The sequence below is a fragment of the Gigantopelta aegis genome, chromosome 2 (assembly GCF_016097555.1).
Source record: "Gigantopelta aegis isolate Gae_Host chromosome 2, Gae_host_genome, whole genome shotgun sequence".
Classification (NCBI taxonomy): Eukaryota; Metazoa; Mollusca; class Gastropoda; order Neomphalida; family Peltospiridae; genus Gigantopelta; species Gigantopelta aegis.
Window position 1 is genome coordinate 16,444,151 of NC_054700.1, and position 72,089 is coordinate 16,516,239.

Here is a 72,089-nt window from a genome sequence, read left to right on the forward strand (position 1 = left end):
TATTTTCTTACAAACGCTTGTATTGGTCAAATTCGTATGACGTCATTACGACTGTCATATCTTCATGAAAACCAAGCTTTGAATGACGTTGGGGATTCCCCTAAAGTGGAGCGTTAATTAACGCCAATATCAAAATTGGTAACATTTTGTGTCCCGGCTCTAAATTATATTATAAAATGTATATATTTCCCAATTTTTTTCACAGAATATTACTTTGACATCTATACACAAAACCACACATATTTGTCATAGATTTCGGACATTAGTTTTTAAAAACATCAGTATTTTATTTCAGAAATTATGCCGAAATCTCATGTCCCTTGCACGGGTTATATAAAGTTTAATAATATGTCAAAAAATATATTATTCTCTAACTTTTTCTGCATAAATGTAATCATGAGATATTAAGTAACAATACTGTGCTATTATACTTTATTTTTGATAATTATATTTTACAAATTTTTTACTAAATATGTGTGTCCTTTATATATATATATATATATATATATAGATATATATATATATATAATATAGATATATATATATTTTATATATTCCATTACCTATACCTCCATCATCAAATGTTCATAATTGGAGCTCCATGAACTTGGTCCTTGTTGTACGTTCTACAAAGGGATTTTCCACTTTCTGTCTTATTATTTGAATGTGGCCTTAATTCAGTAACTTGTACCAGAAGACACAAATTTTTCAACAAGTAAATATATTTCTTTGCATACAAATTTTGAGCATCCATACTGTTACTGTCTTTGCATATGCCAAAATTAGAAATTACATTTTAAAATATTTAAGGAAATTATGTTGTCTAAGTACACACCATGTACCAACCAGGCATTCTACATTTGACCTTGACCTTGTGTACATAATTGCTAAACTATTGTAAAATTGTCCTAACTGTTATAGTCCATACTGTTACTTCACCCCTTGCAAGGGACATGAGATTTCGTCATAATTTCTTAAATAAAATACTGATTTTTTAAAAATTAATGTCCGAAATATATTACAAATATGTGTGTCTTTGTGTACTGATGGGAAATAATATAATTTAGAGCCGGCACCCAGAATGTTACCAATTTTGATATTGACCTTAATAGGTAACGTTGAGAATTTAGTGCGATTGTTGAAAAAAAAATGTGTACTCAAATAGCTAAATTGCGTATGAGCAGAAACATTTTGTACTCAAATGAGTACATTGCGTACACGTAGTTACGCCCCTGATAAATCTTATATAATGGTCATGTTATACAATTATTTCAAATTATTGTACACTTTATTAATTAATATACATATTCACATGCATAGTAATGCTGATGCAGACTAAATCAGATTAACATGATTAATTTAAGTTTTTCATAATGTTTTATAGATTTTGAAGTGATACATACACATTGTACATTATAATCCTGTTAATCATTGGGGAAATTGTTAGGCTGTCAGGGTTTAACTTTAATATGTTGAGATCATATGGTGCCAAAAAGTGGGAGATATATCTTGCTGCCAAAAAAAAAATATATATATATATATATATATATATATAAAATATTTTTAAAATCCCATAACTGTTGTCTTTTATAGAATATGCACACTTTAACAGCAATTCGCAGCATTTTGAAACACAAAAGTAGGAAAAAGTAGGTATTTTGAAGAAAAAGTAGGAAAAATAGGACAAAGATAAAAAAATAAAATAATAATTAAAAAAAAGTAGGAAAAAGTAGGATCGCTGGACAGCCTGGTGTAGAGGCCTTACACCTAGCCATTGATGCCTCAAGAACTCGCTCTGGATTGGAGCCGGTACCTGGCTGTGAACCCTGTACCTACAAGCCTGTAGTCCGATGGCTTAATCACTACGCTACCGAGGCGAAGTCTGCATCTGTCAGATCGACTATTTTTATCGCCGTAGATATCTACAATACACCCAACTATTAAAAGAACATTCCTGAGTTTGCTGCAATTTTTAAGATGTTATTGACTAACAGAGACTCTTTAACGATTGTAATTACAAATCAAATATATTTTTCTGCATAAAATATTAGTGGCTGTATATTAAAAGTGTTTCTGATCGTTCTAATATTTGTACTAGGTTAAATTTCATTTTATTTCCTAAAATATAATTTTTTCGTACGTACGAAATTATTTGAAAACAGAATCCAGTTTGGGCTCCTTACAAATATTAAGACGACCAGAAACACACTGAATATGCAGAAATTGATATTCTAAACCAGGAAATATATTTAATATGTAAGTTTAATCGTAGAAATAGTTTATTAGTCGGAAACATCTTACAATGCAGCAAACTCAGTAATGTCCCTTTAAAGGGACACACCCTAGTTACGGCTAGTTGTTAACCATTACGGCGTTGTTTTTCGCTATTAAACCCATTTTTTCACAAATAAAATTGCACTTTACCCGCACTTTACTTACCGTTTATTATTTAGAATATACATTTCCATTCACCTGAAGTGTTTTTTGGTAATCCTGGTAATCCTGGTGTTTGTAATACCACAAAATGCATTTTTCGTATTTCTGAAAAACGGACGCACGTTTGAGAAAAAACCGTTGAGCAGACAAGTTCTAATCTATTTTTAGACGGGATATTTCCATTTCAATGTCACAGACGTTGGTATACCACGTGACCGTTATCATTTTGGTTCGGTTTGTTTTCTCGTGCACGGTTCGCGCAATCAACATCCGATTTGTTGTTGTTCATTTGTGAGATTTTTCTTCACAGTTCGTGAACATTTTCAGTAACAATAAAGTTCAGACAAGTAAGTGTCTCAATACAAAACGTTACAAACCCTTAAAACCAATAATTTTGCTAAGTCCTACGATATCTGGAGAGGGGATATAACCAGGACAGAACAGTTGGAACATGTCCAGGAGAGGTGAAAAGAACGCATCCAAAGTCTGTGAAATTTGTCGTGACGTAGGCATTGTTGTGCTTCGAGCGACTTCTACCGGTGACATCAGAATACAAACTTTCAAAATTATTTCAAGCAATTGGGACATGGGGATTCCCATGGTATTTATCAATATAAAACCTGCTTTTTCACTCCATTTGATAAAAACGTGATCTAAGTGCGTTACAGGTTTGTAGATTAACCAAATTATAATTTATTTTTGCTGGATGGAACTAGGGTGTGCGGCTTTAAGACTTTTGGGTAAAATTCTACTTTATTATAGTTACCAGTTATTAAATTATGTGCATGTCATTGCATTATTGGCTGCACAACATCTTTATTGCAAATTAAATTATCTCACGGATTTGTTACATGGATAAAATGCAGGACGTTGACAGCTATAATGATGTTGTAAAATGCTTGACAAAACGCATGACGTCACAATGATCGTCGAGAATAGAGATACAAGCTAAATTTGATTTTCTACCCTTTTTTTTTTTTTACTATAGAGTGCAAGAGCGTGTTCGGAGTGCTAATGTGGAGTTTCGACAAGTTTGATTTGTTTACAAGATTGGTGCCTAATTGGCGTACCAAATCCAGTTTTATTAATCCAGTCGAAAACACCACTAGCAGGAACCCATTTAATTTGCTAGAAACAGAACTGCACAGGGAATTCGGACCAGTTGCCTGGACATATTTGTTTGAAATTATTTGACTTCTATTTGACCACCGTCAGGGCCGGATCCAGTATTTTGTAAAGGGGGGGGGGGAGGACGGTTACAAAATACTAAAAAGGGCAAGTGAATTTGCCGAAGGGAGCGATATATTCCGTGAAAAGTTTTGTTTAACGACACCACTAGAGCACATTGATTTATTAATCATCGGCTATTGGACGTATCCTGTCTGTGGGATGGGACATATAAACGATGCCTTGCTGCTAATCGAAAAGAGTAGCCCACGAATTTATGTGTGGTCCTTAACCATATGTCTGACGCCATATACTCGTAAATAAAATGTGTTAATTGCATCGTTAAATAAAACATTTCTTTCCTAAAGTCATAAAGAGGAAACCCGCTACATTTTTCCATTAGTAGCAAGGGATCTTTTATATGCACCATCCCACATACATGATAGCACATATCACGGCATTTTGGTATACCAGTCGTAGTGCATTGGCTGGAACGACAAATAGCCCAATGGGCCCACCGACGGGAATCGATCCCAAACCGACCGCGCATCACGCGAGCGCTTTACCACTGGACTACGTCCTGCCCATTGACCCATACAGACAAATAGAGGCGTCCATGAAGTATGTACTCCCCCATCCCACCCACCCCCCACCCCCACCCCCACCTTCGTTTTCGGTACAGAAAGCAGGTTAAATCATTTGTTCACAAGGGTTCGGATAGATCAAAAATACTTCTATCGTTTTGTTCCGCGTTCAGCTCCATACCCCCCCCCCCCCACACACACACACACACACACCACCACCACCACCACCACCACCTCCACCATCCACCCCACCCCCAGTTCCTACGGGCCGGATCCGTTTATTTGTTTTAAAATGGAGAAGAAGACATTGTATCTGAGTAGATGACGTGTAACGAGTATGGTATATAGCTGTCAAAGAAAATTGATGTTGATGGTCAATTCTAAATGGTTAAATAAACATAAACCCGAAAATTAAAGCTTTAAAGATGCGTTCACTTAAAACGGCTTTCACAATCGAAGGACGTCCGCACGCATGATTTTGATGGGAACCTTAACTTCGATTTTTGCTTGTTATAACCGTATATAAATTGATATATACATGATGGCTTTTATCCTGTAAGTTGTAAATTGTAATACGATAGTAGTCGGACCACTCGTGCATATTGAAATGGTATTTCGACATTAATTTTTTATTTTTCCGTTAAGTTACGAAAAGTGCCGGAAACGTTACCATAACACATGTGACGTCAACAATGCGTTGAAGTTTAATGTGAAAGCGATACTACGTACCGACATTCTTCTGCGGTTCTGTTGCAGTGTCCACTGGATAATATATGGATCAAGGTAAGCGTTTGATTTCTTGTTTAACAGAACAGTTGAAGTCCAAGGTGGAGGTGCGTAGGTCTGAGCAGATCCAGGATTTTGCTAGTGGAGGCCACTCGCATTGTAGGCAGAGAGGTACCCACACCATGAGTAAAATATAAAAGCTGATTGGAAAAAAGGTCATTGGGAGGGTGGGGGGTGAGTGCATTAACTATGGCAGTGACCATGCCCCCAACATATTTGGAGAAATTTAAAAAGGAAATTATCATGTTAACATGCGAAGAGCCAGGTTTTTCTTTCTGTAGGGAATATACAAACATACCTCCACCCTAGTCTTTACACTGTTAGGATTGTAAGGCAGGTCAGTATATAGGGCTAAATAATACAAAAAAAAGAGTTGGTGATCGTCCTTTTGATCACACAAATCAGGGTACGGGGGGAGGTTTGTTGGGGGTTTTCTGTGAAAAACTTTATAAAAGCCTGGAGACCATTTTGTTTGCGGGAGTAGCAACCAACAGCAAATGCGCCTGGATGTTCTAGTTCCTTCACTGGCCGCCAGATGGTCCTGGTGATAGTTTAACCCGTTACGGTGCTTACGAAAGTTGAATTGCTGCTATCTCGACACATTTTTAACAGTTTTTAACAAAATAAAAAATAAAATAAATTCAGGGGCGGGCGCATTTTTCAGGTACGGGCGGGGACGATCACCAGCTCTTTTTTTTTATTTGGCCTAAGGTGGAGGGAAAAAAGGTTGTGACTGGGGAGGGACATGGCTCCATGCCTGCACCACCACCGCAGGCTACACCAATAATAAGACTGTACAAGAAATTTAATGTTGGCGAGGCTAATTCAGTTTAATTCAATTCAGTGTAGGCTTCTATTTAGTAAGAATAGCGCAGTGGTAAAGCGCTCGCTTGATGCGCGGTCGGTCTAGGATCGATCCTAGTCGGTGGGCCCATTTGGGCCATTTCTTGTTCCAGTCAGTGCTGCACTGAGTGTACCACGACTGGTATATCAAAGGCCGTGGTATGTGTTATCCTGTCTATATGATGGTGCATATAAAAGATCCCTTGCTACTAATGAAAACAAGAATGAAGCGGGTTTCGTTTCTAGGACTGACTGTATGTCAGAATTACCAATGTTTGACATCCAATAGCTGATGATTAATAAATCAATATTCTCTAGTGGTGTCGTTAAACAAAAAACAAACAAACTGAAAGCATGAATTCAAGGGAAGAATGTTAGTGTGCTCATCCGTCCATAAAACCCACCCCTCTCAAAAATTCGAAATACCCCGAAAAATCCAGTTTGATTTGTTTAATTGGTTATTGGATGTCAAACAGTTTGTAATTTTTACATATACTAGTATTCTTAGAGAGAAAACCCGCTTCATTGTTCTATTAGTAGCATGGGATGTGGACCATCCGATAGACAGGATAACACACACCACGGCTTTTAATATACCAGTCGTGGTGTTCTTGCTGGAACGAGAAATAGCCCAATGGCCCTCCGACGAGGATCGATCCTAGACCGACCGCGCATCAGGCGATCCCTTTACAACGTGCGGGTATATAATGCATATACTGTTTTTTTACTGGTGAACCTGTCAGCGGTTAGCTTTTAACTTCTGTGTGGAAGATTATCATGTAATAATAATACATGTTAGAGTAATTTGTCTACTGCAAATGCCCTTTTTTTAACGTTTCACGCATCCATAAAGAAAAACATCCTGCATATCCCCCCCCCCCCCCCCGCCTGATGACAATATACAGGCGGGGCGGAGCAGGGGGGGGGGACTTGGAGGGTGAGACATTTTAAGGCAGAGTTGATTTTACTTGTAGAATACAGGAACTTGCATTTCAGGACATCTAGTTTTGAAAAATGTACGGGGAGCGTACCCCCGAAACCTCTAGAAACCCTGCCTTTGCGCCCTCAATCTCAGTCAGCACCCCCCCCCCCCCCCCATGTCTATTTGCTTCCACCGTGCCTGGTACGGGACAAAATTGCTCAATTACTACCCACTCACCCCTTACCCATCCGCCAGTTTCACAGCCTCGTCGTGACCCTTTCCCGATTTAATGCTGGATCCGCCACTGGTATCACATATTAATGTTTTATGAACAAACAACTGAGGTAAAAAAAGAGTGAGTCCGACTATCACTACATAGTATTTTATATTGATGAAATAGCTAAACGCGGCCCCATACCCCCCGCCAACAAGACGGATACGCCACTGGATCGGATTCGCGTTAATGTACTACGCGGTTCATAAAATTAAAATTAATATTTCCTTTGGTTCATACACCATGAACAAAAAATAAAAATGAATGAATGAATGAATGTTTAACGACACCCCAGCACGAAAAATACATCGGCTATTGGGTGTCAAACTATGGTAATGCAAATAAATAAAGTGATGATCAACATCAATATAAAAATTCAAGACTTAAACAAAAACAGTGTAAAGAACTGTGCAAAAACACAAATATCACAGAATTTTACGGATACTGAATTCTACTCAAAACTTCAGTTTTGTGCTGTATTGGCCATTCTCAAAGAGAATGTTACACCCCTGCACCACGGTGAGGTTACAGCACACGCAGGGGAACAAAAAATAAATATCATCTTCTTCGCGAGGACCTCGAAGGGCATGTGTGTAAACCTTTAGTAAATGCAGGCACGTGTTAAATGACTGACTGGCTGACTGACTGGCTACCTGACGGGCTGACTGACTGATTGGCTAACTGGCTACTTGACTGGCTGACTAACTGACTGGTTGGCTAATTGACTGACTGGCTGACTCACTGACTGGTTGGCTAATTGACTGACTGACTTACTGGCTGACTAACTGGTTGGCTAACTGGCTACTTGACTGGCTGACTAACTGACCGGTTGGCTAATTGACTGACTGACTGACTGGCTGACTGATTGGCTAACTGGCTACCTGACTGAATGGTTGGCTAATTGACTGACTGACTGACTGGCTAACTGGCTACCTGACTGGCTGACTGACTGACGGACTGGCTACCTGACTGGCTGACTGGCTGACTGACTGACTGAATGGCTAACTGGTTACCTGACTGACTGACTGACTGACTGGCTAACTGGCTACCCGACTGGCTGGCTATCTGATTGACTAGCTCGCTGACTGCTTGCTTGCTTGCTTGATTGCGTGGATTAATTAATATTAATATGATGTGGGCTATTCTCTGGTTTGCTTGTGATTTACTGCTAGGCTAATAATTATCAAAATTAATGTAATAAATATTAACGAATAATATGACATAATTGTCAATAAAGTAAACATTTTACCTGCCCAAATGGTGGTCCACATCAATGCAGTAAAATGGACCAAACATTACTTGGAAACAACTTGAAAATATTGAACATAAAACAAATTTAAAAAATGTTTTGCAAGTATCTATTTTGTTCCTAATGATCAATTTAAAGCTGTAATCTTTTTAAAAGCTGTTTCACAAGTGTTTATTCTGTTCGTAATGATCTTTTTTTTAAAGCTATCATCATTTTGGTTTCTGTTAGGGCAAACAGAATCCAGTGAATAGGAACATGTCTCCGCCTAACAACGAGTGCCCCATCATTCCACTAAACCCATCACAGCCCAATCCACTCGGAACCGAGTTCCCAAACGATGTCCTTTAATTGAAGAGATCTAGAGGAAGATGTTATTGATAAAACAACATTTCAGCCACAAAAGATCGATGTCTGAAAGGTTAGAGGATTCTGTGTGCGACAATTACGGTCTGATTTGATGTAATCTCGTTAGTAACATAATGCCGGGATTCCTGGAGTGGTGAGGTACAGGGTTGTCTGAGGCCTGTGTACACCCAGGCCCGGCTGGCCGTACGGTAATTAACCCCGACTTAGTGCAAATGGGACCAGATAGATACTGTCGTCTGATTTACATTAATGATTTCATCTTAGAAAGAAGCGTCTGGTTGAGGTCAGATTATGCGCCCAGAAAAGCCGTGCTTGAACGCCCATTGCACTTAAAGGTGCTATCTAAAAGTTAAGTAATTGAGGTTTGTAACCATAATTATTTATTAAGTTTAGCTTTGAAATGTAAGCATTTTACCTTCAACTACCGTAAATCACTGAATAGAGACTGGCCTTGAATAGAAGACTGCCTCGATTAGAGGCCGGATCTCAGAGCATTTTGGGAAAAAATAGAGGCCTATCTCAAATAAAAGCCTGCATTCTATGAAGGCCAACTTCTGCTACTGTAGCTTTGTCGTGTTAATGGCCACATTATACTGCTCACTCCCGTTGTATGACGTCAAAAGCTAATATAAAAACATAGTGAAAATAACAGGAAAGAACCAGGGCCCATATTTTCGAAGCCATCTTGGCGCTACGAAATCGTAAAACCGTCGTAGGTTGTGACGTCACTACAGCACACGCCATAGTGACGTCATAGTTTACGATGATTTTACGATTTCGTAGGCTAAGATAGCTTCGAAAATATGGGCCCAGGCTAGGGATTTTCGAAGCTATCTTAGCGCTACAAAATCGAAAAAAAAAAATATCGTAAGTTGTGACGTCACTACAGCACATGCAATAGTGACGTCATAACTTACAATGGTTTTACGATTTCGTAGAGCTAAGATTGCGTCGAAAATATGGGCCCTGCATTTAGTAGATCTGCCATTTTCATAAAACATTTTACGATGAGATAAAACAGGAGTCTAGTCGTACTGGATTCGAACTTGTTCATACGACCGGCCTTGGTGTTGTCGTGGTTAAGCCATCGGACATGAGGCTGGTAGGTACTGGGTTCGCAGCCCGGTACCAGCTCCCACCCAGAGCGAGTTTTAACGACTCAATGGGTAGGTGTAAGACCACTACACCCTCTTCTCTCTCACTAACAACTAATGACTAACCCATACCGGCCTCGGTGGTGTCGTGGTTAAGCCATCGGACATAAGTCTGGTAGGTATAGGGTTCCCAGCCCGGTACCGGCTCCCACCCAGAGTGAGTTTTAACGACTCAATGGGTAGATGTAAGATCACTATACCCTCTTCTCTCTCACTAACCACAACACAGATAGCTGACGTGTTATTGATAAAAACTACATTTTAGCGTGTTAATTGGATATAAGCACGAAAATAAGTTGAAATGAAATGAAAAATGCATTAATGCTTTCACTCTTAGAAAGAAGCGTTTGGTGAAGTAAAATTATACGCCCAGGAAGGCCGTGCTTGAAATTTCAGTGCACTTATAGGTGCTATCTTTAAGTTAAGTAATGGAGGTTTCTAACCATAATTATTTATTAACTTTTGCTTTGAAATGTTAGCATTATATCTTCACATAAGCCCTTTTTCCATTGGTTAATTTGCGTGATAAATCAGACGGTAGATGTACGTTACCATGGGCAACCAGGATTTATTACGAAGACAAAATCAGAGAATTCGTCCGATATTCTGTCACTTAACCTCATGTGTTGTGTTTTCGTTAGTATATTAATTCCGCGTCTTCCATTATATTTAAACGTCGTTATAAATAAATTTCAAAATATTACTAACTTCAGATGAAATTGATGTTATTGTTCTTATATTATTATTAGTTCGTGCCATTGTAATTTCTAACACTTCCATATTAATAATAAACGTAAAAAAACAACACCTTTAAACTTTTAAATACATTTTAACCCTATCGTCACATGTAAGCCATATATATAGCACAATGCAAACATAGTCCCTATTTGTACATTGATAGGGTGGGGTAAATTTGCCAACCCTTCGAATCTCTTTTGTTTGTTGATTATTATTACTATTATTCAAACAATGTCCACTAATCATTTCATGTTGAATAGATATTAATCCTGACCCAATATAAGCGTATGCAGTGCATTGTGCATTGTAAAATAAGGACAGGGAATCATTGGGATGTCCATAGAAATAGGTTGACGTAGGGGGATCTAATTGTATTGTGTTTATTCACTAGTAGCAGACGACCAAAACAAAAAAGAAGTGTTTTATTTAATGACGCACTCAACACATTTTATTTACGTTTATATGGCGTCAGACATATGGTTAAGGACCACACAGATTTTGAGAGGAAACCCGCTATCGCCACTACATGGGCTACTCTTCCGATTGGCAGCAAGGGATCTTTTATTTGCGCTTCCCACAGGCAGGATAGCACAAACCATGGCCTTTGTTGAACCAATTATGGATCACTGGTCGGTGCAAGTGGTTTACACCTACCCATTGAGCCTTGCGGAGAACTCACTCAGGGTTTGGAGTCGGTATCTGGATTAAAAATCCCATGCCTCGACTGGGATCCGAACCCAGTACCTACCAGCCTGTAGACCGATGCCTAACCACGACGCCACCGAGGCCGGTAAGCAGACGACAATGTCTCGTGCAGCAGGTGAGTATAATTCAATGTGAAAATTTGGACATACAGGGATGTTTATGTATGTTAAAAAGGTGCCTTATGGAAAATAGTACTTTTAGCTGTATGGTATTATAATTTTGATAATCTGTGTGGTCCTTAATCATATGTCTGACGCCATATAACCGTAAATAAAATGTGTTGAGTGCGTCGTTAAATAAAACATTTCTTTTTTTCTTTTATAATTTTGATATACAGTATTTCCTCTAATAAGCTCCCGGGCGCTTGTTCATTATAAAAAATGGTTGCAGACCCCGCGCTTATTGGAGACCCGGTCGTTATTTTCTCAAAAAAATTGAGAAATTAAAGCTAAAAACTACAAACTTACAATTGATATAGACCGTAATACTGAGTGTATAGCTGTCAACTCTAGCATCCAGCCATGCGGTTCTACGTTTTGAGACAGGAAGTGATAAAAAGGAACCCATCATTTTTAATAAATGTTTTGTGTGAGTGTGCGTTTTATTTAAAATTATGCCAGAGAGTAATCCGTTTTCTGCTGTCTTACCAAGCGTTTACTAGAGGGCCGACGTTTATTTTATTGCAAAGTGTTGCAGACCCGGCGCTTATTGGAGGAAATACGGTACCTGAGTCATTTCTGCGAAAATTATTCATGAGATCAGTTAATTTGTAGATATTTATTACAAATAAAGTGTGAAACGTAGAGAAATATGGCATTCATAACTGTGACACCACCTGTAAACGAATGTCAGAAGATTAGATTAGACTAATAATATAGGCCATGGATGGCGTAGTAATGAAGCTATTGGCCACCACCACCAACCACTACTACTCCAACTACCACCATCACTACCAACATCACTACCACCATCACTACTGATACCATAACTACAGCTACCATTACGCCCACCATTATTACTATTGTTATTGCTACTGCAATTGCTGCTACTACTACTACTACTGCAACTGCTGCTACTACTACTACTAATACTGCTACTGTTGCTGCTACTGCTACTACTACTACTAATACTGCTACTGCTGATGCTGCTACTGATGCTACTACTGCTAAATTTGCTATTGCTACTGCTAGTGCTACTACTATAACTACTGCTACTGCTGATACTGCTACTTCTACTGCTGCTGTTGCTGCTACTGCTACTACTACTACTACTACTACTGCTACTGCTGATGCTGCTACTGATGCTACTACTGCTAAATTTGCTATTGCTACTGCTAGTGCTACTACTATAACTACTGCTACTGCTGATACTGCTACTTCTACTGCTGCTGTTGCTGCTACTGCTACTACTGCTATTTCTACTGCTACTGCTTCTGCTACTGCTGCTGCTATGTTACTGCTGCCGATGTTGCTACTACTACTACTACTACTACTACTACTACTACTACTACTACTGATACTACTACTGATACTGATGCTACTGCTACAGCTACAACCACCATCACCACTACTACTACCACCACCACTACAATCACCACTACTACCACTACCACCATCACCACTACTACTACCACCACCACTACAATCACCACTACTACTACCACCATCACCACTACTACTACCACTACCACTACAATCACCACTACTACCACTACCACCATCACCATTACTACTACCACCACCACTACAATCACCACTACTACCACTACCACCACTACTACTACCACCACCACTACAATCACCACTACTACTACCACCATCACCATCACCACTACTACTACCACTACCACTACAATCACCACTACTACCACTACCACCATCACCATCACCACTACTACTACCACCACCACTACAATCACCACTACTACTACCACCATCACCACTACTACTACCACCATCACCATCACCACTACTACTACCACTACCACTACAATCACCACTACTACCACTACCACCATCACCACTACTACTACCACCACCACTACAATCACCACTACTACCACCATCACCACTACTACTACCACCACCACTACAATCACCACTACTACTACCACCATCACCATCACCACTACTACTACCACCACCACTACAATCACCACTACTACCACTACCACCATCACCATCACCACTACTACTACCACCACCACTACAATCACCACTACTACTACCACCATCACCATCACCACTACTACTACCACCACCACTACAATCACCACTACTACAACCACCATCACCATCACCACTACTACTACAACCACCATCACCATCACCACTACTACTACCACCACCGCTACGACTACCACTACTGCTGCTACTACCATTACTACTACTACTACAACTACTACCACCACTACCACCACCACAACTACCACTACTACTACTACGACTGCTGCTACTACTACTAATAATAATAATAATAATAATAATACTAATACTACTATTGATTTTGTTATTGTTGCCTCATTATTTTATTTTCTATATATTTAATGTGCGTATCTTACGACAACGAATCTGTATGTGAGTTATCACAGACTTGTTGATTTGTTCTGTAGGTCGTTAAACATTCATTCATTCATTCATTCATTCGTTCGTTCGTTCTATAGGTTTTTAAATTACCGTTCGTTTGAAAAACACGTGTCTTAAATGTATACTACTCAAAAGAATTTAAGGGTCAAACATTTATAACCAAATAAGTTTCAGAGTGTATTAGATTGATGATGTAAACTACACCAATTTTTTTTTTTATTGTTCCATATTTACAAAAAACCACAAATAAACGTCACTGTATACAAGAAAGTCACATGACATGCTGTCAAAGTTGAAGGTTGTCAAACATAGATTTTACACATTAGAACATTCGTTTAATAGTGTGTGAATCCACCCCTGGCGCGAATACACTCGACACATCGTTGCCTCGTGCTGTTGATCAGACGTCTGAAGAACTCTTGGGGAATGGCCTGCCACTCTGCCATAAGAAGTTGACCCAGATCATGAAGTTTGGCCGGAGGGGCATGGTTATCCCGAACTCTCCTGCCTAATTCGTCCCAGGCGTTCTCTATTGGGGCCAAGTCAGGCGAATATGCTGGCCAATCCATCCTGGCGATACCTTGTCTGAGAAAGTCCGTTACCACCCTGGCGCGGTGGGTCTGGCATTGTCATCCTGCAGAACTGCCCCGCCGCCAATCTGCTGAAGGCCTGGGAGAACCAACGGCCGGATAATCTCATTCAGATAGCGGATTCCATTCAGATTGCCATCCACCACATAGAGGGGGGTCCTGTGGTGGATAGAGATGCCGCCCCACACCATGACGCTGCCACCACCGAACCGGTGACGTTGTCTAACGTTAACGTCAGCGAAGCGCTCCCCAGGACGTCTGTAGACACGAACCCGACCGTCGTTGAACTGGAGACTAAACCTGGACATCACTCGACCCCACTGAACACGTTGCCACCGCAGACGAAGCGTGCACCATAACGTCTGGCCGTTCTGTGACGTGGTAGGAGTGGTGGTCGAACAGCCTGGCGACGGCAGCGTAGATTATTGGCTCTCAGACGATTGCGTATGGTTTGATCAGACACTCGAGTTCCAGTCGCAGTCCGCAGATTGTCACGTAATCGGCGTGCAGTGGTTGTGCGTTGACGTAGAGCCATATTGGTGATGTAGCGGTCCTCTCTATTTGTAGTGCTTCGGGGTCTTCCCGAACGTGGACGATTTCGAACAGAATTCGTTGCTTGGTACCGTTGCCACAGTCGGCCAACGACACTCTGACTGACACCAAGTCTCAGAGCAACATTTCTTTGCGTATTGCCATCCTGAAGCCAAGCAATAGCCCTTCCTCGATCTTCGATAGTCAGTTGAAGTCGTACCATTGTCGAATTTGGAGTGTGCACCGTACACGAACGCAAGCTCCAATTATACGGAAATTCAGCATTGGGAACATGGAATACACGTGCAAAGCGTGCAAATGAAGCGCTTTGTGAAAAAGCAAGTTATGGGCACTTAGCAGACCTTTCGCTTTCGCCCTAATTTACGTGCAAATGTAAGCATGTTTTCGCCATTAGAACTAGTCGACAGTGTCAATGACAGTGGATTTTAATTCATTTATGGGTTGCTTAGACCCACTTTCGTCAAAATGGAACAATACCATGCGTGACATTATGGTCTAGCTAATATAATTGACATTCAGAAAATAATGTCGAAAATATCGTCTGACCCTTAAATTCTTTTGAGTAGTATATCTTTTCTTTTCTTTGACGTATACAGTGACTGCATTCTTAAGGGCTTTGGACTCGTTGTTAGCTTAGTTAACTGTAAAATGTCAATTCACTAAAGAAAAGGGAGGAAATAGAAGTGCAAAATAACATTATTAAAAAATAATAATAAAAATAAAATAATGCAAATATGTGGGGAAAGCAGCGGTATATATAGAAAGTGTTCGTAAAAATAACCTTTATATCTCAGACTGTCTGAAAAATATTTTAGATACCATTATATTTTCACATTCACAGTCGCCCGCTGTAATGCCCTTAAACCATTAATTGGACGTAAACGAAATGATTGAGAGTTCAACGACACCTCGACACATTTTAAACTAGGGGTGGGATGTAGCCCAGTGGTAAAGCGTTCGCTTGAGGCGCGGTCGGTCTGGGATCGATCCCGTCGGTGGGCCCATTGGGCTATTTTTCTTCCAGTCAGTGCACCACGACTGGTACATTAAAGGCCGTGGTATGTGTTATCCTGGTCTATGAGATGGTGCATATAAAAGATACCTTGCTACTAATGAAAAAATGTAGCAGGTTTCTTTTCTTAAATTACCAAACGTTTGACATCCAGTAGCCGATGATTAATAAATCAGTGTGCTCTAGTGGTGTTGTTAAACAAAACAAACTTTAAACTTTGTATTTTAAACTACAGCTATTTGGTGTCTAAATAAGCCGATTTAGACACTTTGTTTGGAGAAAGGGAAAAGTTTGTTTTTGTTGTTTAACGACACCACTAGAGCACATTGATTTATTAATCATCGTCTATTGGATGTCAAACATTTGGTAATTTTTATATATAGTCTTAGGAAACCGCTACATTTTTTCTCATTTGTAGCAATGCATTTGTTTATATGCACTATATCCCAGACAGGGTAGCACATACCACGACTTTTGATATACCAGTCGTGGTGCGCTGGCTGGAACGAGAAATAGCCCAATGGCCCACCGACCGGGATCGATCCCACACCGACCGCACATCAGGCCGTGGCATGTGCTATCCTGTCTATGAGATGGTGCATATAAAAGATATCTTGTTACTAATGGAAACAAATGTAGCGGGCTTCCTCTCTAAGACTATATGTCAAAATTACCAAATGTTTGACATCCAACAGCCGATGGTCAATAAATCAATGTGCTCTAGTGGTATCGTTAACATTTTTAACTTTTGTTTACCAGTCCAGGGCTCATCCTGTCCGTTGCCACGTATTAGCCGCTTGCTAATTTTCATACAATGTATCAACAATATTAGTATTCGGCTAATAAAATATTCTTTAAATTATCCACTTTTGGATGATTTTCAAGGTGATACTTTTCATATGTGAAAATTGACTAAATCGAAATTCTTTCCAGTCGCGAAAATGGTTGTAAATACGTTATCGTCTATAACTTTTCAAATCAGTTATGTTGTTATTTTCTCATGACAAAACAGAATACACAAATTATATACATGCGCAGAATGTCTCTGAATTCCTGGTTATATCCAGCCATCTAGGTTACACAGGTTAGTGGTTAATTAGTAAAATTAGTGTTTAGTTTGGTTACTGGTTGCTATCACGGTGCGTAAGTGTTTAGTTTGGTTACTGGTTGCTATCACGGTGCGTAAGTGTTTTTTACACCTTTCCAGTGAGTCCAGTGGTTAACAAAAACAGGAAGGAAGGAAATGTAATAATTTATCAACGCACTCAACACATTTTATTTACGGTTATATGGCGTCGGACATATGGTTAAGGACCACACAGAGTTTGAGATAGGAAACCCGCTGTCGCCACTTCATGGGCTACTCTTTTCGAGTAGCAGTAAGGGGTCGTTTATATGCACCATCCCACAGACAGGATAACACATACCACGGCCTTTGACATACCACCGATGGGGATCGATCCCAGACCAACCGCGCATCAAGCGAACGCTGTAGCACTGATCTACCACCAACCCCCCCCCCCCCCCCCCCCCCCCCCCCCAAGTGGTAAAGCACTCACCTGATGCGCGATAGGTTTAGGATCGATCGCCATCTGTGGGCCTATTGGGCTAATTATCTATTAAGCCAGTGCTCCACAACTGGTATATTATCATGTGGAATAAGGCACATATACAATATCTTGCTGCTAATAAAACAGAGTAGCCCATGCAGTTGCAGCAGCGAGTTTCCTCTCTGATTATGTATGTGATCCTCAACCAAATGTCCGACGCCATATAACCGTAAGTAATACGAGATGTGTGTCGTTAAATAAAACAATTCTTATTTTCTTTCATTTATTCGGTCATTCTTTCTTTCTTACTTTCTTTTTCACACCTGTGTTTGGAAGGAGAAATAGAGGGTTGACAGGTAATAATACCGGTTCAGCCAGTACGCCACGACTGGAATAACAAATGATGTGGTATGTGTTGTCCTGTCTGTGGGATGATCTATATATAAAAGAGCCCTTGCTACTAATGAACAAATATACCGGGTTTCCTTTCTAAGACTATATTTCGGAATTACCAGATGTTTTTGACTTCCAATAGCTGATGATTAGCAAATCTAGTGGTGTCGGTAAACAAAACAAATTTTAACTTTTATCAGCCCTCTATCCGATGTTTGGAGGCTGGACGTAGCCCAGTGGTAAAGCGCTCGCTCGATGCGCGGTCGGTTTGGGATCGATCCCCGTTGGTGGGTCCATTGGGCCATTTCTCGTTCGAACCAGTGCACCACAACTGACCTATCAAAGACCGTGGTATTTACTCAGTACCGAATTTATAAGGGGGCATAGGGGGCAATTGCCCCCCAAACCCCCCACCCCCGACTAAGGACTTCCTTTATAAAACATTTAATAATTATAAAATTTGTCATGTAATTTAATTTCTATGTTGAGGGGTCCCCCGAACCTGAAATGCTCCGCCCCCCCCCCCCCCCCAGGTCTAAATCCGGCCCTGTATGTACTACCCTGTCTGTGGGATGGTGCATATAAAAGATCCTTTGCTGCTAATCGAAAATAGTAGCCCATGAAGTGACAACAGGGGGTTTCCTCTCTCAGTCTCTTAACCTATGTCATGCCATTTAACCGTAAATAAAATGTTTTGAGTGCGTCGTTAAATAAAACATTTCCTTCCTTCCTTCCTTCCTTCTATCCGATGTTCTGACCATAACGCCACCAAGGCCGGCGTATGTATTCAGTGAATGAACTGAAAAAGGGTCACCCATTGATAAATGACAACACATATTACATGTACACGATTACTTTTCGATTCTCATATTCAAAATCAAACACTAAGCTATGACAGATGGGGTTCAAATTCCCGCCGTAATTAATAATGCCGTCTGTTTGTCCACTGTTCACGGTTGACTAATCATAATGCACACTCCCACGTCCATTCAACAAACCGCAAGTTACTTTCTAATCTTAATGGATCACCAGAGTGCAATAAAATGGAAAATGGAAAATTTCTCTTTCTCTTTTTTTTCTCTCTTCTTTTTTTTTTTTTTTTTCTCTTCTCCGTTTCATATAAGTATGCATATGAGTAGAGCAGTACATAAAAGATCTACATTAAGAGTAATAACAGACAAGGTCTTTGCCTCAGATCTCCACGAAGTCATATAATGATCATCGGCCCCAATTCGTGTAAAAGGATTTGTTCTTTCCGATGTTCGTATTTGCATTTGGTATTAAGGACCGGCGCCAATGGTGAAAGCCGGAATGGTTTTGCCGAAAAAGATCAAACGTGGTGTTGATGAAATTAGTTTTCTGATGGCGTGCTTTTGTCCTGTGGTAATTTCTTTACAAATCGAACGGAAATGTTACATTTGCTTCGGAGTGTTTGCTTGAAAGATGGGCACACGTTTCCTGTTTAAACAATGAATTAACTGCAGAGCTGCCTACATATACGTATTATAACCTTCTATGCATTTAACTTTATAAATCAAATATACCTACCTTATTATCAAAGAATATATATATATATTACCCCAGCAGGCACTCATAACGGGGAAAAATAAAAATCATAATTTCTCACTGAGAAATTATCATGCATTGGTTTAACGTACACTACTATTGGACGATTTGACGCCAACAAACCAATCACCTTGTCGGTACTAAATAAGACGTCATCACGATTTGGCAAAGCATACACAATGACGTCACGTAGTTTAAAGCGTTGCGTTTACGTCTTTCTGGTTTCAGTTTTAGACTTGTAATAAAATGATAGTTTAATGCAATTCATTATAGATGGGGTTTTTTTTATATAGAATATATAGAACGCACGCACGCACGCACCCCCCCCCCCCCTAAAAAACCTACAAAAAAACAACAACAACAGCTAACAAATGAACAAAACAAAACAAACAAACAAACAAACAAAACAATACAAAAACAAAAAGACATACACATATATCACGGCCTTCACGATACCAGTGGTGAAGACTGGGGTGGAACGAGAAAAGTTATATGAGTCTAGCGAGTGGGTCAGTCCTAACGCCCATCGCCCCTCAGTGAGCGCTCTGCTACTTATAATATTTCTTCAGTTTCAAGGATTCAGTTGACAGACCCTACTTTGTAAACACTAATGCATATTGTTCACTATTAGAGGCGTTTTTGATAACCGAAATCATACTTTATTTAGATTTTATTTTTTAGATTATTCAATTTCGTAAAAGTGTTTCAAGGACATTTTTTTTAAAAACGCACGTGCATCTGAGAAGGGAGGGTTATGGAGTCGAGGTTTAGTCTATTTTTATTAACACACACGCACACAAACATACACACGCACATGCACACGCACGTACACACACACACACCCACACACACACACGCACACACGCACACACACACACACACCACACACACTTATGATTAGTCCATTTGGTTCTGGTCATCACGGTATTTTGTAATTGCTCAAAATGTATTTTATGGGAAACTGAGATGAATGGTTAGTAACATCGAATATCCTCGGTGACACCATTTAATATCACAAAATGCATTTCTCATATTTTAAAAAAAACGCACATGCGTCTGAGAAGTAACATTTATGGAGTCGAGTTTTAGTCTATTTTTAGAGGGTATTTCACCGTTTCAAAGTCAGAACTCATGTTTCACCCAGTTGTAACTTTATCCAAATATTTTACAGGTCTGTAGATTTAACTAAACTTAGTGCTACTTTTCACAGGTTGAAACTAGGGTATATCCCTTTAACGTCAATCACTAGTGAAAGAAAGAAAGAAAAAATTTAAATAAAAGAAAGAATGAATGAATGAATGAATGAATTAATTAATTAATTAATATATAGATATATATATATATATATATATATATATATATATATATATATATATATATATATATATGAAGATAGATAGATGGATAGATAGATAGATAGATAGATAGATAGATAGATAGATAGATAGGTAGGTGGGTAGGTAGGTAGGTACGTACGTACGTACGTAAGTACGTAGGTAGGTAGGTAGGTAGGTAGATAGATATATGTAGGTAGGTAGAAAAGTAGGTAGAGACGGGTAACCATACAGACAGACAGATATAAAGATATACAGATAGAAAAACAGACAGACGGATATAAAAAGATACAGATAGAAAAACAGACAGACAGATATAAAGAAATACAAAAAGAAAAACAGACAGACGGATATCAAGAGATACAGAGAAAAACAGACAGACAGATATAAAAAGATACAGAGAGAAAAACAAACAGAGATATAAAGAAATATATAGAGAAAAACAGACAGACAGATATAAGGAGATACATAGAGAAAAACAGAGATAGATATAAAGAGAAACAGAGAGAAAAACAGACAGACAGATATAAAGAAATACAGAGAGAAAAACAGACAGACAGATATAAAGAGATACAGAGAGAAAAACAGGCAGATAGATATAAAGAGAAACAGAGAGAAAAACAGACAGACAGATATAAATAAATACAGAGAAAAACAGACAGACAGATATAAAGAGATACAGAGAGAAAAACAGACAGATAGATATAAAGAGAAACAGAGAGAAAAACAGACAGATATAAAGAAATACAGAGAGAAAGATAGACAGATAAAACATATATATATATATATATATATATATATATATATATATATATATATATATATATATATAAGGAGAAAATATAAAATGTTACTCTTTTCAGGACAGGCATTTCGAGGGTCTTGGCTCGCGTGCCCATGACTGACGGACTTAAAAGGACATTCCTGAGTTTGCTGCAATTTTTAAAATGTTATCGACTAACAGAGACTTTTTAACGATTGTAATTACATATCAAATATATTCTTCTGCATAAAATATTAGTGGCTGTATATTAAACGTGTTTCTGATCGTTCTAATATTTGTACTAGGTTAAATTTCATTTTATTTCCTAAAAAACATTATTTTTCGTATGTACGAAATTATTTGAAGACAAAACCCACTTTGAGCTTCTTACATATATTAAGACGACCAGAAACACATTAAATATACAGACACTGATATTCTAAGCAAGAAAATATATTTAATATGTAAGTTTAATCGTAGAAATATTGTATTAGTCGAAAACATCTTACAATGCAGCAAACTCAGAAATGTCCCTTTAAACTTCATCGGATTTCTACATGCTAACAGAATTCTCAGTTAGATTAGGAACCACCTGATACATATGAAACAACCTGCTGCCTTGACTAGTACCGCTCGCTAGTGATCGTTGTAATGGGTTAAATTGGAAATCCGAGTTGATCAATATAGGCTACTGCTTCTTCTGTAATTACGTCGTTTGACATTTTTTGATGAGTTCGAGATGAAATTAACTGTTCTTTGCTCAAGCATCATTATGTTTTGTCTCTTGAGAGATATATGGGTAAAAACTGAAGATCAAACAAGAAAATAAAAAAACCGTTATATATTAGACCTTTTGTTCACAGATGCATCAACAAGAACACGTTCTTGTAGACCTCACAATGCGTTCAGCTATTATATTTATAATTAACCAATTTGATGAGAATTAAAAACGAAAATGTTAAGTGTTTTATATTCATACTATATGTAAGAAATGCCAATACTTTTTTTTTTTTTTTTACTTTTTTTTTTGCCAATACTTTGTTAAAGGCATACTGTCACGGATTTAAGGACCTTATTTCTCTAAAAATGGATAATAAATCAAAATGACATTAATTGTTGGAAACCAAATCTAGCTATCGTATCACTTTAACTGAACCATGATGGAATGAAATCCATGTCCATCTCTATATAGTACCTTTTAATAGGATGAGAGCCACTCTCGAAGAGATCCTTTACTGGATAGTTTTATCCCTCGTGTACTGCCAAAAAGAGGACTGACACTCCAAGACAAAATTTACTATATGAAAACTAGCACGTGACAGAACTCATTAGAATAAGTACAGCTGGTGAGACATGCATTCATCAAGTGAGTACTGCCATCACAACTGTCGCCCGTCACACAAATGAATAAATTTAAAGGCATACTGTCACGGATTTAAGGACCTTATTTCTCTAGAAATGGATAATAAATAAAAATTACATTAATTGTTGGAAACTAAATCTAGCTGTTGCATTACCTTAACTGATGGAGTGAAATCCATGTCAACCCTCTCGGCAATTTTAGTTTTTGAATTATGAACCATTGCCATAATTCAATTATTTTTACAAAATATCATTAAATGTTATTATCCAGATTCAGGCATTTTTGTTTAATTCGGGTAAAAATCGTCCTCCCCCTCCCCCCTCCCACCCTACAAAAATGGGAGCCCGTACGCCTATGCTCATTCCTGCGAGAACGCTAGGCATAACCGGCCTCTATGACTTCGTAGTTAAGTCATCGGACATAAGGGTAATAGGTACAGGGTTCATAGCTCGGTACCGACTCCCACCCAGAGCGTGTTTTAACGACTCGATGGATAAGTGTAAGGCCGCTACACCCTCTTCTCTCTCACTAACCACTATCAAGTAACCCACTGTCCTGGACAGACAGCCAAGACAGCGAAGATGTGTGCCCATGACAGCGTGCTTGAACCTTAATTGGATATAAGCACGAAAACAAGTTGAAATGAAATGATAGGCATAAGGTGTGTGGGCTTCTTTTATTGTTATTATTATTTCTTTTTTGAGTGGTGATGGTGATGTTATAAAAAAAGTTTATGTTTAACGACACCACTAGAGCACATTGCTGTATTAATCATTGGCTATTGGATGTCAAACATTTGGTAATTTTGACATAAAGTCTTAGAGAGGAAACCCGCTACATTTTTCCAAGGGATCTTTTATATGCACCATCCCAGACAGGTTAGCACATACCACGGCCTTTGATATACCAGTAGTGGTGCACTGGCTGGAACTACAAATAGCCCAATGGGCACACCGGCGTGGATTGATCCCAAATCGACCGCGTGTCAAGCGAGCGGTTGACCACTGGGCTACGTCCCGATTCTAGGGTAGTTATAAAGAAAGAAAGAAATGTTTTATTTAACGACGCACTCAACACATTTTATTTACGGTTATATGGCGTCAGACATATGGTTAAGGACTACACAGATTTTGAGAGGAAACCCACTGTTGCCACTACATGGGCTACTCTTTCCGATTAGCAGCAAGGGATCTTTTATTTGCGCTTCCCACGGGCAGGATAGCACAAACCATGGCCTTTGTTGAACCAGTTATGGATTACTGGTCGGTGCAAGTGGTTTACACCTACCCATTGAGCCTTGCGGAGCACTCACTCAAGGTTTAGAGACGGTATCTGGATTAAAAATCCCATGCCTCGACTGGATCCGAACCCATTACCTACCAGCCTGTAGACCGATGGCCTAACCACGACGCCACCGAGGCCGATAGGGTAGTTATAAAGTAATACAGTATGTTTTCAATCAGGCCATTTGGAGCCGCCAGTTTAATTACTATCGTATTCTGTTCAGCCAGTGTCTGTGAGAAGTATATTGTTATGAATGTGTGGTATGCGGAGAGGCATGCTTCTATCTTCGTTTTCTACCAGGTGTCTAGGAGCATAGAGGTTGTTACAAACTGGAGGCTGAAGGGTAACGACCGCAAAGATAAAGAAAACAAAGAAACCAACTACATAGAGATTATTATACGAGCGTGTGTGTCATACTGATTTTACGAAACGAGCGTCAGGATTTTTGTATTGCCCGACCGAGAGCGAGGGTAATACATGAATCCCGACACGAGTTTCGTAAAATCGGTACGATTCGCACGCTAGCGTAATAATTTCTTTATTATCCATATTATTATTGCTGTTTCCTTTATGAATAACAACACCCAACTGAAAATGTTTCAGCCACAACAGTTACTCGAAGGAGACGACGAAATGACATCATATTTCAAGAATGAATGAATAAGAATTAATGAATGTTTAACAACACCCCAGCACGAAAAATACATCGGCTATTGGGTGTCAAACTATGGTAATGCAAACAAATAAAGTGATGATCAACATCAATATAAAAATTCAAGATTTAAAAAAAAAAACCCTGTAAAGAACTGTGCAAAAATACAAATATCACAGATAGATACTGACTTTTACTCAAAATTTCAGTTGTGCTGTATTGGCCATTCTCAAAGAGAATGTTACACCCCTGCACCACGGTGAGGTTACAGCACGCGCAGGGGACATATTTCAAATGCACAGTCTGAGCTAGGACTGGAGAAGCAACCTCATGTTATGACGTCGCTTCCCAAACTTACGTCATTACACTTGTTATTACACGTGTGCTTCGTATGCTTATTATTAACTCGGTTATGTTGAACCATACGGATAATAAATATCTTTACGTGTAGAATATACTGGACGACAATAAAAACACGAATAGTTATTCACTATACATATACAGAGATTATTGTACGAGCTTGTGCGTCGCACTGATTTTACGAAACGAGTGTCAAGATGCTTGTATTACTCTAGTGAGAGCGAGGGTAATACATGAATCCCGACACAAGTTTCGTAAAATCAGTAGGGATTCGCGTGCCAGTGTAATAAGTCCTTTATCATTCATAATATTATTTTGTTATGAATAAGGACTGTGACAAAACGTTTCAAACGTAAACCCAACCCACTTACCCACTTACCCACACACTCCACCACCCTCACCCCCCCCCCCCCCCCCCCCCCACCCCGCAATAGCCGAAGATAAAATAAACAAAATCAATGTGCTCTAGTGGCGTCGTTAAATAAAACAAACTTTACTATATAGAGATGGCGTTAACCACTATTTTGTCAAATCCCCATTCGACTCTGCATTGTGCAGAGTAAAGTAAAGTTTGTTTTATTTAACGACGCCGCTAGAGCACATTGATTTTTTATCTTATCATCGGCTATTGGACGTCAAACATATCGTCATTCTGACACTGTTTTTAGAGGAAACCCGCTGTCGCCACATAGGCTACTCTTTTTACGACAGGCAGCAAGGGATCTTTTATTTGCGCTTCCCACAGGCAGGATAGCACAAACCATGGCCTTTGTTGAACCAGTTATGGATCACTGGTCGGTGCAAGTGGTTTACACCTACCCATTGAGCCTTGCGGAGCACTCACTCAGGGTTTGGAGTCGGTATCTGGATTAAAAATCCCATGCCTCGACTGGGATCCGAACCCAGTACCTACCAGCCTGTAGACCGATGGCCTGCCACGACGCCACCGAGGCGCATTGTGCAGAGATACGGCCTTATCATGTATTACGGTTTTGTCGTCCAGAATTAATGGTCTTGCTGAGGTAATGCGTAAAATCGACAGAGCGTCTTTTGTTGCATGGTTCATCCCATTTACAATACTATTTATCCAAGCTTGGACTAATTTGATTTACACGCAGACTTTTAGCTTCGATGACTCAACGTAATGGGTATTGTTAACTACGCCAGTGCGGTTTTGTCGATACCTATACTGTTACGGCTATCCCGAGGCCATTTGCAAAGAGGCAAACTGAACTGAATTGTCATGTGTCTATCCCTGCGTTTCGTCTTCCACTAGGGGTGTTCATGTATCAAATGGTTGGGTACATTTATAATATAATTTAAATTACGTTAATATAAATTTATCTTTAAACATTTTGCGAGAATGTCATGACTGGTAGTAGGATACAAGAAAAAGAAAGAAAGGAATGCTTTATTTGACGACGCACTCAACACATTTTTATTTACGGTTATATGGCGTCAGATACCGGTATATGGTTAAGGACCACACAGATATTGAGAGAGGAAACCCGCTACCGCCACTTCATGGGCTACTCTTTTCAATTAGCAGCAAGGGATTTTTTATATGCACCATCCCACAGACAGGGTAGTACATACCACGGCCTTTGATATACCAGTCGTGGTGTACTGGCTGGAACGAGAAATAGCCCAATGGGCTCACCGACGGGGATCGATCCCAGACCGACCGCGCATCGAGGGAGCGCCTTACCACTGGGCTACGACCCGCCCTGTAGTAGGATACGAACCTATAGTCTTTAGCATAACATATCGATATTTGCTAGAATGCAGCGCCTTAGACTATTAGAAATGCATTTATCATCAACCAAGTGTGCAGTTTTTAAGCCTTAAAAATATGATCGAATTGATTTTTATTGAGTAAAACGAAACCAATCGATTACCTTTTTTTTTCAATTTTCAAAATTGCAGAACATATCTATCAGCATCCATGATTCATAAAGGTTCTGACAGAGGTTATGGACATGCTTCTGAGATATAACGACGTATATTTTTGACACAGACATACAGTTGTATAATATATGGCCACCAAATATATTTCAGGAATACGTTATAGAAAGCAACAGAAGTCTAAACTCATATTAAAGACTAATACAAGTTTTAGCTACTAAAATTATATACAAAATTATAGTTTCTTGTTTAGAATATCAGTGTCTCTGTAGTCAATGTATTTGTGGTCCTTCTACTATTTGTAAATAAGACAAAGTGGATTTGTTCTTCCAATATTTTCGTTACGTACGAAAAACATATTTGGAAATAAAATGAAGTTTTAGCGGAGACACTAGATAGAGATTCATAGAATCAATCACTACTTTGCCAAATCCCCATTCGACTGCATTGTGCAGAGATGCGGCCCTCATAATGTATTAATAGTTATGTTCTTCAGATTTGACCTTGTACAACATTTTATTATATGATGAATAGAAAACAACCTTTATATACACAGCCACTGATATTTAATATGTTGATGCTTAATTTTAGTCTATAAAACGTCTCTGTTGGTCATTAATATATTAACAATGGCATTAAACTCAGAACAGTCCATTTAATAGCGAACAATTTCTGCACGTACTCGTACTCTGATAGATGAGGTGGGACCTGTTCTCGGTCCCATTTGAGGATCATATTATTAACATTGTCACTGTGCTACAATTTGAACTTTGCAGTAATACAGTTTATATTTTTGTTTTTTCATGTACAGTAAAAATTAGTTAATTGGTAATCTGACATCTACCATTCATTCATTAACGAGGTCTCTTCTTAGTTGGGGACTTCCCAATAAGACCAGTTAGTGTCCTACAATAATAATATTTTACGAGCAATCGAAGACACAATTTTTTTTTTTATTATTGTTGCTCGTGTATTGCAGGCAGTCTTAACGAGTATACCATGACAGAGGATATTTCATGTTTTTGTCAAATATGATTTATATCTCATAGAGTGAAGAGATCCAATGTGGTGTCCAGCAAATACGCCACCAAATACTTGTCTCAAAGTCTGACCATTATCCTGACCACTATCAAGGATGACCTTTTAAGGTATTGCCAAAACGTCTTCGAGATATGTAGTGTTAATCACATGTGGATTCTCAAGTTCCAAAGATTTACTTGAAATCATTCACTCTTAATCCAGATCAAGTTCACTAATATTAAATCATTTGATATTTCAACATTACACACAACAATCTCCCATAATAAACTGAAGGAAAAATTCCATCCTTAATCAGCGAAACATTTGTTACAAAGAACGGTGAACGCAGATACATGTTCATTCTAATCTTCCATGGATCTAGACGATTCGTAAAGACCGAGAGTGAATCCAGACTACAGTATACTCAGGCAGACATATAACGTATAACTTTACTATTAGCTATATTGAGGATCTTGTATCATTCGTTAATAGCAGGATTACATATTACCTTCCACTGATTTACTCACGAGTGTTTGAAATAAAAAGAAACATCTGAAAGTACTAGATCAGTTTCATACCTCGATCTATGCATAGAGATTCAAAGAGACACAGGTCTCCAGACTAAGCTGTATGACGAAAGGGATGACTTTAACTTTCCAATAGTCAATTATCCCTTTATGTTGAGCAATATAGCTTCTGCTCCAGCTTTTGGTGCCTACATATAACAACTTCTAAGATACCTTAGAACATGCTCATTGCATGCAGACATGAAACAATTACATATGATTCTGGTACAGGTTTATGGTAGACATTTGGAAGCTATATATACTAATTAGGATGCATCAGTGACTACAATTATTGCTGATGCTATTCCATATGTTGAACGTGTGCATACTTTTTCATCAGTGAAACTCTGATTTACATTTTGGTCTCTTTGTCACGACTTATTTAGAACATAACAGAAGTATTGTATAGTGTTAGTTATGTCTATTTAGTACCTATAGAAAATATATAATGGGAATGTATATGGTTTTGTGAAATATTGTGAAATAACACACACACACACACACGCACGCACGCATGCACGCACATGCACGCACATACATACATTACAGAGAGGAGAGAGAGAGAGAGAGGAGAGAGAGAGGAGAGAGAAGGAGGAGAGAGAGAGAGAGAGAGCCTGTTCTGGCTAGAGAGAGAGAGAGAGAGAGAGACTTATTCCAATGAGCTCTTGTTCTGTGCTAGTTTTGATTTAGTTTACTAGTCTGGGAGTGGCTAGTCTCTTTTTGGAGGGAGGCGACGGATGAAATTTCCAATAGGAATGAGGAAATCTGTTTCTGTGCCTCGAGAGTGGCAGTCAATAATTAGATAATCATGAAATCAACCAATAATTAGATAATCTACAACACAATCAACATACATGATTACTCTATACGGCATAGCAAAAACGAATCTTATATGTACACTGTCCCGCGCTACGTCGACACTACAGAATTGACGTTTGCATTCATAATCATAATACAAAAAACACGCTTAATAGAGCATTTTTATATTAAAAGCTGCCCAGCGTTCTGAAAGAAAATGTCAGGTACTAGTTTGTTTTAATGTAAGGTTACACTATTTGAATATCGAGTACTGACTGACTGGAATTAAAGTTGCGTATGCAGTTTACAAAGATACGTTGTATTAAGCTTGAGATTATACGATAAAGAGATTATTACCCTTCTATATTTGGGTATCGTCAATATCATATATTAGGAATACAAATAGTACAATTTTTATTCCTAATATATGATATATATATATATATATATATATATATATATATATATAGAGAGAGAGAGAGAGAGAGAGAGAGAGAGAGAGAGAGAGAGAGAGAGAGAGAGAGAGAGAGAGAGAGAGGGGGGGAGGGAGGGAGGGAGGCAGAGAGAGAGAGAGGGGAGGGGGAGTGGGTGGAGGAGAGGAGAGCAAAATGAGGAAGGGAGATATCACACAAATATACAGTGACTAAAATATGTTTTTCAAAGAACCGGGATATCATTATGTGGGTTGAGTAGTGGGAAATACGCTGACGACGATTAAATATAAGTGAAAGTCAATATTAATTTATCACCAAAACTGGGAAATGTCCAAATATGCACACGCAAACAAATTTACGTAACTAGATACACATACAGGCACCCATGAACAAACACAAACATCCATGCATCCATGCATCCATGCATCCATTCATCCATCCATCCATCCATCCATTCATCCATCCATTCGAAGCAGGGTGTAGCTGCTAATGGAAATTTGTGACAGGTTTCCTCTCAAGACTTCGTGTCAGAATTACCAGTTGTTTGACATCCAATAGCCGATGATTAGGTGTCGTTAAACAAAATAACAAATGAACGTTTTAAGCGAATGTAACAAAGTATATGGCATTTTTGGCCGAGCATTGCTTAAGATGTCCCAATTGGTGCATCTTGGGCAATTGGGACATTTTGGGCTTCAACGTATCCATCCTACGACGTGTGGAATTGTCGCTTCAGATTCATTCATTTAAAGGGACACGCCCTAGTTGTTAACCATTACGCCGTTGTTTTTCGCTATTAAACCCATTTTTTTCACAAATAAAATTGCACTTTACTTACCGTTTATTATTTAGAATATACATTTCCATTCACCTGAAGTGTTTTTTGGTAATCCTGGTAATCCTGGTGTTTGTAATACCACAAAATGCATTTTTCGTATTTCATAAAATGCCACGTGCCTCTGAGAAAAAAACGTTGAGCAGACAAGGTCTAATCTATTTTTAGAGGGGATATTCCCATTTCAATGTCACAGACGTTGGTATACCACGTGACCGTTATCATTTTGGTTCGGTTTGTTTTCTCGTGCACGGTTCGCGCAATCAACATCCGATTTGTTGTCGTTTGCTTGTTGTTCATTTGTGAGATTTTTCTTCACAGTTCGTGAACATTTTCAGTAACAATAAAGTTCAGACAAGTAAGTATCTCAATACAATACGTTACAAACCCTTAAAACCAATACTTTTGCTAAGTCTTACGATATCTGGAGGGAATACAACCAGGACAGAACAGTTGGAACATGTCCAGGAGAGGTTAAAGGAACGCACACCAAGTCTGTGAAATTTGTCGTGACGTAGGCATTGTTGTGCTTCGAGCGACATTTACCGGTAACATTAGAATACTAACTTTCAAAATTATTTCTCCCAACATGGGGATTCCCATGGTATTTATCGATATAAAACCTGCTTTTTCACTCCATTTGATAAAAACGTGATCTAAGTGTGTTACAAGTTTGTAGATTAACCAAATTATAATTTATTTTCGCTGGATGGGACTAGGACGTGCGGCTTTAAATAATGATGTAGTATCCTTAGTCATATTACCTTTAAAGGGACATTCCTGAGTTTGCTGCATTGTAAGATGTTTCCGACTAATAAAATATTTCTACGATTAAACTTACATATTAAATATATTTTCTTGTTTAGAATATCAGTGTCAGTATATTCAGTGTGTTTCTGGTCGTCTAAATATGTGTAAGAAGCCCAAACTGGATTTTGTCTTCAAATAATTTCGTACGTACGAAAAAAACAATATTTTAGGAAATAAGATGAAATTTAACCTAGTACAAATATTAGAACGATCAAAAATATATTTAATATTTAATATACAGTCACTAATATTTTATGCAGAAAAAAATATAGCTGATATGTAATTACAGTAGTTAAAAAGTCTCTGTTAGTCGATAACATCTTAAAAAGTACAGCAAACTCAGGAATGTCCCTTTAAAATACTGATACGTTCTGTGAATTTATTTTACTCCCCCCATTCCCACGCAACCATTAAGTTTAAACCAGCTGGGCTAATGACATTGGGTGCAGTTATCTCCCCCTAGGGGCCAAGCGTCCAATAGTCATAAATATCCTTAATTAAGATCGGATGATGTTTTGTGGCTTTGTGCTCCTCTTTCGCGAGTTTTTATATCTACTGTAACAAAGGTTTAGAGTCTGTTGAACAAGAATGAATACCGTTTAGCACAGCTAGTAGATCTATTTGCTTTTAATATCAATAGTCTTTAATATAATTATTACAGGCACGAGTGTTTATCGTCGTCATCATCATCATCATTATCATCATCACAATTAGTAGCAGTAGAAGTAGTAATAGTAGTAAAAGTAGTAGTAGTAGTAGAAGTATTAGTAACATTATATCGCCATCATTATATTATTAGTAGTAGTAGTAGTAGTAGTAGTAGTAGTAGTAGTAGAAGTAGTAGTAGAAGTAGTAGTAGTAATAGTAGTAGTAGTACTAGAAGAAGAAGTAAAGTAGTAGTAGTAGTAATAATAATAGTAGCAGTAGTAGTAGTAGAAGTAGTGTAGTCAAACAAGTATGGTAACACTTGGTGTTGTAGACCAAAAATTGTTCCATCAGATATATTATCGTCATCATCTCAGCATCGTCACCACCATCATCATCATCTTTATCTTAATCATTCTTCATCATTATCATCATCATCATTTTATCATCAACATCATACCGCCATCATTATTATTATTATTAGTAGTAGTAGTAGTAGTAGTAGTAGTAGTAGTAGTAGTAGTAGTAGTAGCAGCAGCAGCAGCAGCAGTAGTAGTAGTAGCAGTAGTATGTTGTTGTTGTTTTGTTGTTGCTGCTACTGCAGTTGGTGGTGTTGCTGCTATTGTTATTGTTATGTTGTTGCTGTGATGTTGATGTTGTTGTTAATAACTTAATATTAGTAGTAGCGGTAGCAGAAGCAGCAGCAGTCGTAGACTGACGTTCAGTGACCTCATTTGATCCACACTTGCCTGGCACGCATTATATTACCTCTTGACGAACGTAATTAGGACGACAGCGGTAATCACGGCTCTTTGATACGGTTATTATTTGAGGTATTATAAATATCTGCTGGTTTCCGCTGACAGACGCTGACATCATTTCCTCATTTACAGGGGGCACGGAAACCGATTCCGCCGTGCCAATTTAATTTCTCAGGTGGCTTTTTCCACGCTTTTCAAAACCGCCGCCTTATCCCACTAGAAACCGCAATTGTTTGCAGTCTGTTTCTTTTATCTCTTGGCATTTGGGTAACATAAGGAATTTCGACTCGAAGGTCGTGTTTGTTGAAATTTACAGAGAGATATGTCTATAACTGAAGAGAATTGAAGTATCCAGGGATGGTGTGTGAGCTGATGCAGAATGTTGGAATTGTGCTTGAAACTGTCAAGCAAATTCAAACACTTTATATAAGACGTTTTCAAACAAGCTGTCTGTGATGATGAGCGTCTGATTTTAGGTCAGACTAAAGAACAAATATAACCGATTTACGTCTGTTTGAAAACGATACTTCGTATGACAGACGATATATTTATAGTGATAAAATGCAACTGGTGGTCCAAGTCTGTTGAGCAATTAGCGTAAAGTGGGTAACCGACCTTGGACGGTATTTTAATGTGATAATAAAAATAAATAAATAAACCCAAAACAATATTTTACATTAAATGGGCATACCCTAGTTTTTGAACACTAAGGCATATTTTTTACTATCAGATCCGTTTTTGGTAATTGAAATCATACTTTACTTAGATTTTATGGTTTATATTATCATTTTCCGTACATTCTAAGTGTTTTTTGGTCATCCTAGTATTTTAATATCACAAAATGCATTTCTCATAGTTTGTAAAAACGCACGTGCGTCTGTGAAGTAACAGTTATGGAGTCGAGTTTTAGTCTATTTTTAGAGGGTATTTCACCATTTCAAAGTCACGGACTTATGTTTCACTCCATTATAATTTTATCCAAATGTGTTACAGGTTTGTAGATTAATTAAACTTAGTGTTAATTTTCACGGGTTGAAACTAGGGTATGTCCCTTTAAGGTCAGCGGCTGTTAGCGCTATTATTTCTCAATAATTGTAGACTATAAATGTTCCATTTTACTGTCCACAACTACCGACAAAATATTGTTTAGAAAACTTAACTTTACTACGTCTTGCGAAAGAATTGTTTGAAACTTTGCGATATACTTCAGATTGACCTGGATCAATAGGAGCATACCGATATGATGTTTGTTTAACATGGCCGACATTGTATGCCAATAACTTTGCAATATATCAACCGGCTACTTTAGGGTTCCTCATCTATCACAATGGACGGGTCATTACCGATTTTGTAAACTGTGAACTGGATTGCTGGAAATAAAACTGTTTTCGCAACATTTACTTTGCAGACTTTGAACAAACTAATCTGTCGAAACGTGTACACAATTAAGCGCGTGCCAGACTCGGTAAATGGAAAAGAAAGAGAAGGATTAAAAAGTCATATTTTCGCCGAAATGAGTTTAGTCGTGAGTGTATTTGTGGAACAAAACAACAACAAAACAAAATTTACAAAAAAACCTAAATAAATAAAACAAATATTAGCTTTTTTACAATCAACACACACACACACACACACACACACAGAGAGAGAGAGAGAGAGAGAGAGAGAGAGAGAGAGAGAGAGAGAGAGAGAGAGAGGGGATAGGGAGAGAGAGAGAGAGAGAGAGAGAGGGAGAGAGGGAGATAGAGAGAGAGAGGAGAGGAGAGAGAGAGGGATAGGGAGAGAGAGAGAGAGAGAGAGAGAGAGAGAGAGAGAGAGAGAGAGAGAGGGAGGGAGGGAGGGAGAGAGAGAGAGAGAGAGAGAGATAGGGGAGAGAGAGAGAGAGAGAGAGAGAGAGAGAGAGGGAGGGGAGGGAGAGAGAGAGAGAGAGAGAGAGGAGAGAGAGAGAGAGACACAGAGAGAGACAGACAGACAGACAGACAGAGAGACAGACCACGCATACACACATAAACAAACACACCAAACAAAAAAGTTAACACAAATGCACATGGCGATATGTAGGTCTTTCAGATGCCTACTAATTTATTTCTTAAGTTTCTGGGGGGTTTTCTTAAAAAGGTAATCCACTTTTATGCTATCGTACATATGCGTAGGAACCGATGTTGATGATGATGATAATGACGACGACGATGAATATAATGATCATGACGATTATGATGATGATAATAATAATATATATTAAAATGTTACAGAAAAAGATACCGGTACATCGCAATATGTCTGTCTAATTAATATTGGATTGGCAAAGCAGACAGCTCGAAATCGGTTTTGCAAATCAAATTGTTTGCTCCAAATGCCATGAAATTGGGTCTTACGCAATCTATAATTTAACCTTTTCTTTTTTTCCCCCCTTCTGAATGTTAGCTTCTTTCTATCACCAAGTCTTTCTACTGAACCTGTGTAATACATTCAAGATGTATGTATGTATGTGTGTGTGTATGTATGTATGTATGTATGTATTGATGTATGAATATCTATATATTGTATGTATGTCGAGGTTGACTATTACATACATAGATATTAACGCACTGGCGCAGGGGATAATTAAATCCTTTCTGGCCTCACAAATTGTCCCATGCCGTTGCTGGGACTCGAACCTGTGGCACCGATTCGCCCGCAAATTGCAAGACTAACCACGATACGATCTGAGCTATCGAAGCTTCCATAAAAAAGGAAGCTCTTTTAACTCAACCATATGCATGGGGCCTACAATCTACGCGGTCGATCCCGCTTACGTGTATGTATGTATGTATGTATGTATGTATGTATGTATGTCGAGGTTGACTGTTATATACATAAATATTAACGCACTGGCGCAGGGGATAATTAAATCCTTTCTGGCCTCACACATTGACCCATGTCGTTGCTGGGACTCGAACCTATGGCACCTAATCGCTCCCAACTTTGCAGACTTCCCACGATATCTTTTGAGCTATTGAGGCATCCATAAAAAGGATGCTCTTTAACTCAACTATATGCATGGGGCCTACAATCTACGCGGTCGATCCCGCTTACGTGCATTACATGGCGGGCAGACCTGGCACTGTCTAGTATGTATTGATGTATGAATATCTATATATTGTATGTATGTCGAGGTTGACTGTTACATACATAGCGCACTGGCGCGGGGGGGATAATAAAATCCTTTCTGGCCATGTATGTATGCATTCATGTTATGCATGGATGAATGGATGGGTGGGTGTATGTATGCATGTATGCCCACAAATGACTGTCAGGTCAGATGTCGGGAATTAACGTGCTTATATCAATTTCAAGTTTAAGCACGCTCGTGGCGAGCACAAATTCTGACAAGAGGGTGGGGGAGTGTTAAAAAAGAGTTGTGAAAGGTTAGAAACGTTTATATAAATGATTAGATAAGACAAACGTTTAGATGTGTTTCGTGTTTATTGTATATTCATAAATTTAATCATTCAAGTGGTCAAAACAACGATTACAAACACCCACCCACCCACCCAAAAAATAAGAAGAAACAGCCACTAATCAAACATCCCTACGCCCCCAACCCCACTCCCAAAATAACTGTTTCGGATCAGTACCCCTTGTTGGGACCAAAATCATTGCTGTATAAGAAAAGAAAATTAATGATACCACAAACCCTTGCAAAGTTCAAGATGGCGGACGCATATGGTGTGCCATAAAATAACAATGAAATGAGACTTTTCAATTGTGTAGTTTGTGGAATGTTGTCTATGGAACCTCTTCACAGATCCCCAATTATATGGTACAGATTCTGAATTAGCCAAGATTAAGGATATTTTAAGTGTTTGAGTAAAGGGGCGGAGGCGGAGGAACTAGATACCATTTTTTACAATCATAATGGCTAATATATAGCTCATAACGCTTTATCTCTGTTCCAGATGATTCGAAAGATTATTATGCTTTTCTATGAAAATGTGCACTTTGAAAATTACGAAACGAAATTCCTTAGCGTTTAGTGCATAAAATTATCGTGTTTTTCTTTTCTTAATGGCCATTAAAATTATTGTATAAAATTGCGGAGTTAATAATTGTTCTGCCGACCCTATTATGTTAATTGGACACACGAACATGAGGGCCAGAGTGACCTGGAAGGAATTTTGTTTGTCTACAAAACTCTTAAAATATCACCTGTTTGTGCTGTATGTTAATGAATTACTCTACGTCATAACAGCTGGTTGGCACTCTAAGCCCATCCGATACTGGAGTAATTGGATGCTTATGAATCTCAGGGTCGAACTGCCACGCACGATTAGTGGTAGAGAGATCGCGTGAGGAGCGATGGGTCGTGGGGTCGATCACCATCTACGGTATGGATCTCCATCCACCGTCCTACCTTTCTCATTATACCAGTCTTTTGTTGGGCTTACAATGTTAATGATTCACAACTGATACACAGCAGGTCTTGGTATCACTAGATACAAACAAAAACACGAATTTACTTTTACATATGTAATATGTACTATATTGTCTATTGGAAAGTACATATAAAACACGTTTGTCTCTGCCTGCTCTCCCCCCCCCCCTCTCTCTCTCTCTCTCTCTCTCTCTCTCTCTCTCTCTCTCTCTCTCTCTCTCTCTCTCTCTCTCTCTCTCTCTCTCCATCCCGTCTCTCTCCCCCTCCTTCCCTCTCTCTCTCTGTCTCACTGTCTCTCTCTCTCTCTCTCTCCATCCCGTCTCTCTCTCCCTCATTCCCCCACTCTCTCTCTCTCTCTCTCTCTCTCTCTCTCTCTCTCTCTCTCTCTCTCTCTCTCTCTCTCTCTCTCTCTCTCTCTCTCTCTGTATATGTGTGTCTGTCTCTCTGTCTCTGTTTCCCCAAGTATCGAAATTAATAAATAAATAAATAAATAAATATGTTACCACAGCGCAAACACCCGCATTGGCGTGGTATTTATTTATTTTTAGCTGTTTAACTAATTATACTAACATTATCTCCCCTCCAATTTATTTCCGGAAGTGACATTCAAAATCCATACTATTATGACGATAAAAAATCAATATTGTTTTCTTTACCAGGTGATATATTCAATTAGAAATCTAAAAATGGATTCAGTTGACTAGTATATGACTATCTATATCCGTATAATAAAAGACTTGTTTTATTAATGAAGCATTCAGCAGATTTTTATTTCGGTTGTATGGCGTCGGACATATGGGTTAGGGTTAGGGTTAGGGTTAGGAATTAGAAATTTTAATTATTATTATTTAAGGTGTTTGTTATGCTAAGAAACATGTTACAGGAGACAACAAACTGAATCATTGTGCAAACATTTTTTTCTCCAACGATTTTAAAAACGAACTTTTTAATATGATGAATTTTTTTTTAATTTAAGGGAATTGTAAACGAAAAAAAAAGAAGAAAAAAGAAATGGTGCTCTGTTACAAGTTTATATAATGATAATTTACAGAAAAAATAACCACACAGAGAAAATAATTATTGCTAGTGTGCTTTTCTGAATCCATGACATAGTGAATGAGAGGTCACACGATTTAAAGTACTCGTATTGCAGGAATAACCATCTTCTAATCCGGGCGGGACGTAGCCCAGTGGTACAGCGCTCGCTCGATGACGGGTCGGTGTGGGATCGATTCCCGTCGGTGGGCCCATTGGGCTATTTCTCGTTCCAGGCAGTGCACCACGACTGGTATATCAAAGGCTGTGGTATATACCACCCTGTCTATGCATATAAAAGATCCCTAAATCGAAAAGAGTAGCCCATGAAGTGGCGACAGCGGGTTACCTCTCTCAATATCTGTGTGGTCCTTAACCATATGTCTGATGCCATATAACCGTAAATAAAATGTGCTGAGTGCGTCGTTAAATAAAATATTTCTCTCTCTCTCTTCTAATCCATTAGAGCTTTATAAAAAAAAATGGCCCAAAAAGAAACCTTAATCGTAATCTTGTTTTTTAACAAAGTGTAGTGTCTTATTGAATTAATTCCAATCGATATACCCAGCGTACGTGTTAAATGCGTCAAAGACGGCGAAGAATTAACCTCCAGGAAAACCGGATCATCTTCGTGAACCGGGGTCATCGGATAAATAGCGCGGGGACAAATTGATTCTTGTTGCTGATTGGCCACGACTGATTCCGTCTTGTCAAAATGGCGCTGTGCCGTGTGATGCAACTAACCAAGATCGATCCCTTTCATTCATAAAATTAGAGAAATCTGATAGTGTCGGTGGAAGACATTGGGTTATATCGTGATCGATTTCAATTACTAATCAAATAGCAGTTTCGGGATGTTACAGCTATGTAGACGTATTGGAATCATTTGGAACAACTCGAAGGAACTTCATGATAGCGAGACACGTTGTGCAATGACGGAAGCATTACGTTTTATGGCATATCGTTATACCACGTGTTATTGTCGTGGGGGGGGGGGGGGGGAATTTGTCCATTTTTAAAAATTTATTTTAAAATTACGACATTATTTCTATTTATTTTAAATTATTAAGTAGGTTAATGGTTTGTTGTTAGTGGTTAGTGAGAGAGAAGTAAGTGTAATGCCATTACACCTAACCACCGAGTCGTTAAAACTCGCTGTGGATGGGTTTGTTTGTGTTGTTGAACGACACCACTAGAGCACTTTGATTTATTAATCATCTGCTATTGGATGTCAAACTTTTGGTAATTGTGACATATAGTCTGACGGAGGAAACTCACTACACTTTTCCATTCGTAGCAAGGGGATATTTTATATGTACCATCCCACAGACAGGATAGCACATACCACGGCCTTTGATATACCAGTCGTGGTGCACTGGCGGGAACGAGAAATATACCCTGTGGTTAGGAGTCGATATTTGACTGCGATCCTAGTACCTACCAGCCTGAACTCCGATGGCTAAACCATTACATCATCAAGGCTGACTTAAAGGAACATTCCCGAGTTTGCTGCATTGTAAGATGTTTCCGACTAATAAACTATTTCTACGATTAAACTTACATATTAAATATATTTTCTTGTTTAGAATACCAGTGTCGGTATATTCAACGTGTTTCTGGTCGTCTTAATATTTGTAAGAAGCCCAAACTGGATTTTGTCTTCAAATAAATTCGTACGTACGATTTTTTAATTTATTTTAGGCAATAAAATGAAATTTAACCTAGTACAAATATTAGAACGATCAGAAACACGTTTAATATATAGCCAATAATATTTTATGCAGAAAAATATATTTGATATGTAATTACAATCGTTAAAAAGTCTCCTTTAGTCGATAACATCTTAAAACGTGCAGCAAACGCAGGAATGTCCCTTTAACGATTTGTATACCCTTTATGATTACCCACACACCCTGTTTAAAAGACCGGATCGCACGGTAGTTAACCTTCTGTTATAATGAACATATTGTTGCCTAGAACTAATATACCGGCCTCGGTGGCGCAGTGGTTAAGCCATCAGACTAAAGGCTGGTTGGAACAGGGTTTGCAGCCCGGTACCGGCTCCAACCCAGAGCGATTTCTTAAGGGCTCAATGGGTAGGTGTCAGGCCACTACATCATTTTCTCTGTCACTAACCACTAACCAACTAACACCTAACCCACTGTCCTGGACAGGCAACCCAGATAGCGGAGGTTTGTGCCCAGGACAGCGTGCTTGAACCTTAATTGGATTATAACCACGAAAATAAGTTGAAATGAAAAATGAAATAAAAATATTATAATATATTCAGTTTTATTTATCAACAAAAGTGCTTTAGTGTGCATACTACCAAATCAAATCCCATAGAAGACAATAGTAACATATGCGGATAAAACTCCTACATGCAATGTAATAATCGACATAAACTCCACGGATATAAATACTACCACCCCTCACCCTTAAAGTGAATCAGAAAAGAATTGGGGGTGAAGCTGCTCATTTCAGAGATAACGGGTAGCGTCTATGACTACCCTAGTTTCGCATAAATTATGAGTACTTTTTTTATGGGTACCCCATACATGTATGTTTCAAGCACAAGGCTACTTGATACAGTGGTACTGGATGAAATAAAATTGCATACATTTTTCGCCCAGATAAAACTTTTTTTTTGACAGCCAACACACTCACATTTATCACCAATCACAGGACTTGTGGTGTTAACTTCTCTATCAAAAGTTCGGTGCACCTCGAACTTTGACCCAGCCGGAAGTTATATAGTTTAGTACTACCTTTACTGGACAGGCTAGTCACTTCCTACTTGTTATCGATATTTTGGTTTTACATGTATAACGTGAAGGTACTTTTCCCTCAGAATAACTTGAGCAATATTTCGGAAAAATACTCAGTTTTCAGAGTAGTCTGTACACATCCGTAGACGCATTCAGATGCAGGGTTTATGCCAAATAATTTATTACCTGCGGTGGGGGGAGACGTAACCCAGTGGTAAAGCACACGCCTGATACGCGGTCGGTCCAGGATCGATCCCCGTCGGTGGGCCCATTGGGTTATTTCTCGTTCCAGCCAGTGCACCACGATTGGCTTCCTCTAGATAACTGTGTCAAAAAATTACAATATCTTTGACATCTAATAGCCGATGATTAATAAATCAATGTGCTCTAGTAGTGTCGTTAAATAAAACAAACTTTATCTTATTAACAGCGGCAATTTTGACCCTGCCTACACCTATTTTAAAGTAGTAATTTCTGTACAAATAAACATATTTTAACAAGAAAAATATTATCCCCTCTACGGACGGCAGTAATTCTTATCCAGAGCTACTCCCCCCCCCCCCCCACCCCCCCCACCCCCCAACCCCCGCCCACCCCTCCAAAAACAAATCCACCTTGCTATTTGTAAAGCCCTTGACCTATGGCAATTCATATCGCATCTATGGCAATTCATATCGCATCTATGGCAATTCATATCGCATCTACGGCAATTGCCATCGGTGTCGTCCTTAATTTCGAATCGTGCAGACGTCTCTTTGTTGAAAGATTTCTGGAATCTATAGGTAGTCTGTGCGGAATACCTGACAATCAGGCCTTAATGAGATAGTGTGTGGCTGTCTACGAGTACCTAGTGCGCGCGCCGTATGACCTCTACAGACTGATATGTCGTCTGCTCACAACAGAGACATTTTCGTGATTACTGTCGTATGACACGGTATTCATCAGCAGAGAAGACGGCTTAAAATTGTCAAAACATGGCGACTCTACATCCTCCCATTCCCCTCAGTTCTCATAAAAAAGAATAAATGTCCCTTTAAAGGGACATTACTGAGTTTTCTGCATTGTAAGATGTTTCTGACTAATAAAATATTTCTACTATTAAATTTATATATTAAAATATATTTTCTGGTTTAGAATATCAGTGTCTGTATATTCAATGTGTTTCTGGTCGTCTTAATATTTGTAAGAAGCCCAAACTGGACTTTGTCTCCAAATAATTTCATACGTACGAAAAAATATTTTGTAGGAAATAAAATGAAAATTAACCTAGTGCAAATATTATAACGATCAGAAACACGTTTAATATACAGCCACTAATATTCTAAACAAGAAAATATATTTAATATGTAAGTTTAATCGTAGAAGTATTTTATTAGTCGATAATATCTTAAAACATTGAAAAAAAAGAAAAAGAAAAAAAGTGTTTTATTTAACGACGCACTCAACACATTTTATTTATGGTTATATGGCGTCAGACATATGGATAAGGACCACACAGATTTTTTTAGAGGAAACCCGCTGTCGCCACATAGGCTACTCTTTTTTACGACAGGCAGCAAGGGATCTTTTATTTGCTCTTCCCACAGGCAGGATAACACAAACCATGGCCTTTGTTGAACCAGTTATGGATCACTGGTCGGTGCAAGTGGTTTACACCTACCCATTGAGCCTTGCGGAGCACCCACTCAGGGTTTGGAGTCTGTATCTGGATTAAAAATTCCATGCCTCGTCTGGGATCCGAACCCAGTAGCTACCAGCCTGTAGACCGATGGCCTGCCACGACGCCACCGAGGCTGGTCCAAAAAACAAAACATTGAAGCAAACTCAGGAATGTCCCTTTAATACATGTCTAAATATGATCAATTTTGTATTTGTTTTTCTTTCTTGCTACTAATTTGTTCGGAACTTTGTTGGTGTTTATTTATTTATTTGTTTATTTTTATTTGTTTATTTTTTTTTTTGGTTGGTTTGGATGTTGTTGTTTTAGTTGGGGGGGGGGTTGGGGGGGTTGGGGGGTTGTTGCATTTTGTGTTTGTTGTTTTTTTTCGTTTGGTTGGTTGGTTGTTATTTTTTATGTTGTTGCTGGTGGTGGCTTTGTTTTTGTTGTTTTGGGGTGGTGGGGGGTTGCGGGAGGTTGGCGGGGTGTTATTTCTTCATTCTTCTTCTTTTTTTTTCTTTTTAGGGGATCTTTATAAAAAAAAAAAAATTATATGAGTGGCCGTTGGATATCATATATCTTATAACTAGTTGTTTCAAAAGATATCAAAAGAGAAAAAGCGTCAGTTGTAAGATACATGGTAATTAACTCTTACATGTCCTCAAAAACCAGCCTTAAACTGAACACACAGTGGCCGTTTGTAAAGTTTGTTTTATTTAAGAATGTTTTCCGGTTGTAACGTCACAGACTCTTGTTTCACTCTGTTGTAACTTTATCCAAGTGTGTTACAGGTTTGTAGATTAACTAAACTTAGTGTCCATTTTGTAACTTTATCCAAGTGTATTACAGGTTTGTAGATTAACTAAACTCAGTGTCCATTTTGTAACTTTATCCAAGTGTATTACAGGTTTGTAGATTAACTAAACTTAGTGTCCATTTTTATTGGTTGAAACTAATGTCTGCGCCTTTAAAATAAAGACAGCTCAAAGGCACAGAAAAAAAGGTCATTCGTAAAGAGAAACAGAGATAGAAGGGGTTAAAATTCACCACACCACTTTAACACCTCATATTTTTAACACTTAGTACTTTTATGGTCTGTGTAACAAAGAAAAAGAAGAAAGTCCAATTAATTCAAAACTAGAATATACAATCGTCATCGCTTTCGTTTAACAAGCAGTCAAAGCAGCCTAATTTAATTTAAATATATTTGTTATCCTCATTTGCCAATATGTTCTTGTTAGAATATAAATTAGAATTGACGCTGATGTATCATCACATATCGTCTAATGTTGTCCGTATCGTAAACACATCGAAGATCAAATCCGATTGGTTCTAAGTTATCTCGTCAAAAGAATGTCGCATAAAGCTCGCCATCAAGCATTATTCATCGAATCATGTCGCTTCAACTCGGAACATATAGTACTCGCGGAGATACTGAAACAAAACAAAAACAATCAGCTTAGCGTATTGTCCACGTACATCTACATCTTTCTGTTTTACTGTAGGGATAATACGTTTACTAGTATCTCGTATTTGGCCTAATAATGACTTGTCTTACTTCTAGAAGTTTACATCAGATCAGACTCTCGCGTCAATCTCAGAGTGATTTTCCGAGATACACTTCGGATTCTAATCGAATGAGCCCGTATCCAAGACCAGATGCTCCGAGGAAGAATCGGCTAACAGTTCGTGGATCGAAGCAGGGCGAAAATTGCCGATGCTAATTAAAGACTCGCCACCAGTGGAGAAAGAACTCGTACTTAGTGAATTAGAAAGGTGTAAACATGAGAGGAAAAAAAGCCGTCTGCTCTCGGTTCGTCGTCATTTCCGATGGTGTTTGGAGAAGATAGGGCTCCACGATCGCTGACTTCCCTCGCTTTATCTTCTCCAAAGATGCGACTTGTTTCCTTTTTAAGTTGATTACGTGGTGGTATATAAACTTTCTTGGAGATTTCGTAACAGTGGAACTACTTTTGGAAACCATTTGCGACTTTTTGCCTCACTGGATTTAACATTAGATAATTATTTACAGGTGAGTGGAAACATTATTACGAATGCTATTAAGAGTTGATTAGTGGTGAGTTGGCTTTCGCTAAGATTGATCGCAGTGCTTCACGACTGCTATATGACATGCGGCATGTGTTGTCATCTCTTGAAGAAAAGCGCACAATTGCTAAGAAAAAACAAGCATGGGTGTACACATGTACACGCACATTTGCACACACGCGTACATGATAAACACACATACCACACACTCACTGTGCCATACACACAAACAAACATACATACATACATACATACATACACACAAACAAACAAAGCTTCTTTTTCTGATGCATCAACATCAACATCCACATCCATAATTTGAGAAATTGCAAAACCTGCATGTGTGCGCCAAAAACCATGTAGACCATCTATCACAATGGAGTTTTTAAGTCCACAATTCTTCGATTTCTCTTTTGGTATGAATACAAATAATCAAATTTACGATGCTATCTTTTGTTGTTTGACATACAAGAACATAAACCGACATTCCAGGCTCTAGGCTCAAAATTGGCATAAACATAATGTTTGGGTTTGTTATAATCAGAGTGTCTAGCTAAAGTTTGTTTAGTTTAACGACACCACTAGAGCACATTGATTGAGCAAACATCGCCTATTGGATGTCAAACATTTGGTAATTCTGACACGTAGTCATCAGAGGAAACCCGTTACATTTTTCCTAATGCAGGAAGGGATCTTTTATATTCACTTTCCCACAGACAGGAAAGCACATACCACGGCCTTTGACTAGTTGGAAAAACATGTTTAACTTGTCCACAGCATGTTATTTCCAAATTGGATGGGAAAGTACCTTCATTTGTGTATGTTTATGTTTTTGTCTGTGTTTGTATTTGTGTCTGTGTTCGTACGTACTTATGTATAGATGTATGAATGGGGAAAAAAGCCGTCTGCTCTCGGGTCGTCGTCAGTTTTGATGATTGTTGGAGAAGATATATTGTATGCACTTCGTGTTTGACTAGTATATACATACATACATACATACATACATACATACATACATACATACATACATACATACATACATACATACATACATACATACATACATACATACATACATATATATATATATATATATATATACGAACGGGCACAGGGAATAAAAACAATTTTGTTCTGGAAAAAAAACCGTTTCTTACCGTTGCTGGGACTCGATCCTTAATCAGCGAATCGCCAGCAGTTTCCAGACCACCAGGTGTGCCACTCAGCCATCGGGACATTCTTATTTTCGTGCTTATGTCCTATTAAGGTTCAAGCACGCTGTCCAGGGTACACACGTCAGCTATCTGGATTGTCTGTCCAGGACAGAGAGTTAGTGGTTAGTTGTTAGTGATCAGTAAGAAAGATGTTGATGCAGTGGCCTTACACCTACCCATTGAGTCCACAAATTCGCCTATATATATATATGTATGTATATATGAATTTATAAGGAGAAGAAGGAAATGGTTTATTTAACGACGCATTTATCACATTTTTATTTACGGTTATATGGCGTCGGAATATGTATGTATGTGTGTGTCTGTATATATATATATATATATATATATATATATATATATATATATATATATATATATAATATATACGTATACATATATACATATACATGCACGTATACATAGATACATATATACATACATACTCATATATATATATATATATATATATATATATATATTGTGTGTGTGTGTGTGTGTGTGTGTGTGTGTGTGTGTGTTTGTTGGCGTAATTTCGTGCTGGGGTGTCGTTAAACATTCATTCATTTATTGTTGTTGTGCGTGCGTGTGTGTTGTGTGTGTGATATTGTGTGTGTTTTGTATGCGTGTGTGTGTTTTGTGCGCGCGCGAGTGTGGTGTATTTTAGAACATGAAACTATTGTCAGCTAATTCATACATCACAATAGGTATTGTAGTTGAAACATTTACAATGTAATGAAAGAAACCACAAACATGCATTATATCTGATCCTCCTTATAGATCTTTCACGACAAAAGTATACGATTTTACGCCATTAACGCATACACAGTGTAGCTACATCAACAGCAAGACAATCGCAAAAAAGTGAGTTTAGAAAGTTAGATACTTTGTCTGGTAAGTAATCCATACACGCTGTCAGGTGTTATACTTATAATAGAAATAGGACTATTTCCGTTCAATGTATTTGTTTGTGTTGTTATGTTGTTATTGAAAAAAAAAATACTGAATCAAATTCGATTTTCATAGAAATAATAAGTATTAAGTCAAACACATTTTTATTATTTTGAATGACAAAACTGTATTCCAATATCAAAATCGTATTTCTGCAAAAGGTAGAGTCGAAAGGATGTTAGATAAAGTCGTGATTGCTTCCATGATCGACTACCAGGTGCTCGTCCTTTGGTAAGATAAAGTCGTGATTGCTTCCATGATCGACTACCAGGTGCTCGTCCTTTGGTAAAAGTTTGTTTTGTTTAACGTCAGCACTAGAGCACATTGATTAATCAATCATCGGCTATTGGATATCAAACATTTGATAATTCTGACTCATCTGAATCATCATAGGAAACACGCTACATTTTTCCTAATGAAGCAATTGATCTTTTATATGCACTTTCCCACAGACAGGATAGCACATACCACGGTCTTCGACCAGTTGTGGTGTCGTCCTTAAGAAGACCGGCACAAAACTAGGAGATCCGTAACTGGTTGTTTCATCTATCCTGCATCGCCTGCATGAGGACTGCCACTCTCAAGACTTGCTTAGAAAAACTAAACTTGCACAGGATAGCGCTTAATGGAATGTTTTCAAATTATTTTTAAATCACTGGCATGAGTCTGCAAGTAAGGTTTTGATTGGTGGACATGAGCTCCAACTGGCTGCTGTTAGATCCACATGTAATAGTGGAGCTAATTTTAATTAGATTTGTGGAGTTTGCTGCAATTTTAAAGATGTTATCGACTAACCGATACTTTTTAACGAGTGTAATTACATATCAAATATATTTTTCTGCATATCATATTAGTGGCTATATATTAAACGTGTTTCTGACCGTTCTAATATTTGTACTAGGTTACATTTCATTTTATTTCCTAAAAACTATTTTTTTGTACGTACGAAATTATTTGATGACAAAATCCAGCTTGGGCTTCTTACAAATATTGATATGACCAGAAATACATTGACTATACAAACACTGATATTCTAAACAAGAAAATATATTTAATATGGAAGTTTAATCGTAGAAATATTTTATTAGTCGGAAACATCTTACAATGCAGCAAACTCAGGAATGTCCCTTTAACAGCAACTCGAAAAGATATATTTGGACAAAGAAATGTGATGGAATCATTTCAATTCCACCCAGAACTTTTATTGCAGTTTTTACGTCATACGGACTTTTATTATAAATTTTAATTTTATATATCTGTGATATTTGTATTTTTTGCACAGTTCTTTACACTGTTTTTATTTGACTCTTGAATTTTTATATTCATTTTGATCAACAAATTTGTTTTGAATTACCATAGTTTGATACCCAATAGCCGATGTATTTTTCGTGCTGGGGTGTCGTTTAAAGGGACATTCCTGAGTTTACTGCATTGTGAGATGTTTCTGACTAAAAACAATATTTTTTACGATTCGACTTACATATTAAACATATTTTCTTGTTTAGAATATCAGTATCTGTATATTCAATGTGTTTCTGGTCGTCTTAATATTTGTAAGAAGTCCAGACTGGAATATGTCTTCAAATAATTTCGTACGTACGAAAAAATTATATTTTAGGATATAAAATGAAATGTAACCTAGTACAAATATTAGAACGATCAGAAACACATTTAATATACAGCCAATAATATTTTATGTAGAAAAATATATTTGATATGTAATGACAATCGTTAAAAAGTCTCTGTTGGTCGATAACATCGTAAAAACTGCAGCAAACTCGGGAATGTCCCTTTAAACATTCATTCATTCATTATTTCATTCATTCCGATATGGACAGTCATGAGAGAAGCTATAGGATCTGTTGCTACATGCATTTGTTAAGTTAATATCATAGAGGTAGTCTGTCCCCAATCTCAACGGCAAACATAGTATCCATAATCAAAACCATATTTCTGCACAATACAAAATCGAACGGGCATTTGGAAAAAAAATAGTGGATGATTCCAAGAATCTCTATCTGGTGCCTCGTCTATAGAAGAACAACCACTCTTAGGTATACCCTTTACTGGGCAATACGTCCTTCCTGCACCTCTCAGAGGGCTTCCAATCCCAGACTAGGTTATTAGATCAAAACTAGTACAGGACAGAGGTCATTGGAATAAGTAAAGCTGTGAAAGCATGCACTCGTGCATTACTGTTAGCAAAAGGGGAGGATATCCTGCATCACCGATGGCACTCGTCATGAGTAGACCGGCCTCAGTGGCGTCGTGGCAGGCCATCGGTCTACAGGCTGGTAGGTACTGGGTTCGGATCCTAGTCGAGGCATGGGATTTTTAATCCAGATACCGACTCCAAACCCTGAGTGAGTGCTCCGCACGGCTCAATGGGTAGGTGTAAACCACTTGCACCGACCAGTGATCCATAACTGGTTCAACAAAGGCCATGGTTTGTGCTGTGGGAAGCGCAAATAAAAGATCCCTATCTGCCAATCGGAAGAGTAGCCCATATAGTGGCGACAGCGGGTTTCCTCTCAAAATCTGTGTGGTCCTAAACCATATGTCTGACGCCATATAACCGTAAATAAAATGTGTTGAGTGCGTCGTTAAATAAAACACTTCTTTCTTTCGTCATGAGTACTGTCACTACAGCTGTCAAGTCCGTGATTTCATCTAAAGTGATGACAAAAAAAAGAATGTGCCAGAGATCACAAAAATGAAAAAGAAAGCACAAATTCAAAATATGGAATAGCATCAGCCATCATTTTGATGAGTGATTCGTCGTGGTTGGATGAAGTGAATTGGGGAAAACAAAACCAGGAAAAAAACACAATATATTAGCAGTGCGCCAAATGGCTACATAGGGTTGCAAATGAACCACTACTCATTTTAGCATGGATTACAACTAATATTGTGGGTAGAATTATATAAATACATGGTAAAAAAAGGTTTAGATAAATTTTTCCCGATTATCTCTTATCTTTTCACCCCGAATTTAAGTATTTGCTACAGCCTACAGGCTGGTAGGTACTGGGTTCGGATCCCAGTCGAGGCATGGGATTTTTAATCCAGATACCGACTCCAAACCCTGAGTGAGTGCTCCGCAAGGCTCAATGGGTAGGTGTAAACCACTTGCACCGACCAGTGATCCATAACTGGTTCAACAAAGGCCATGGTTTGTGCTAGCCTGCCTGTGGGAAGCGCAAATAAAAGATCCCTTGCTGCCTATCGGAAGAGTAGCCCATGTAGTGGCGACAGCGGGTTTCCTCTCAAAATCTGTGTGGTCCTGAACCATATGTCTGACACCATATAACCGTAAATAAAATGTGTTGAGTGCGTCGTTAAATAAAACACTTCTTTCTTTCGTCATGAGTACTGTCACTACAGCTGTCAAGTCCGTGATTTCATCTAAAGTGATGACAAAAAAAAGAATGTGCCAGAGATCACAAAAATGAAAAAGAAAGCACAAATTCAAAATATGGAATAGCATCAGCCATCATTTTGATGAGTGATTCGTCGTGGTTGGATGAAGTGAATTGGGGAAAACAAAACCAGGAAAAAAAATATATATATTAGCAGTGCGCCAAATGGCTACATAGGGTTGCAAATGAACCACTACTCATTTTAGCATGGATTACAACTAATATTGTGGGTAGAATTATATAAATACATGGTAAAAAAAGGTTTCGATCAATTTTTCCCGATTATCTCTTATCTTTTCACCCCGAATTTAAGTATTTGCTACAGCCCTCGTACGATTATGGAGATACGTGAACTACAGCTTCGTGCGTTGAGTATATTTCTTTTGCTAAACGGGTAAATATTAAATATTTGTTTTCTTCCTGTAACGCATTATTCTTCGATTCGCATTACATAATGCCGTACGTAGATCGGTAGTAAATTCCTTTTTGCCATAAGGAAGATAGCAGCTTTGCACTATAGTATTATCGGAAATAGAATAAAAATTATTTTCGTCGATTATTTTTTACATATTAAACAGACAAGTAAATATTTTGTAAATATCTATTTAATGATAGCCTACCTAATTTAGCATTTACTTGTTTTGGCTCTCATTGATGTACAAGGTGGTGTTTACTCTTGAAATTAAAAGAAAGATGTCAATAAACAGGTGATTTGTGCACTTTATTGGAACAGACTATAACAAATTTTGGTCAACATGTGTCAATTTCATTGCTGTTGAAATTATGTGAGGGACAATTTCTGATGACGGTTTACTCCTATCCCTCTCCAAAACAAGATATTTGTAGACATTTATAAGTAACTTTTGAGCAAAACTGTCAAGAACCATTCTGAGTTTGTGATCTATTATACCGGTATCTCAAAGTTGCATAATGACAGTTATTGCAAATATAGGAAATAATTTTATCTACTATTAGAAAAAAACATTTTTACTGGAGAATCTTTTATCACAAACATGCTCACATATAACTTCTAAGAAGGCACCTTTAAGTGGTTGCAATGTTGTGTAAATTTCTAATGTACTTATATTGAATTAATATTCACTAAATATGCGGGTCATTATTAAAGGGACACGCCCTAGTTATGGCTAGTTGTTAACCATTACGGCGTTGTTTTTCGCTATTAAACCCATTTCCATTCACCTGAAGTGCTTTTTGGTAATCCTGGTAATCCTGATGTTTGTAAAACCACGAAATGCATTTTTTTGTATTTCTTAACAACAGGCGTGCACTCGAGAAAAAACCGTTAAGCAAGCGAGGTCCAATCTATTTTTAGAGCGAATCTTCCTGTGTAAACGTCACAGACGTTGGTATACCACGTGACCGTTATCATTTTTGGTTCGGTTTGTTTTTTTCTCGTGCACGGTTCGCGCAATCAACATCCGATTTGTTGCCGTTTGCTTGTTATTCATTTGTGAGATTTTTCTTCACAGTTCGTGAACATTTTCAGTAACAATAAAGTTCAGATAAGTAAGTGTCTCAATACAAAACGTTACAAACCCTTAAAACCAATAATTTTGCTAAGTCTTACGATATCTGGAGAGGGGATACAATCAGGACAGAACAGTTGGAACATGTCCAGGAGAGGTGAAAAGAACGCACCCCAAGTCTGTGCGCACTCTGTGAAATTTGTCGTGGCGTAGGCATTGTTGTGCTTCGAGCGACATCTACCGGTGACATCAGAATACTAACTTTCAAAATTATTTCAAGCAATTGGGACATGGGGATTCCCATGGTATTTATCGATATAAAACCTGCTTTTTCACTCCAGTTGATAAAAACGTGATTTAAGTGTGTTACAGGTTTGTAGATTAACCAAATTATAATTTATTTTCGCTGGATGGAACTAGGGTGTGCGGCTTTAATAACGTATGCTGCAATTCAAAATAATCGGTTAACTTGCAGTTTTAAATTAAAAGTTTGTTTACGGGTAAATGAAATTGACACATATCATCAAAATGTGTTACAGTCTGTTCTAATAAAGGTCACAAATCTCCTGTTTACTGACATCTTTATTTCAATTTCAAGAGTAACACCACCTTGTACATCAATGGGAGCCCAAACAAGTAAATGTTAAAGTAGGTAGAGTATCATTAAATAGGTATTTACAAATATTTACATGTCAATTTAATATAAAAGAAATAATTAACGAAAATCATTTTTATTCTATTTCCGACAGTACTTGTATATTTTTCTAAAGGCCAATTCAAATTAGGTTGCATTGTACCAAAGCAGAAAGTTCCGTTTCACAGTTGGCGGTGCAACGTGACATTTACGGAGAAAAAGCAGCTGCGGCGCTGATTGGTTATAATATGTTACATTGATTATTTATCCATTGCCAGTATATAATACACATTTAATTAGTGTACAGTTGTTATACAGTATATATTAGGGGTTCAAACCAGTGCAAGGTACCCCCAAAAATGAAACTGCGATTTTCAGCAAAAATTACGGTTGCTAACATAAATTCATCAAATCTCATAAATGGTAGGTAGAATGGCCCTATCCCTCAATTTTCTTTCAGATAGATTAAATGTGAGATGCCACAATGGTTTGTGTACTACTTGGATGTGTTGCTTATAACAGTTTTAATAGTAAACGTTAACACTATCGGCAAAAGGAATTGATTTGGTACAATGGAGCCTTTTTAGGCGAGTTATTATTTTAATTATTTCGTTTGTTTGTTTTATGTTTTCGTCCCAACCAGTGTATGCCGACTGGTACACCACCGCCCGTAACAGTGCATACTCAACATACTTTGATGTTTTCCGGAAGGAGTATGACGGCATCCGGTTTCGTGTCTCTTTCTTGACCACGTGTCGAAAGTACTATATTATGTTAGACATCAAATAGCTGTAGTTTAAAATGTCTTAAGTGTCGTTAGACTATGACACTCAGTACTCGGTGTATTTTTGTGTTCATATGTTGTTCAATATCCATTCCATCATTCATTCATTCATTCAATTGTTAATCAATTCATAGTCTATTCATTCATTCTTTCTTTCATTAATTCTTTCATCTATTCATTCTTTCGATTATTAATTTTATTCAATTGTTCATTTCAATTATTCATTGATTCATTCACTGATTTATTCTGTCATTCATTCGTCCATTCGTTCATTCTTTAATTCATTCATTTATTTGTTCGTTCATTCATTCGTCCATTCACCCCTCCATTCACTCATTCTTTTGTTTATTTCTTTCCTTTGAATAAAATAACGAAGACTAATGCACTCTCGTTCAAACATCTTTTCGGCTTTTTTTTTAGAACACATATTATGCAGCCCGATAGAAAATCAATACTGACATTATTTACTTACTAATTATTAGCTATGTTACATCAAAAACAGTCTTGTTAACTAACGCATTTCACAATGAACTGAAAAGTGCATTGTATATTTGTCTAGCCATATTGGTCATCGGCGATCTTTGCAATGAATCAAATAACGACAAGAACCGCGAAAAAACCAACCGCGGGCGTTGCAAAGAATTACTTGGATCAAGTTTATATCAACTTGGCCATTCTGTCTTCGAGTTAATCCTTAATGGGTTGTTGCAAACTTTACGGCTTAACCCCAGATCAGTTGGCTGTCAATGAATCTCGTCTGGGGGATTATTCCTAGCTGTTTTACCCATCAGTAGGTCGCCAGAATTAAAGGTTATTGATCCGCAATGCAGCTAAAGACAGAGGGGAAAAAACGATTGTTGACTAACACGACGAAGACGATGATATAATTATTTGTCATCTAATTAAGGAACGATCGTAATCCTAAAACAAGAAATGGAGGAAAAGGACTTTTGTTTGTGGGTTGAAGTTTTTTGGTTGTTGTTGGTTTTAACGGGTTTGTTTGTTTGTTGTTGTTGTTGTTGTTTTTTGTGGGGGTTTTGTTGTTGTTGTTTTTGTTGTTTTTGTTGTTTTGGGGGTTTTTTGTTTGTTTTTTGAGGGTGGGAGGTGTTGCCGCCATTGTCATTATTGCTTCTTTTTTCGTCTTTTGTTCTTGAATGTTTTGTTTTGTTGTTGTTTTGCTGGGGATTTGGGGGGTTTTCATGTTAGTTTTCGTTTGTTAGTTGTTTTTGTTGTGGTTTGTTTTGGGGTGTTTTGTTTTGTGTTTTTTTGTTGTTGTTGTTTTTGGGGGGGAATGATGGTGATGGTGGTGGTCGGTAATTTGAATTTTATTGTATACTGACACGCAATGAAAACGCAAAAACAACTTTTCATTGCAAATAACGACAAACTATTAATGAATTGATGGCTAATGTAATATGGCATTAATGACTGGTATTCATGAGATACATTCACATGGAAACATGGCCAGTTATTATTAGTAATCGAGTTGCATTCGTAATCGAAAAGTTCACCCCCCCCCCCCCCCCCCCCCCCCCTCCTATATCAAGGTCAGTATCTGGTGTGTCCACCATTGACCTGTGAGCATGCGTGAAGACGACGGGGAAAGGATTGGCACAAATATCTCAAATAAGCCACAGGAATGTTTCTCCACTCCTACTGCAACGCCTGTGCAAGCTCATGTGTTCAATTGGGTTGAAATCCGGTGAAACGGCGGGCCAGTTCATAACGGTGATACCGGCTTGTTGCAGGAATGTCTGGGTAATGCTTGCAGTATGTGGACGGGCATTGTCTTGTTGAAACAGAAGGGAACCTCCTGGTCTTCGGTGACGGCGCAAAAGTGGCTGGAGAACTGGTCTTAGAATAACGTCAACATAACGCTGGGCTGTAAGGGCAACGTGGACAATGATGAGATCACTCCTGAAATCACAGTTGATTTCCCCCCATACCATCAGACAACCGCCGCCAAACCGATCACGATGTCGCGGTGTCATGATGTTACCGTTGTACGGGCGTCTGCATCTCGAGTCCAGCCGTTCTGAGTCGACGGATGACCGTCATCGGATGGATAGGCCTTCCATGACGTCCTATCGTGTTGCTTGCTGTCATCGTCGCAGTTCTGAACCGTTCACGGATGTGGTGTCGTCGAATCTGCTGATCTTGGCGTGGGGTCGTAATGGGACGTTGACCAGGTCGAGGTCGATCACGGACACTCCCGGTCTGTTGATGACGTTCAACAAGTCGTCTAATAGTTGATGGATGGACTCCGAAGGTCCTAGCAACTTGGCTTTGCGAAGTCCCCCTTTGAACCATGCCCAAAGCTCGCTCCCTTTGTTCTTCTCTGAGTCGTGGCATTCCTTAATGTGACGAGGAATATGACACCGTTATGTGACTTTTATGTGTCCACATACTGGCATTGCACGTGCATTGCGTGCAGCACGATTGAGCATGTAGTGAACACATTTCACACCATTTTGTGTGTTTCTGCAAACGAGAAACAAAACGAGGATTAAAACCCAGACAAAAGTACCAATCAATGGCTTCCTCTCATAAATTGTTATTTTAAGTCCAATAAATATATTTTTCATTAATCACAACAAAATATTGAAAAATATCTGTTTTGCGTTTTCATTGAGTGTCAGTATGGAATTCATTTTATAACTTTCTCTTTTGCGTTGTTTGTGTTTGTTTTGTGTATGTGTTTGTTGTTGATTTCGTTCAATTGATGCTAGATCTCTTATTAAAAAAAACATGTACGTTATTCATCTAGCATCTACTGCTTACGTAACTATTATAGTTACTGACTTGGAAAAACACAAACAAAAACACATACCAGCCCTGTGCGAATTTGTCGAGTTAAACATCGGCCACGTAACGTGAAAATGAACCTTCTGCTTAAATGTTTAGCAATGGTCTGTATATATATATATATATATGTATGTATGTATGTATGTGTCTGTGTATGTGTGTGTGTGTGTGTGTGTGTGTGTGTGTGTGTGTGTGTGTGTGTGTGTGTGTGTGTGTGTGTGTGTGTGTATTTTCCCACAGACAGGATTGCATCTACCTCGTCTTTTGAAATTCAAAGTAGGGAAATTCTGGCTGAATTGAGGATAATGCAAGCATCTACGATCGACTCTACTGTCCATCATACTTCCTGATGTCTTACGCTAAATCATTTTTTCTTGGCCCTAACGTTAACCCACCCATGTAAAAACATGTGTTCCTCCATACTTAATCAACATGCAAGACAAGTGACCTTTCATTTTAACTTATGTTTCGTGCGTATATCCAATTAAGGTTCAAACACGCTGTCATGGGCACACAGCTCAACTATCTGGGTTATCTGTTCAGGACAGTGGGTTAGTTGTTAGTGGTTAGTGAGAGATAAGGGGGTGTAGTAGTCTTACACCTTCCCACTGAGTCGTTAAAACTCGCTCTGGGTGTGAGCCGGTACCGGTCTGCGAACCCAGTACCTACCAGCTTTATGTCCACGACACCAGAGAGGCCTGAACTGACAACCCTTATTTTATCAGAAAATCACAATTCCATTTCAACTGTAAATATGAACGACAAAATCATTTCGAATTTGTAAAAATATTATCCTTGCACAGGACAGAGTCAAGGTATTGTTTTCACAATACCATGATTGCTTTCATGAGCACCACTGGCGTACCCTACACTACATACCAACTGTACAATAACTAAAAGTAGTTTAATCTGTTGGAAACAGATACGAGTAAACACGTCAAAGTTGATTTAAGGATTGAACTTGAGTGCTATCCGACTGAGCGGCCTCCCACTTCTTATCGGTCTAAGAGCTCACGTCTGCGACTTCTGTCATGATGAACAACTATAAATCGTTTCTCGCATTTAGCTTTTGTCTTGGGACCAATGATCATAGTTGCTGAATGGTCTCCTACACCATGTTCCACCAAATACTGTGGCAGTTACACTCGCTAGAGAAGCGCATAAAACAGACAGGGTGACATGCACACACACAACAGCCATGGCCGTCTAATTTGGAAATGGCCCATGCAATTGGCCATTACATTTTGAAATACCACTTCCAAATGGCTATTGTCTTTTGAAATACCACTTCTATTAGACTATTCCATTTGGAAATACCACTTGTAGTTGGCTATACCATTTGGAAACACCACATGCGGTTGGCCAATGGCTATGCAATTTGGAAATGCCAAATGCAGTTGGCTATATCCCATTTGGAAATATTACTTGCAGTTGGCTATATCTCATTTGGAAATGGCACCAGTAATTGGCTATCCAATTTGGAAATATTACTTATAGTTGGTTATTCCATTAGGAAATATCACTTGGAGTTTGCTATTCTATTTGGAAATACCAATTGTAATTCATTTGCATATGTCATTTGCAGTTGGTTATATTCTATTTAAAAATACAGCATCACTGGCAGTTAGCTGTCCCATTTTGATAAATCATTTGCAACTGGCTATCTTACCGGCCTCGGTGGCGTCGTGGCTAGGCCATCGATCTACAGGCTGGTAGGTACTGGGTTCGGATCCCAGTCGAGGCATGGGATTTCAAATCCAGATACCGACTCCAAACCCTGAGTGAGTGCTCCGCAAGGCTCAATGGGTAGGTGAAAACCACTTGCACCGACCAGTGATCCATAACTGGTTCAACAAAGGCCATGGTTTGTGCTATCCTACCATATGTTTGACCTCCAATAGCCGATGATAAGATAAACAAAATCAATGTGCTCTAGTGGCGTCGTTAAATAAAACAAACTTTACTTTTATTTCCATTCATTATTTGCAACTGGCTATCCTGTTTTGATTCATCATTTGCAATTGACTATCCAATATCAAAACACCAGATTAAACTAGATTAAACAGCATTAGCTACAGTGATGCAGTGGTTAAGCAATCGACTTTACGGCTGGTAGATTCTGAGTTCTCATCCCTGTGCCGACTACAATCCAATCCAGAGTTGAATGTAATGAATGGATATTTAACGCCACCCCGGTACAAAAACGCATCGTTGTATGATGATCATTGATCAACATCATTATAAAATTATTGATAACAAAGTGTAGACATCAACGGAAAAGTCAAGTTTGTGAAAGATACAACGAAACATAATTAACATTCAATAATTATTTTGTTTTTAAAACACATCCAAAGCAAAATTTTCAAACAGACAAAACTCAATCTGATTACAATTAGCTCTACTGGGTCTACCAGTAGATCTAACAGCATTGCGTGGACTCCCATGTCCAGGTAACATTTCATCTATAAATAACAATTTAAATATCGACTAATTACACTTCGCCTTTTATAGCGTTATTCGGGAGCATACAAATTCTAAAAATATCGAGCGAGACTATTTAGGCGATAGCCGAACTTGTTGGTCTATTTCAACATTAAAAAACAGGGGTAAAAGTGCTGTAATAAACTCTGGATTGTATACTAGTATAAACAGATTTTATGGCTATAGCATAATATAATTTTTAATATATATCTTCAAAAGGATGGCCACAACTATAATAAAGATTATCATATATATATATATATATATATATATATATATATATATATATATATATATATATATATATATATATTGTGGTTTGATTGGTGTGTGTGTGTGTGTGTGCTCTAGTGGTGTCGTTAAACAAGACAAACTTTAGATTTTTATCTCTCTAACCAGTAGCAGCTAATCTGCAATCAGTAATCACAGTCCTGGATAGTCCATGTAGCTGAAATGTGTCCCAAGGACAGCGTGTTTCAACCTTAAAATTGGATATACAATGTACCTGTAAGTAAAATAAAGTAAACTGAATTGTTATACTGGGTTAGTATTTGGATAACGAGTAATATATTTTAACAATACTCTCCGAGTGTTAAATCAAAGGCAGGGCCGTACTCTGATCAAAATTCTAGTGGGTGGGGTACTACCTTTTTATAAACAAATGAAACACTATACAAAATAAACCCTGAGATGTGTATGCTATTTTCTGGAGTAAAAAAATAATATATAAAAAGTGAGATTCTCTTGGGGTAACTGCACCCCCCTCCCGAGGGTACGGCCCTGAAAGGTCGTGGAACGCGCTGTTGAATTTGTAAAGCGCTTAGAAATATGTATGGCTTGGTGGGTGTGACGGGACATGCTCTTATCTTTTCGCCTGTGGCTATGTCCCATTGTGTTGGGGGCTAGTGCAGCTTGGTTACCTCCTAATACACACCCATACCAGGTGTGCAGGCCATGTGGCCAGTAGTTACGTAATAACTCCGGTAGTGCGGTTTACGACCATGGTATTTCTGGCGAACTAGGCGACAGTAAGTCTGGCCATCTAAGAAAATAGACCGACTCTGGGAGTTTTGGAATATCACATGATAGGTGAGTTACCGCGTTGTGCCCCCAGGCGATATTCGCTGTCTCTGAGATTTTTTAATAAATAGATAGGATTTTAGATATATCGGGGAGAAACATTGGAAGTATCCAGGGGAATGGACGTCGTCCACTGAACGATCTCTATATAAGTTCAGTCCGGACGTGGTAAATATATTTTTCTGCTCTGTTGTATAACCTTGATGTGATTGATGTGACTTTAAATATTTTAATACTGTATTATACCAATATTATTTAGACAGTGTTTCCGGTAATCTGACGAAGTAAATTGTAGGCTTCACTGTTCTAAAATATTAAAGCTTAGCCGGTCATCCTAGAGGACCTAGGTAAACTGTAGGTTATTGTCTTTATGGTGATATGTACCAGTATTAATTCTGTATTACAAGGTTACTGAATGAGTAGTTAAGGGTTAATTAAAAATTAACCAGTTAGGAATAGAGTTGTAATTCCTTTATTAATTAAGTTCCCCTGGCAGCGATTCTCAATTATCAAACGCGCGTGGATTGTATCACCATGCAGTGATTAGAATATTGTGTAAACTAGACACCTAGTGATTAACTAATTAAGTCATTAGCTCTGGGTTGTTATTATATTGTTGTTGTTAATTAACTACTGCGGCAAGTACATTTGTCAGCGCAGTGTTAATACAGATTTCAAAGTGTATTGTGTTTTGTGTTGTGTTTTCTAGTGAACTAAACGTGCTACATATATATATATATATATATATATATATATATATATATATATATATATATATATATATATATATATATATATATATATATATATATATAAGATCTTATCTCTGATTATACCTAGAGCCGAGCCACTCGGGTATTAGACTGCCCGATACAGAGAGATCTAATAGATATACAGTTAGGAGAGATATTTGGATAATCGTGTTTTATTCAGTTACGGATATTATAGGATCCCCGTGACAGTGGGTAATCAGAAATAAGTGCGTGACAGACGTTACTTTAGCCCGAGTACTCCAACTGTAAGAGAGCTAGATGGACATTTGGAGAGATATACGCTCCCATTACAGTCAAAGACCAAGCTATGTAATTTTCTTTCAATCGTTGCCCACCAAAGAGTAGTCAAAGATTCCCGCTCTAATACCACAGCAATCCTATGTTTGATGTCAAATACATTTACATCGATCATTTTCGAGTTCCTTGATTTAATAATCAAGATATAAATCATTAATATACACACTACAGAAAGAAACTCGACAAATCCACATTCAGCTAAGCTTCGGCAAATTCCGGACAGCAGAATTCTAAGTTCGCCGACCTATATCGTGACGTAGCGTCACATGATCGTCCACTCAGCCATTCCGTCTTCCTGGGGCCGTCTCATACGATAATACGACAAGTGCCCGACAATCACACAAAAAAAGTTTGTTTTGTTTTGCCCTTGAAGTAAAAGTAACAGGGCTATAGATACTACCAATTACAATCAATTACAATTCAGCTTTAAACATAATTGTGTGTGACGGGTGTCCACTGACATAAAATGAAGTTCTCAGACAGCGTAGCAGTCGAGTGGTATGTTCTTGCGCAAAATAAACGAGTGCAATAAATCGGAAGCGAAAACAACGTATGTGAAGTTCTGTATTTATTACATACTTCTTTTATTTTTTACAAAAACGGTTTTTAATTTCTTAAACCTATTAATCAATCTTCCTTTCAAGGAATTATTTGATATTAAGAATCATACTCTGCGGCAATATGGTGTAATGTTTCAAATACAATGTGACGTAATTTGTTAATCAAACATGACGTCAGTAATAAAAAGATGTCAATTCAGTAAAAATAAAAAGGGAACTCCTCATTTACAAGCTCCGGTCCAGATCGCACATATTCGTGATACAAAATGTCTTTATCACTATTATAAGATTGAATAGGTCTGTAATTTTTTGTAAACGTGATTTGAAGGTGTAGCTACCTATCCATTGGCTACGTACATCAATGCTCGGTTCGAACCCAGTGAAACACTTAGTCTTAGTTTTCGGTAATTAATCAACGTCTTAGCTTTCGGCAATTAATCAATTGCAACATAACAATCGTATGTTTAAATATTGAGAATTTTCTTCTCATACAAAGAAATCGAAATTTTTCGTTGTTTAATTTCACAATGTTTTCGGCAGATTGTTTCAAGATGCTCCGCATCATGTTCCTAATCATTACTGCACCAGTACATATGCACCACTTGAAATGGCTTTCCTATAGGCATCCAGGGCACGGCGCACGTGTTCAAATGAAAACCTCGTAAATAAAACAGAGCAGACGAAATGATTGTAGGAAAAAGGTTGACAGTGCACTGAGCAAACATTCCGTCCTCAACTAGATGTCGTTACGAATTGAACGAATCTTTTTTCAGCTGATTCAACCGTCCACTCACACATTAAAAGGGGCAGTCTTCAGTTGCGGATCTATGGGGTGGGTGGGGAGCCGGGGATAGCACCCCCTTTTTGCTGACGTCAAAAACATAATAAACAAACGAATAAATAAATAATAGTAATACCCTGTTCAAAAACCTTTACCATGTCGCCCCCCCCCCCCCCCCCCCCCACTACATACACTCTTCACAAATCCTTAGATCCGACCCTGGTTTTATAGCTGTATTATGACCAAAAGTATCTATTCATGTTTCTTGAGAAATGTAAATTTAAAATCTACTGCCAACACAAACATTACGTTGCGGTTGATTTATCCATATTTTAAAACAGCATTAGAGTTAGCTTTTTCCATTTGGAAATATCACTTCCAGACTCTTTCATTTGCTACTTTTTATATTAATATAGAGAGAGAGAGAGAGGCTATGTTATGGGAGTTTTTTCGAATACGATTTTTATGTGTATATATATTTCCTAGTTTTTGACAATGTCTTTCGCTTTTTTATTCTTTTCTTCTTCTTCTTCTTTTTTTTTTTTTTTGGTTAATGTCTTTCGCTGATCCTATCGACAACACGTAACGCCATTATATATTTTGTTGAAAATTTACTTGACCATGGTATTTTTAAAACAAATACGATTACTGAGAAAGGTTGGGGTCAAAGCTCGCTGTAACAGTGTGTACTTTTTCAGCTGCGTTTTTTTTCTTTTGCATCTCAAGTTATGTTTTACCTGCAAAAGAGTATTTTATATAGTAATTTGTTATAAGCTTTATTTCATATATATATATTGTAAGCTTGTATTGTATATATATATAAGCTTTATTTCATATATATATATTGTAAGTGATTCCTTGTGGAACTGTTGTTTCCGCCGAGTTGCTACGCATTGCATTACAAACACAGTATCATTAAACTTGCCCCTTTTTGTATAGCTTAAGAATGAACTAGTTTTACTTTCCCTAGATAGTTTATGAGTTGTACATCTCTTCAACCAATCCTGATGGACAGTGCCGGCTTACAATATCTTATGCTTATGACAGTGATTCGTGCGTGCTTGTCATCACAGCTGTGCTTATTCTAATGAGCACTGTCCGGTGCTAGTTTTAAGTTAGATTGGGACTGGCAGTCCTCGTTGTGGCGACGCAAGCGAGATGAACTCTCCAGCAAGGGATCTCCTCGGGAGTGGCAGTTCTCTTATTGACGAGACACTAGATAAAGATTCACGGAATCAACCACTAATTTGCCAAGGGCCAATCCGACTCTGCATTGTGCAGAAATATGCCCCTGATCATGTATTACGGTTTTATCGTTCAGATTCAGCAATGCATGTTTTTTCAATTCTGCTCGATTGGCTTTGGATTTTTATATTGATGTTGCTCATCACTTTAGTTTTCCCTTTACCATAGTTTGACACCCAATAGCCGATGTATGTTTCGTGCTGGGGTGTCGTTAAACATTCATCAATTCATTCGATTGGCTTTGGTGTGGGTGTGGACGATGTGGATAATTTGTGGCGAGCTTCGGTCAGAGAATAATTGTTCAAATTAGATTTGGTTTAGTTCATTTTATTCAGTATATCCGCTGCTGTTTCGCAACATCATTGAGTATGGCAACAAAAAAGAGACACGAATATTTGTTTAACTACAACTTTTGTTTTTTAGTTTGATAGAGAGATAAAGAGAGAGGAGAGAGAGAGAGAGAGAGAGAGAGAGAGAGAGAGAGAGAGAGAGAGAGAGAGAGAGAGAGAGAGAGAGAGAGAGAGGAAAGGAGATACATAAGAAACATACCACTACATAACCTACTCTACCGATAAAGGGTGTATACTACCAAAACAAATCCCATAGACGACAATAGTAACATATGTGGCTAAAACTCCTACCTGCAACGTATCAACCGACATAAACGCCACGGATATAAATACTACCACCCCTCACACTTAAAGTGAATCAGAAAAAAATGGGGGTCAAGCTGCTCGTTTCTGAGATAACGGGTAGCGTCTATGACTACCCTAGTTCCGCACAAAATTCGAGTACTTTTTTTTACAGGTACCCCATACATGTTTCAAGCACAAGGCTACTTGACACATTGGTACTAGATGAAATAAAATTGCATTTTTTTAAAACCCAGATAAAACTATTATTTTTGACAATCAACACACTCACATTTATAACCAATCACAGGACTTGTGGTGTTCACTTCTCTATCAAAAGTTCGGTGCACCTCGAACTTTGACCCAGCCGGAAGTTATTTGGTCTGGTACTACCTAAAGCATTATTGAAAAGGATCTTTTATTTTCTTATAGAGAGGGCAGTACATACCACGGTTTTTGATATACCAGTCGTGGACCACTGGTTAGGACAGGGAAAAAACCCTGATTCATCGCATTTCATGCGTTCATTCTACAAGTGAGCAACATCCCGCCCTTTGCAACCCAATTGGATACTAGTTGGATTCCGCTCGGCGTGTTGACACTGGAGATAAAGTAACCGAATCGTAAACGCATTCTTCTCTCTAGTGTAATCGAGCTGACAGGGCAGTGACGGACACTCTAACAGCATCTGGAGTGTGCAGCTAGCGGAATGGTGCTTGGTGGTTTAGTTTTTACTTTGGTTGAGCCAGTTCCATCCTCAGTTCTGATGGTGCTAGTCCATAGTCAGGGTTTCTGCCAGAGGGTACAAAGGGTAAAATTACCTACCCTGAAATCTTGAAAATTAATGGATACATTTTTATAATTTTTTTAGAAAGATTATATTCAGATAAAGTTCTGCTGTTTAATATTAATCAAAGTACACGAAATGCAATGTCCAGTTTCAAAGGATGTTAAACGTGTACCTACCAATTAAAGGCACTTGTGGTCTATTTAGTTTCTATTACGTACCCACAAATTATTTTCTGACAGAATGCCTGATAGTCTGAGAAAATATCTATTGGGATTATCTTAACAATGCCAGAAGTGATCAAACAAATGACAGGTTATTGATACAAATGTCAATAACGACAAGCAATTGTTCTCTTTTGGGGACAAGGTCAGGAATGGAAAGGTTAAAAAGTTAAAGTTTGTTTATTAACGACACCACTTGAGCACATTGATTTTATTAATCATCGGTTATTGGATGTAAAACATTTGGTAATCCTGACATTTTCCCAGTGGTAGCAAAGGATCGTTTATATACACCATCCCATATATTATGTTATATATTAACCTTTGGGCTATGTCTTCCCAACATCACCCAACCTCAGCTTATAACTGTGTCCTCCGGAAATAGTTTCATATACTTACCTTTTGTGACACCCAATAGCCGATGTGTATTTTTGTGCTGGGGTGTCGTTAAACATCCATTCAGTCATGCCCTGCAGACATTATGTAACATGGTATACACAACAAATGAATATTACAAAGTGGTATCTGTTTTGATGACGTGCGATTAAAGCATACATGCAACAGGTAAAAGGTTTCAGACTATACCTTGAGTAACATCATTAGAGGAATACATGTAAAAGTGAAGACACAAACATCAAGGGCGCGAGCCATATCTGTTGCTGTTCATTTTTAATATCATTGCCTGGACATTTTCACCTAGATGGGGTAATGAACTAAGAACTACATCAATACTTTCTGTCTATATTTGTGGTAAGAAATGTTTTATACAAAGCAGGTAACGCACATTTAGATGGCACACGTTTTTAGGAGCTATGACACTTCCTTTGTAGAAGACGCTTTAATTCAGACTTCCTGAGACCGATCACTGTTGTCAGTGGTGATTTGCGTCTGCATTCTTCTGTTCAAATGTCGATATTTATGTCTCACTTCCCATCAGGACAGAAATGTCCTTATACAGGGTTGAAAAATTAATATGAAAACTATGGTCGCCAGCAGGGCCAGTTGAAGAAATATCTTACTGGCCCTTCTCAAATTCAACTAGCCCTCTAATTTGCACATTTTGTAACTGCACAGCCAAATTCAAAACTAGAATGTTCATCGTATACAGACCGTTTGCTTAAAAAAGAAACCGATGAATTGGCATGTAACTTCATAATGAATAGAGAATAAAAGTTTTAAACCCATAACTCAAATAACACTTTAAGTCTTTTTGAAAAAAGAAATTCAGTATAAATACAAATGTTTCTTTACAAATAACCATTAAATTATACATATTAAATCTCATTTTAATACAGGGGTGAAGACAAAATGCTAGAACAGCCAGGGTATGCAGCTTAACTTGCATTGTGTCTGAAGTAAAATAAATAAATAATGCAGTACAAAGACAATAAAGGTAGAACTGCGCGTGCTTTTGTATTTAAACTAGTCTGTGGTGGCAGTCCTCTTTCATGCCAGAAGGACGAAATTAATTTTTGGAGCGATGCAAGAGGAATAACATTTCCTCAGGAGTGGCTGTCTTCCTACAGACTAAGCACGCACACGTTTAATTTGGATATTGTAAATGCTAGTAGGCTACTAATAAAATAAATATGGAAAGAAAAATAAATCTGTGACGGAAAATCCCACCCAAACAAAACATTTTACCAAAATATACGATGTATCATATTACAAAGCATAAGAACGTACTTATTGTTTATTACAGTAATATTTGGACGGTTATGTCATCATGTAAGTCTTTGTGTCACTTTAGTTCTAATATGTTCTCATTTGATGCAAATCGCTTAAAGCTGCAATGCCTGGTTTCAATCGTATACAGTCAAGTTCTAAGTTCAAATACAAGCATAACTGCACTTTTAATTCACTCGCAAGTTGTCGTCATTAACGCATATCGTCAAATGCTTACTAGCCAGTTAGAACAATTCTCGCCATTTTGTAATACCAAGCGCATTCTAGCAGCCACTTCCTAGCAGCCAATTACGCTAGCAGCCAATTTCAGCAGACACGCATGGCGACGTTCTAAACACCGGACCATTACGCCTTTTATAATGTGGGTTGTGGTGTGGGCTATACGATACTAGTTGGACATCCTATATTACCGTAGTACAGACGGATTTTTAAAGTGATACTTCAGATATTATAAAAGTGCTTAATAAAACGGTTAAGTTGTATTTATACGGATATTAATAACAATAAGACTGTGAAAATGAGTCTTGGTTGTTATTTTGTTTTTGTGTTGTTATTATATAAAGATACTCTTTAAAACTCTAAAATTCTTAAGTTGTAGTGAATAATTAAAAATTAGCATAACAGTGTGTATAAAAGTGTGTGAAATACAGGTAACAATCGAAAGGCGTATGAGTCCGGAGTTTAGATCGTTGTCATGAGGGTCTGCTGAAATTGACTGCTAGCGTAATTGGCTGCTAGGAATTAGCTGCTAGAATCCGCTCGGTTTTTGTAATGCAACAATAGCCGAACCGTACTATTTTTAGCCCAGAGGGAGCCCGGCAAAAGTGTCCCATTTTCAAAATAGTGGGTTTATTTTTAACTTGGAAAAGCCAGTGTAGTGAAACCAATTCGGAGTGCGGCGTCTTATATGCACCAAACGTAATGGGATTTTCTGTTCTAAATGCTTAAATAATAAAAATATTCCAGACATAGCCGCTTTAAACTTAAAACAATATCGACATCGACAATCAATGAACTGACCATTGGGATAAACCCTGCAGTATTGAAAAATGTAATTGGTATTTGTATTTGCGCGCAGGTGCTGTTATTAGTGTGAGTTAAAACTACAAGATAGATTTTGATTTTGTCCTAGAATAATGTAAGCTAATTAAATAGTGTTCCATTTTACCATAACATTGAATAACAATTGTCAAATAGTAGCTCTACTAGATAATTATGGCGTATCCAGTCCATTTCAATAAGACGACCACTTCCAGATTTAAAAATATATATGCGTTTTGAGCTCTATTTTCAGAAAGACCCAGCCCAACGCCACAGAAGCTGAGTCTGGCGTTGTCAAAATATAGAACATGTTCTATGTCTCTGCTTCTGTAGTTCGCGCCAACACCGACGCGATGTGTTTTGTCACATTCGATTCAATTTCAGTGTCTTTTCTTTTTTGACTGGTACTATACTCGGCAGACCCAAAAATCGATGGTCGCCCAACGGACTACCTTTCTAAAATTCTTTGTCGCCCTTAGCCAATAAAGGTCGCCACGGACAACCGGGCGACTACTAATTTTCAACCCTGCTTATTATATTTGATTATTATATGATGGAAGACCCAGTATTAAGGACAATATGCACCAGCGATACAGTTCAAATCGGGTTACTAATAAGGTCATGATATCTAATGCAACTAAGGACGTTGGGAAAAGGATGGTGTTTCCTCCAATTATACCAACAGACTGGTTATCATCCTTTATTTTAGACATACAAGGTTAATTCATCCATGGAAAAAACACATATTTGTTGGTGCTCTTTCTACATCATGTTAAGGATCGCAATGATGTCTACATTAGCTCAAATAGCTCAAACCTAAATGTATATAAAATAAGTTAAAAAAATGTGTATAATAAATTTAAGTCCTTATAAATCTAAACAATAAAACCGTAATACGTGATCAGGAATTGACATTTGGCATAACAGTGGTTGATTCCATGAATCTCTGTCTAGTGTTTCGCCTATAGGAGGACAGCCATTCTCGATGAGATACTTTACTGGAGGTTTTATCCGTGTTGTACCGACATAAAGAGGAAAGTAAAGTTTGTTTTATTTAACGACGCCACTAAAGCACATTTTTTATCTTATCATCGGCTATTGGACGTCAAACATATGGTCATTCTGACACTGTTTTTTAGAGGAAACCCGCTGTCGCCACATAGGCTACTCTTTTACGACAGGCAGCAAGGGATCTTTTATTTGCGCTTCCCACAGGCAGTATAGCGCAAACCATAGCCTTTGTTGAACCAGTTATGGATCACTGGTCGGTGCAAGTGGTTTACACCTACCCATTGAGCCTTGCGGCGCACTCACTCAGGGTTTGGAGTCGGTATGTGGATTTAAAATCCCATGCCTCGACTGGGATCCGAACCCAGTACCTACCAGCCTGTAGACCGATGGCCTAACCACGATAAAGAGGACTGCAGAACAGAACTTTATTACACTCAGGCCGTTCCACAGCGGCGTTACATAATAAATAGAATAAACATGACAAAATGGTTTACAGGAGGATGAAATAATAACATATAATAATACATGTATTTACTTCTATATGTTATTAATTGATAACTGTAGTAGTAGTAGTAGTAGTAGTAGTAGTAGTAGTAGTAGTAGTAGTAGTAGTAGTAGTAGTAGTAGTAGTAGTAGTAGTAGTAATAATAATAAAAATAATTAATAATAATAATAATAATAATGGTGGTAGCAGTAATAGTAGTCGTAGTATAATAATAATAATAATAATAATAATAATAATAATAATAATAATAATAATAACGGTAATTGTAATTGTAATATAGCTAGGAAAGAGTTTTGATTGTGACATGAGTTATTCAGTTACCAGGGCGTTTAAAAAATCTGGCAAATTACATTTATAAATTTCGCCAACTTCTTTAATACACTTATTTTGTTACTGCTCATTAGTTCTTTGAATTTGTAGGTGCTTGGTCTTGTATAATAATAGGGATGTAGAAACTTTACTCGGGAGTTATAAAAAATGTACATACAAATAAATAATGGAATTCATCACCGATATCACTTTCATCACATAAAGGATACAATCTGTCTTAAAATAATATTTTATTCCACCTTCCAGCTTCGACAGGTAAATAGTGATTTGACGTTCTAAATTTTATAATTAATCTCCTCAATGTTTGCCACTCCCAGACTAATGAACTCAATTACAGCAAGCATCAAACAGAGCTCACTGGAATAAGTACTGTTGTGATGCCATGCACCCACGAATCGTTGTTATTAATTATTAAGGGTCTTTCAAAATTAACTCAATATATTTCGTCCACCAAACAAGATCACATTGCCTTAAAATAAAAAATAAAAATATTAACTGCAGAACAATAGTTTTACTGTTCAGTGGACACTAATACAACTTACCGGCATGCATTATGTATTGTTTGCTCCCTCCGAAAGATGTACAGTAAAAAAAAAAAAGGTTGTTTTATTTAACGACGCCACTAGAGCACATTGGCCGTCAAACATATGGTCATTCTGACACTGTTTTCTAGAGGAAACCCGCTGTTGCCACATAGCCTACTCTTTTACGACAGGCAGCAAGGGATCTTTTATTTGCGCTTCCCACAGGCAGGATAGCACAAACCATGGCCTTTGTTGAACCAGTTATGGATCACTGGTCGGTGCAAGCGGTTTACACCTACCCACTGAGCCTTGTGGAGCACTCACTCAGGGTTTGGAGTCGGTCGAAAGATGTACAGAGCAAAACCTGTAACACGTGGACAAATTCTACAAACAGCTGCATCAACCATCTAATTTCACACTACATTCTTGTCGTTATTTATTTTCATTTCATTTCAACTTAGTTTCGTGCTTATATCCAATTAAGGTTCAAGCACGCTGTCCTGGGCACACACTTCAGCTATCTGGGCTGTCTATCCAGGAGAGTGTGTTAGTGGTTAGTGAGAGAGAAGAGGGTGTAGTGGTCTTATGCCTACCACTGAGTCGTTAAAACTCCTGGGTGAGCGCCGGTAACGGGCTGCGAACCTTGCATCTACCAACCTTATCTCCAATGGTTTAACTACGACATCACCAAGACCGGTAGTGTCAAGTTATGGTTTGGATGGGCAAATATGGACCCCACTGAAGGGATGAAATGTTCAAGGATATAAATGTATTACGATCATGGTAAATGACACGCCTTCTCCATAGATTCTTCTTAAAATGAATCACTGCTGCTGTTACCGTTGTTGCCCCACGTGTAATGTAGCTGCAAAAAGTATAAAGTTGCTACCGGTTGAGGCAGGATATGTTCAACTTTTTCGAACATCTTGTATCATCATTTTTGTGTGATTGATTAATGAGTGCATGTGAACATAACTCACTAAATGTGCAGGTTTAGATTGGCCAAACCAGTCATCGATGCCATTCCTACAACGGAGTAGTACCGGTACCATCCTCGTGTATTGGCAGTCTTCCTATAGTCTTCCCATCTGGCAGTGATTTGTGAAGCGTCTTTTTGACTCTTGACTTGTGCAGCTCTAACATTTTTATTTTTTAAAAATAGGTTTGATGTTCCAAAATGGTAACTGTTACTGTATGAAACGGTCATAAAGGAAATAAACAACATTGAAATTGGTAGTCGATAGTGGACTATTCTGAGAATGACCTGTTTCTGTGTTTACTAACCAAAATGTCGTGGTATATGCTGTCCTATCTGTGGGAAAGGCAAATGTAGCGGGTTTCCTCTGAAAACTGAATGTCAGAATTACCAAATGTGTGGCATCCAATAGACGATAAATAATTAATCAATGTGCTCTAGTGGTGTCATTAAACGAAACATACTTCTTGCTGCTATTCAGTAATAGTAGCTTATGTCGAGGCAGCGGTTACATCTATCACTACTTAGTCAACGTGTTGCCAGTATTGACTTGGTCACATCTATTCGAATTACATTAATATAAGTTCAGACGTATAGTGAAGTCATCAGCACATAATCTGGGAACTGAGACTGGGAGATGTAATAATACGGTCAGAGCAGGTTATGTAACTGTAAGATGAATTTTCTATAATAGTACTTCATTTACACAACTGAAAAGGTGCATTTAAAGACATACTACTAGGTTAAGCTTTAGATCTATGTTAAAACCAACACAATTGTTTAATTGTTTTGTTGTTGTTGGGTTTTGTTTTTGTTTTTTGTTTTGTTGTAGGGTTTGTTTTTGTTTTTTGTGTTTTTTGTTGTTTTTGGAGGGGGGGTTGGGGGGGAGGGGTGAGTGGTTGTGTTTTTAAAGAAAAAAAGTAAAAGAAAAGCACTATGT

At 38.0% G+C, this 72,089-nt stretch overlaps 1 long non-coding RNA gene across 1 annotated transcript; it reads left to right on the top strand.

Moving 5' to 3' along the window:
• Window positions 1–4,872: 4,872 nt before the first annotated feature.
• Window positions 4,873–53,576, top strand: LOC121377089. Its single transcript, XR_005958578.1, has 4 exons — window positions 4,873–4,970; window positions 8,490–8,679; window positions 44,441–44,908; window positions 53,271–53,576. It is a non-coding gene; the product is annotated as an uncharacterized LOC121377089 (long non-coding RNA).
• Window positions 53,577–72,089: the final 18,513 nt, after the last annotated feature.